Source organism: Oryza sativa, chromosome 5 (assembly GCF_034140825.1).
Source record: "Oryza sativa Japonica Group chromosome 5, ASM3414082v1".
Taxonomy (NCBI): Eukaryota; Viridiplantae; Streptophyta; class Magnoliopsida; order Poales; family Poaceae; genus Oryza; species Oryza sativa.
In genome coordinates, this window is record NC_089039.1 from 28572734 (window position 1) to 28642428 (window position 69695).

Here is a 69695-nt window from a genome sequence, read left to right on the forward strand (position 1 = left end):
TCTGCCGCCGGATATGTTACAGCTTTGTTCTGTAACAGATACAAGCACACCTTCTTATACAAGTACACCCCGACGGGGTTAAAAAAACAGATATAAGCAGACACAGTAAGTTACTGATCTCCGAACTCTATGGGCATAGTTCTCTTACATTTTCCATCAGAAGAAAGCAACGATAATGTTTAGTACAACATCAGCAGAACGTAAGAAATGGTAAGACATTGTTGTGCTGCAACATTAAATTAGAATAAAAAAAATGCTTACACAATGTTCAGTCATAACGGCCAAATTAGAAAGCCAGCCTCATCCCTCGTGTAGCAAGCTAAAAACCTAACAGTTACTCCATAATTTTATCGGAAGAACAAAAATGAAAAAAAAATGCATGGACAAGTTGGAAGAACCGTTTGCTTTTACTCATGCAGACAGGTTTGCAAAACAGAGATATAAGAAGCACCAGGCCACCAAGAATCTCAATGTTCTCACTTTCTCTATTCACTCCACCGGATGCCTTCATTGTCTAAAAAGGACTCCACTGGATGCCTTACATATACTAAATGAATTCAAGCAAATAAGAGTAGACTGACAAAGTACAGAACCAAATAGACTGCATGCAAATGCACTTCAAGCAAACCAAAGCAAAGAGCACTCACCTCAATATCCAAAAAGAGAAAATAAGGAACAAACTGAAATTATCAATAGCAACACAAGGATATGCTAACATCTTGAATTATCCAAAAGGACAGCATAAACTTAAGGTAGCAAACGCTGTACAGCAATTGGAGGATTCATGTTTCAGTTAACGATTTAGACTAATCAGTAAGACAGTAACTATGTAACAAGTGCAATACCATCAAACTCAGCAGTCAGAACCCATGCAACTATGAAAGTGAAACAAGGTTAAGGCATTTGGTCTCTTCCACTTCACTGTGCACATGCTTCAGGACTAAATATCACATACAAACTAAATTGTGCTATGCACATCATTAACACTGTAAAAAAGAGCGCCATGTTAGCAACTAGTACCATTCATGAACAAATATAATCTGAAAAAAAAATCCCAGCACAAGCGTAGCAACATGAAGATATCTGCAATCATCCACTGACATTTAGAGAGCTACTGAATTATCAGGAATTATCAGAAATGTGACAAGGACAATAGAGGCAATGCTCAAAATAAATGTTCTAAGCTGAAAGTCATTCATGCAAGGAACCGTACTTCAGCTTACAGCAGAGTAAAATTGCAGAAGTAACCACAATCCCTTCAAGGGAGAACCCAAATCGGAGGAGAGCAGGAGCAGCTTTGCTCCGGCGGGAAGCAGCGGTCGACCTGGAGGTTCACCCACCTCCCATTGTCACTGCAGGTGTACTTCTGGTCGGCAGCGTCATGGGACAGGAGGTCAGCATGGTAGAAGCTCCCGTCGTCCAGGAAGTATACGCCTTCTGTGAAGCCCGGGTAGTTGGACACATTGTAGGATCTGGAGCAGCCTCGCCCAAGGAAGATCATCTCGCCAAACAGAGAGAACAGCTCTACCCAATTGTAACGTGTCATCATAATACCGTTCTCATCCGGTATCTCAAGCTCCACCAGCTGGAATATCTTGAGTTCTTGGGTGGAAGAAGTGGGATGACCCTCCCTGTATCTCACGATCAGCAGTAGGCAGTTCTGGGACTCCACGAGGTACCGTGACTGAACGGCCAGTTCGTTGTAGATCCTGGGCTTGCCGCAGGCGCGGTGCTCCGGTCCGTGCATCTCGACTCCACGCCCCTCGTCCGTGTACTCTGGGATCCACGCCAGTAGATTCTCCTGCTGGGTGAGGACGAGAAGGACGCCCTTGTGGAAGATGATGTCCTCTGGCTCCATAGCCTCGATCTCTGTTCTGTGGAGCTCGGAGGCCATGGTGCCATGGTCCATGCGCCAGAACGCGACAGCTCTCAAAGACATGACATCGATGGGGTACGTCTTGACGATCGCCGCGACGAGGCAACTGGCGTGGCCCGGCTGGTGCGAGAGCGTCGCGGCGAGGTGGACGATGGAGGAGCTCTCTCCTCCCTGCACATCCATGAAGTCGGGGAGCGGGATGATGGTGTCGGTGCCGAACTTCTGAAGGACGTGGCCGCTTGTTTGGGCGGAGGCGAGGAACGCCCAGCTGCCGTCGTGAGACCCGAAGAAGCGGGCGTGGCGTGCGTCGACGGGCTGCTGCGGGAGGTGGGCGGCGTGGACGACGCTGATCCCGTGGCCGCCGGAGCAGAGCAGGCAGCAGACGGAGGAATCACCACCGTTGGGGCGCAGCAGACAGGGAAGCTGGCGCGGGCGTGGCGGCTGGCCTGTTGCTACCTTCACCTTCACGGCGCGGCGCCAAGCCCCGCAGACCCCGGCCATCACCTGGCGGTCTGCACGGCATGCGACCCTGGAGAAGACGATCCTAAGGACGTCGGCAGGGAGCTCCTCCCACGGTGGTGTATGCATGGCCATGGAGCCGGGAGGAGATGGGAGGGGAGGAAGAGGAGACTTGTGGCGAAGAAGACGACGAGAGGGCGAGGAGGGGAGGAAGAGGGGAGTCGTGGCGAAGAAAGACGAGAGATCGATTCCCAGGCCCAGCAACAAGGGGGTGGTTTGTTCGTGGTAAAGAAAAGAAGATTTCTGGTCGTAGAGGACACCGGCTGGACTGACAATCGCAGAGTCTGTGTCTCATATACCAAAGGCACCAGCTAAAAGGAAAAGCGTGTTACCGTGCTGCATTTTAACTTGCAAAGGATGAAAGGGAAGAAGGAATCAAATGCCGCTCTCCTGCGCCACGCGAGCACGCAGATTGGATGTGCACTGCCATGTAACATTACAGTGCCGAGGCGGTGCAGGCAAATTGGCAATCACACGGCACCGGCCGCCGGCGGCGTTCACTCTGCCTGAAACTGAATGGACTCGTCACGTGACTAGACCGCCCGGCGCGGCCTTCTCTTTCTTTTCTCCCCAAAATAACAGCAGAACGCGGCCAAGCCAAGAGGTGATCAATTGATGAAAGCAAAGGAGGCTGGTACAAGTGGAGGTGTATATCAGGTACATGAGGCAAACGCAAACCGAGTGTTCTCTCCCATTTAAGGGTCTGTTTACTTCCTGAAATAAAAATTTTTGGGTGCCACATCAGACGTTTGACTGGATGTTGGAAATAGTTTTCAGACACGAATGACAAAACTAATTTCATAACTCAGACTAGAAACCGCGAAAGAATCTTTTGAGCCTAATTAAGCCATCATTAGCACATATGTATTACTATAACACTTTATAGCTAACCATATACTAATTAGGCTAAAAAGATTCGTCTCGCGATTTACATGCAAACTGTGCAATTAGTTTTTCTTTTTATCTATATTGAATGCTCTATATATGTATCCTAAAATTTAATGTGATGTTTGTTGCGAAAAGTTTTTGGGCAACTAATCAGGGCCGAATTTGGGCAACCACGCGAGAGTCAATGCTGATCGATCCGGGTCGTATCGTCGTCGTAGCTAAGACACCGACCTGGTTGTTGTTATATATTCGTACTATATTTTACCACCGCGACGTGAGGCATGTCGCGAGAGTGCACGCTGCGCCCGCACCCGTGCAGTGGACACGGGCCGTGAGTTTGATTTGTAGTCTACGTGCATGCGCCGTGCCGCCGTGTGCGTGGCTATGTGGTACGCATGCATATCGCTGCACGGACCGCAGGAGCAGGTATCGTTCGACTCGGAGGACTCCACGCGCGTCGGCGCGCGGCTTGTCTCGTGCGTACGTGTGCCACTCGATTTCGACGCCTGAGGCGCGCGGCGGCACGTACCCGTAGACCGTGGTCCGTGGAGTCGCTCGCGCGCTGGCGCGGGGAACCTGGCACACGGCCCACCTGACCTGACTACCTGAGGACGGCCGGAGACATTGCATGGAGGGGATCGGAGAGCGCGTGGAAGTTTTGGGGGGGCTCGGTCGGACTGATGGTTTAGTTTTGCGCGAGTCGTGACGAAAACTAAGGTCACTGCGCGTCATCTCGCGGAGCTCGCCGTCGTATCACCCCGCCCGATTCATCGTCATCTCAGGAGATTTTTCGAGGTCTGATCGATTGATGGGTTGATTAATTTGAGGCGGGCCGGGAAAGCAACGTGGTGTGTCATGGTGTGTGGTGTGGGTAATGCACGTACGGCACGGGGTCGCGTGAGCTGCAGCAGTTGTTTGTTTGTTTACCGCTAATTAGCCTCGGCTTTTTACATGTGGCGCGAGGCAAGTTGGGGGCCTAAACAAAACAGAAACGGGCTCTGATTATATATTACTTTTTGTTCAAGCAGCCCCTAACCGAACGATAATCGTCGCACTATGTCGACGTGAACTATACGGCCGGGGATCGGAACCAAATTCTAGTCCGATCGTGTTGCGGCTAATAAAAGGCCTGGCGGCCGGTGCGCGATCAGATAATTCACCTTTTGGTTGGTGGCTGTGTTTAGGTTTAAGGTTTAAGCGGAGGAGCCTAGCCCTTCGGCTGCCGACACAAGGTAGAGAAACGATGAAGTACGTGGTGGTGATGGGAGGCGTGATCAGCGGCCTCGGCAAGGGGGTGACGGCGAGCAGCATTGGCGTCGTCCTCAAGGCGTGCGGCCTCCGCGTTACGTCCATTAAGATCGGTACCAACACGTGCTTCTTCTTTCCTTCCTCCCCCTCTCTCTTTGCCTACAATCTTTCCTTCCTCCCCCTCTCTCTTTGCCTACAATATTGCTACCTCCGTTTCTAAAGGGGTGTTTGAATCCCCGCCAAACATTGCCTCGCCAAACATGCGGCACAACAGTTTGGCTGATTGGTTAATGCGTGAGTTGTGGCAACCACACTTTTTTCTACTTCATTTGCATGCTTATTTCCACCACAGCTGTGGCGATCATTTCTCTCGCCACCATCTCTGGCGGCGCCACAACTTGGATGGTTGGTTTAGGCTGTGAACTAAACATACCCTAAATATATATGCACTTCTAGCATATACTTTTATTTGAATTCTGGAAAGTGGTTTGCAGCAGAAGAATTTGTTTTTTTAGTTCAAAGACATGGAGCGAATAATCTGTCATAATAATATGATGAAGTAGCTAAACAAGAACAATACTATATACTCTCTCCGTTTCAGATTATAAAACGTTATGACTTTAGTTAAAATCAAACGTTTATGCACAAATATAGTAATGTTTATAATTTCATTAAATCAATTGTTGAATATATTTTCATAATAGATTTGTGTTGAGTTGAAAATATTATTATTATTTTTCTACAAACTTGGTTAAATTTGAAGCAAGTCAAAATGTCTTGTAACCTAAAATGGAGGGAGTACCTTAAAGCCTCTCTTCCGTGTTGATTTACATATTGCAGCTTTTCTTCTGCATCTATTTTTCTAGTGTGTTTGTAATATGAATAATTTTATCATTCTTGATAATGTACCTAGAGGTAGAGGTAGATGTACTTGTAAAATTATTTATGTACCTCAAAGTAATTTATCAAGAATTGTAAAATTCCTCTTGTAATATGTTGTAATATATCTTTTAATTTTTAGTCATGACTACTTTTACTAATTTGACTAGCTAGGTGTTTGATGAATTGATGATTATTTTTTAATTTTTTCTATGCGAGGTAAGATTTGCTGTAACTGTATTTCTCAAATGTGTAGATCCTTACTTTAACGCTGATGCCGGAACTATATCTCCTCATGAACACGGCGAAGTGTTTGTGTTAGATGATGGTGGTGAGGTATTGGATAAATGTTCGCGTGAAATATCCGTGATAGCTAGGATACATATTTGTTCATTTGATGTATATTACCGTGTTCACTTGTTGCAGGCGGACTTGGATCTTGGGAACTATGAGAGGTTTCTCGACATTAAACTAACTCGAGACCATAGCATAACCGCCGGGAAGATCCATCATGTATGTATGTATAAACTTTTGAATAATAGAGAGAACCCATCATTAGTTCTTCTTTCACTCCCAAACATTAATTAACTACCTAGAACCCGCCATGTGTCTAAGCTATGGCCAACAAATTGTTAATGGCCACATTTACACTTCAACAAAAATCACACTTTAGGCGAAGTTTGAAAATTAAATGAGTATTATGTGTGTTAGATTATGATATAGTCCCACTATTCAAATAAAAATCAATACTGTAATATATAAGTACTAACAATAACAACATGAAAAATATCAGCCTTCATAAATAGATAAATAAGTCTCAGTTTTGTAAAGACACTATGCTAGCTCTTGATTAGCTTACTTAAAGCCATGTTCTTGTGGTGGTTGACGACAGTATGTTTATGAGAAAGAGAGAAGGGGGGACTACTTGGGTCAGACTGTTCAGGTGCCAGCCACTTCTCCTCAAGTCTTCTTAATTTGTTTTTGAACTTTTGGTAAATTTAGTATCTACATTTCTTGAAAATCCAACCAATCATCATTTTTCTTGTAAGGTTATCCCACATATTACAAATGAGATACAAGATTGGATTGAGCGTGTCGCGATAGTTCCGGTTGATGGCGAGGTGGATCCTGCCGATGTCTGTATAATAGAGCTCGGTGGCACTATAGGTGACAAGAGACAATTAACCAGCTGCATTTTAGTCTTAACAAATTCTTAGAGTTACATACATTTTTGGATTTAGAAGTCAATTTCAAAGCTATATATAGCTACTCGTCTCTTTATTTTCAGTTTATTAACAGTATTTATTTGACACTATGCTGCAGGCGATATTGAATCCACACAATTTATTGAAGCCTTTAGTCAATTCTCCTATCGTGTTGGTAAATAAATTGAATTATTGCATAACAGATATTTTATTTTTTTCTCCATGATGATATTGATAACCTTATTTGCATGTTATTTTTGGACAGGTGCTGGTAATTTATGTGTGGTGCACGTCGGTCTTGTTCCAGTTCTGAACGTTGTGGGTGAGCAGGTCAGAAAAAATATTTATACCTGTGACTTTGCTATTTGCTAATTGCCGCCTTCGTCTTGAAAATAATATCATACATCTTTAATTTGGTTTATGTATGTTCTTGTGCAGAAAACTAAGCCCACTCAAAATAGTATACGTAAGTTAAGAGAATATGGTCTCACGCCAAATATTATAGCTTGCCGTTGTACTAAGGTTTGTATTATGAACCCAGTTACCGGTTCATTTTTAGTATTAAGTTGTGGTGCCTTCATGTATTTTCTTAAGGACCATATAACTTTCTTATTTATTAACTAAGAGCATGTTTTTATTATTAATAGGAACTGGAGAGAAGTGTGAAAGAAAAACTCTCTCTCTTCTGCCATGTGCCGGTAATGAAATTTTCTTTTTAATTTAATGATTATTGTTAGCAACTGATTGCTCTAGTTGCTAATGAACTCTTGTGGCCATCGCAGGTAGCTAACATTTTTACTCTGTGTGACGTTTCAAACATCTGGCGTGTTCCTCTGTTATTGCGGGTAAACAGAGAATATCGTCCTAGCTTTCTTATACACCAGACAAAATTTTGCACCCTTGCACTGTGTTGAATATCTTACTCTTGTCATTTTAGGACCAAAAGGCACATGAAGCTATTCTTAAAGTTTTGAATCTTGAAAGGTAATATTTTCAATGTTCCATATAAGAGTAAGTTAAAGGTGTCACGCTGCTATATGCAATCCCAATTGCTCATTTCTCACATTTGCAGTGTTGCTGGTGAGCCTAACTTGGAGGAATGGACGGCAAGGGCTGATCTATATGACACACTACAAGAAACAGTTAGTCTCTTTTTTCATCCTCACAATGCAAACAAAAGGGATATCTGAGATTACATTAAAAAAGGAAAAAAAAACTATCATGATTTTTTTTCTTACTTTTTTTGGGAAAGAAAGGCAAGAAGAATGCCTTCTTTTTCTTACTACACTGATGTGTCATGTTATAAGTGTATCTAGATTTTAGCGAAATCAAATGGTTGAGGTCATTGTTAGTAAGAGTTCAATAACAAAAATTTAGAACGACCTAAGCGGTCTGTGTGCTCCTTTTTCAGGTCAGAATTGCCATGGTTGGAAAATACACCGGTGTATCTGATACATACCTTTCAGTGATGAAGGTGAGACGGATGGATCCCTATGGTGTTTGCTTCCTTCAGTCCATTATAAGCCTCATCAGTTTTGTCCAACATATTTCTTGATCTGCAATTCTTGTAGGCTCTTCTACATGCTTGTATAGCTTGTGGCAGAAAACTTGTTGTTGATTGGGTTCCTTCCACCGATCTTGAGGATTCAACTGCCACTGTGGTTTGAACAACTTACACTATGCATCATATTTTGCTCTGTAGTATATATATATTTGTTTCCTTACATGTTTTTGTTAAATTTTAATAGGCACCTGATGCTTACAACACAGCATGGAGTTTACTGAGGGTGAGAAGTTTACTCCTGAAATGTTTGCTACATGTACAATTTTTATTATATATACTTTATCTGAAAGATATTTCATTTCAGGGTGCAGATGGCATTTTAGTACCTGGTGGCTTTGGAGAGAGAGGTGTTGAGGGGAAAATATTGGCTGTTAAGTATGCCCGCGAAAACGATGTCCCTTTCCTGGGCATATGCCTTGGCATGCAGCTCACTGCGGTTGAATTTGCACGCCATGTTTTGAAATTGCCTGATGCTAACAGCACAGAATTTGATGCCAAAACGGAGAATCCATGTGTGACCATAATGCCAGAGGTAATTGTCAAACCCTCAGTTCATACATATAAATGATCGGAAATTACATGCACATGCTCCAAATTTTGGACACATGCTACATTTTTGTATCAAGTTCTATTTTTCTGATCATAGCCTCTCAAGATTTTAGTCTTGTATTTTTTATACCAATATAAAACTTCTCCATGTCTGATATGAGTTGTTTCAGAAAAAAAAAGTATGTTGAATTTAGTTATATATATGTACTGGCTAGTTACAAACTTAATTTAGGCCATTAGTTACTGTTTCCTAGTACAAAGCTAATAATAGCATCTCCTTCAGTGCTCCAACGAAGGAAAGGGTGGTACCATGCGACGTGGATCAAAGAGGATATTTTTCAAGGTTGCAGGTAGCAAGTCTGCCAAGCTGTAAGTGAACACTTACTCTTACCACAAGTGCATCTTTTCTGTTTTAATTCTCTATGTGTTAATTACTTTGCAATCACTCAGATATGGTAGCGTCAGCCACATAGATGAGAGGTTTCGGCACAGATACCAGGTTTGCTGACCAATATCTTGTGTAGTTCATCATAATGTTACTCATGGTGTTTTAATTGCCTTTTTTTACCATCATTGAGAAGTTATTAGGAGGTAATAATTATATTTTTTATACAAAATTTGATATTTATAGGTACTTAAGTATCTCAAAATATCAAAAAGTATAGTGTAAGAGAAATTTTACCGTCATTGAAAAAGTACCTTAAGTATCTAAATTTTACACTAAAATTTTTTGGTACCTGTAGGATGTACCAAATTTTACACTAGAAAATATAATATTTATGGTACATTCTTAAGGATGGTAAAATTATCCTTAACGTAAAATTTAGATACCTTGAGATACTTTCTCGAGCACCGCAAAAATTCTCTTTTCTGAAAATTTGATATGTAATATTGACTAACTTTCCAGGTAAATCCCAATATGGTGCAATTATTTGAGAACAGTGGGCTTCAGGTTGTAGGCACAGACAAGACCGGAGAAAGGGTGCAGGTAGAAGCCGAAGAACCGAACTTGTTTGAACAAATTTCAACTTTTCCAAAATTCATGAATGTTGATGTTATTGTTTGTCCAATTTTCTAGATCGTCGAAATACCCAATCATCGATTTTTCGTTGGTGTTCAATTTCACCCCGAGTTTAAGTCGAGACCTTCGAAACCTTCTGCACTTTTTGTCGGTAAGTTACTTAAACCTTTGTAAACGACCCAATGGTAGTTCATATATATTTTTCTTTTGAAAAAACAAGTTAGTGATGTAATATCAACATACCGCTTTGTCGAGTTCCGTCAAAATTTCTGTCTTTGACAATCTGATCAACATATATACCGACCTGCAGGACTAATCGCTGCATCGTGTGGGCAACTGGATGATGCGTTGCAAGATGCGGCTTGTAACCATGAGCCACAACAGAATCGGCGTGGAGAGAAGCGTCTTGCTGCTAGTGATCTTGGAGACGGAACCTGCCGCAGCAAACGGCAAGTGAAGGCGTGCTCTAATTCGAATGACACTGATGAAGCACAGGATGTTACAACCTGTTAATTGCAGTTGTCGTTTCTTGAGATCATTGTTAGTAAGAGTTTTGTAAAAAGAAAAAAAATTAAGTACGTGAAGCAGTGCTTTTATAATGGAAAATGGAGGAGGATAATCTTCTCTTTTTTAAAAAAATAATAATAGGAAAAAAAAGTAAAGGTGTGCAACATATGATGCATTGTATCGTCACCAAAAGTTCTTCGTGTTGAGATACGGAGTAGGGTTTTTTTTTCCCGACCTCTCTCCACCCTACACAAAAATTCTGGTTTTTTAAAGAGATTTGCTCGAGTCCAACAAAAAATACCTCGAGATATCAGTACCTCACTGTAGCATTGAGTATTTATGAAACTTATTACTTATTATTCCCATATCCATAAAAAACCGATAGTATTGGAGGTGACATCTTCTAGTACAATGAATCTAGATAGAAAGACTGTCCAGATTCATTATACTATAAAATATTATGTCTAAATTAATTTTAAAACAGAGAGTAGCCAATTGGTCGCGCACACTGTTATAATTTTAAAATAGAGAGTAGCCAATTGGTCCAATTGGTCACGCACACTGTTAGGCTACTCTAAATAAACATATATAATCATTATGGACAACTCTGAGGCGCCTACAAATCGGCGTCCGATTTTTTTTAAAAAATTAGACGCTGTTTCACCAAGTAGATCGAAAATGTTTCACTAAATAGTTCGAAAATGTTCAATTTTTAAAAACTAGAACACAATCAAATCACCTCATGAAATATTTTGCTACAACGTATGAAACAACGGTTTCTACAAAATCGGGCGTTGTTTCATCCTATATAAAAACAATGTTTCAGCAAATAGCGAAAGAATGTTTCAATTCTTAAAAAAAGTGAAACACAGTCAGATCGCTAGATGAAAACAAATTGGTTCAATGTATACAACAAACGATTTTAAACCATTGCAACACTTAAATCACGTGTACATCAACAAAACTACATGTCCATTAAGATGAAATTATTAAAGCAATATCAAAAATCTACTGCAACATTTGGTACATAATGAAACATCTCGAGTACACTAGCCGAAACATTGTTGGTGGAACAAAAATGAAACGGATCCTCCTAATAGAGTGTTTCCGTAATATGCGAGTGATTTGTTGCAACAGCGCGCGTGATGGGGGCGGCGCGCAAGATGTGGGAGGCGCCGGCGTCCAATTTTTTTCCCCATCGGGCGCCAAATGGGGAGGATTTTCCGAAGTTGACATCATGCATGAACCGCAAACGACAAATGAATAATACGACACCGAATAGGAGGGAAAGTCATTTCATAGGGAATATCCCCTCATTTCGTGCATGCTACCTAAATAGTCATAAAAAATATGAAAAAAATTGGAAACATAGATTAATATGAAATATATCACTCCACAAACATGCAAGTTTAAATTTAACTTCTACAAACTATAACAAAAACAACAAATATAGTAACAAATGCACGATAACTATTTCCAGTTTAATTTGTTATTTTTGTTGTAACTTGTAGAATTTGAATTTAGACTTGCATGTTTGTGGAGTAATATATTTCATATTAATCTATACTAACAATAGTGCCCGTGCGTTGCAACGGGAAAAACACCGTTCGATAATGTGACACCTTGAAAACCTCAAATCGGTAAAAATCAAGTTTAATTTGATATATTAACAAATAGGTAGAACCGAGACTAATTTGATAAATTAGCATATGATTTAGAATTTATTTTTCGAGCCTACTTAGGAGTTTATCAAACGGATTTTAATTTAAAAAATCAGAGCCACATTGTTTGATCAAATTAGACAGATTCATTTTTATTTTTTTGCCCTTTTTTTTACTGCGTCCACATAATCGGATTCTTTTTTTTTTGCCCGGCTTTTTCACCCGATCTTTTTCGCCTAGTTTTTTCGCCCGATTTCTTTTTTTTTGAATCGGACCGATTCTTTTTCGCCCGTTTTTTTTTCTCCCGGTTTTTTCGCTCGTCCGATTTTTTTCGCTGGTTTTTTTACGGACGACGGAAGCACCTTTTATTTTTTTTAAGTATAGTAGAGGTAGAGATAGAAATTTTTTAACCGTGTCACATATAATTCCTTTTTCTTTGAAATCAGATAGATTTTTTCTTTTTTTTTCGCCCTTTTTTACCGCGTAGACGGAGTCGGATTCGTTTTTCTTTTCCCTTATTTTCGCCCTTCTTCTGGATCGGACATATTTGTTTTTTCTTTCCTTTTTCCGGTTTTTTCACCCGTGTTTTTTTTATCGAACCGATCAGTTTTTTTTCTTTTTATCGCTTTTTTTTACGTTTGGTTTTTATTTTTCTTTTTCCGGTTTTTTTTGGATGGGACCGATCTGTTTTTTTTTTCTTTTTATCGCCCTTTTTTTTACGTTTGGTTTTTCTTTTTCCGGCTTTTTTCTCCCGTTTTTTTTTTTGAATCAGACATATTTGGTTTTTTTCCTTTTTCGCTTGGTTTTTTTGACGGACGATGGAAGTACTTCTTATTTTTTAACTAAAAGTAGAGATTATTATTTTTTAAAAAATTTTTGATAACTATTTAGATGACATGCAAACGAATATCCCTCGAAAGATGAAAATCCACCTCCATAGCACGAACTACAAACGACGACGACGGCTTCCGCTAGCGATGCCGAATAGGAAAGCTAGCACGAAGGGGAAGTTTCAGTATCCGAATAGGTCCAGTACTCGAATTAATTCATCAGCTCTTCTACTCATAAGTCAAGCTCCGTTTCAGAAGAAATTAAACGCAGCACGCTGTCAGCAATATTGCCTCCGCGATGGAAAGGCCACGGGTTAACGACGGTGAAAACGGCATTAACATTTCGCTGGTCGCCACCTGCAATGACGGCGTCCTGCCGGTCGACCTGCTCCACGACATACTGCTGCGCCTCCCGGCGAGGCCGCTCTGCCGCCTTCGCGCCGTGTGCCGGCCGTGGTGCGCCCTGCTGTCCGACCCGAGCTTCGTCGCCGCCCACGCGGCAAGGCACCCGGGCCCGCACCTCGCCGTCGCCGTCCGCGGGCGCCTCAACGCCTACGGGAGGGAGGTGGTGGACGTCCACGCGTTGCGGCATGGCTCTCCTCGTCGACAACAACCTGTTGCTCCGCGTGCTCGACCCGGCGTCCGGCGCCGCTCCCCTCGTCCCCGACTACGAGGTCCACCCCATCAACTACTCGTTCACGCTCGTGCGGACCGCGTCGACGGGGGACTACAAGGTGCTTCGCATCACCCACGACGTAGCGCTGCAGCCGCGCGAGCGGCAGGTTTGCTCGGTCCTCGCCCTCGGCGGCGACGGCGTCAACGGCGGCCGCCTCGCGCGGTGAAGGGAGGTGCAGAGCCCACCTGGAAACGTCAAAACGTGGGACAAGTACGTGGCCGTCGTCGACGGAGTCGCCTACTTCGTGCTGCGCGACGAATTCTTGCTCAGCGAGACTGGCGGCGGCGACTGGATCACGGCGTTCGACGTGGAGGCGGAGCAATGGCGACCCGAACTCGTCGGCGGCCCGCCGGAGACCTTCCACAACCGCCTCCGCGTCTCCCTGGCCGCACTGAGGGGCTCCTTGGTGGTGGCCCAAGACGACCACCAAGCTGGCACCCTGGACCTGTGGTTCCTCCTCGCCGGCGACGGCGGCAAGGTGGGGCCGCAGCATTGGTCGAAGCTGTACACGGTGACCATGCCATACCACGGACGGCCATTCCGGTTGGACGGAGAACGCGCGGAGCCGGTGGTGGTGCTCGACGACGGGAGGATCGTCTTCTGGGTGTGGGAGCGCCGTGTCAGTTCACGCGGCGGCGTGATGCGGGTGTACGATCCGAACACCGGCGGTCAAACGGACGTGGCGGCGGAGGCCAATTGCGTCCATGTTGGCGTGTACACGGGGAGCTTGCTTCGTCCTCGGTGAAGGGCGTTTTTATTTTCGGATAGTGGTAGTATGTTTGTACATTTCATTAAAAATAATGGGTGTCGCATGGGATGTTTGACCGAATGTCGGATGGGGTTTTCGGACACGAATGAAAAAACTAATTTCATAACTCGCCTGAAAACCGCGAGACGAATCTTTTTGAGCCCAATTAATCCGTCATTAGCACATGTGGGTTACTGTAGTACTTATAGCTAATCATAGACTAATTAGGCTAAAAAATTTGTCTCGCGATTTCTCCCTTAACTGTGTAATTAGTTTTTCTTTAATCTATATTTAATGCTTTATGCATGTGTTCAAATATTCGATTAGGCTGTGTAATTAGCATATGTGGGTTATTGTCGCCGCCCGCACGCCGGTCCTCCCCCCGCCGCCTGTGCCCACTGCCCGCGGTGCGCCGCCGCCTCCTCTTCTCCTGCTTCGCCAGTCGCCGGCCGCCGAAGCCCTCCTCCACGCATGCGGCCTCTGCAACCATCGTCGCGTCCTCGCCATCGCTGGCCCGCCGCCGCGTCGCCCGTCGTCGGCCCGCCGCTGCGTCACCTGTCGTCGGCTGCCGACGCCCTCGCACTGCCAGCCTTGCAGAGAAGTGTGTGTGTGAGAGAGAGAGAGATGAGGAAGGGAGAGAAGAGGGAAAAGAGAGAGGAGGCAGGAGGGTGACGTGGCCACGTTGATATGTGGGGCCCACGTGGGTCCCATGCAGCTTCCACGTCGGACAAAACCGGAGTCAAAGCGAATGGTTTTATGAGTTGAGGGATGTCATATATCTGGTTTTGTGGTTAGGGGACGATTTTGTAACTCGATTACAAGTTGAGGGACCTTCGGTGTACTTTTTCCGTGGGAGGTATAGATGGCTAAACGGGCCGCCCGGCCCGGCACGGCCCAGGAGCATGTTGAGGATGGTTGAGAATTGGGGAGGTTCTGTTAGATTCGATGGCGGAGGCGAGAGGAGACAACGGAGAGGAGGAAGACGACTGCGTTTGAATTGATTCCAGTTGCTTCTAGAGAAGCCGGGTGGGTGACTCAGCATGGGCTGGAAAAAATGGATCGTTATGGTAATCGGAAAAGGTTTGGGCTAACTGATTTTTCTTGGACTCTAAGGTTGGGCCTTAAGAGCATTGAAGAAGCCCATGGGCCCATCTTTGCGCAGGCAATTTGTCAGTTTCAAGTGTTGCAACATGCACTGTAGTTTTCTTTTTTACTAGTAGAAAAAGTGTCCGTGCGTTACAACGGAAAGAAAATAAAAAAAATAAGGAAAAGTTGAGAAAGATTAACATTATGTAATAAATTAAAATACAAATTTCTCAGAATACTTAGGTATTTTTAAATAGGTAGGTGTTTAAATTAATTTATTTGGGTATTTGTCCATAGCCTTCTCGCCAACGGATCCGGCTGTCTGAAGCAGTGTGAGTTACTGTAGCACTTATGACTAATCATGGACTAATTAGACTCAAAAGATTCTTCTCATGATTTCTCCCTTAACTGTGCAATTAGTTTTTTCTAAATCTATTTAATACACTATGTATATGTGTCAAAGATTCGATATAATGTTTTGGGGAAAAAATTGGGTAACTAAATCAGGCCTGAGTTAGAAAGCAGACAACATGCAGATGTCAAAGAAACAAGTATTCTACACAGTTAATTGGGTGCTGCGGAATCGAACCGGAATCATGCCAGGTTATTGATTCATCTTGATCTACAGGATATCAATCGTATCCAATACCAGATTCCCAAATCGTAGCAGACAATGCCTGCCGACTTAACGGGGTTATTAACGAGCAATTAAGAGACAGGGGCATCAGGTCAGGGTCGTCGTTCAATCTACAGTACATACATCATCAACCATGGCAGCGATCTGCGGGGAGACGATCTCCGTCGACGAGTTGTGGCGGGAGATCTTGCTCAGGGCGCCAACCAAAGACGTCGCCCGTTCATGCTGCGTCTCGACGCAGTGGCGCGGCATCGTCAGGGACCCCTCCTTCCGGAAGCTCCACCATGACAGGCATGCCGTGCCGTCCAAGGACGACGTCCCGGACGCTCTGCTCGTCATCACGGTCAACGCCGACGGCCAAAGCGTCTCCACCGTCGTCCCAGCTATGGTCTCTCCGGTGTCGACGAGCCAGCGGGCGCCCATGTACCGGGTTATTAAGAACGGCATCAGCTATAGCCTCGCCAATGTCTGCAATGGCTTCCTCTGCTTCGCGTCATGGAGCAGGGCCAAGGTCGTCGTGTGCAACCCCATCACCGGCGAGAAGCTGGCGATCCCCAGGGCTCCTCCCATCGGGCCAGATTATAAATCGTCGCGTGCCAGGTTTGTCTTGGGGTTCAGCCCGACCACCCACGTCTACAAGTTGTTCCGCTTCGCCGACCGCAGGATCGACGTGTACACGCTGCCCACAAGCGGTGAAGCCGGCGGCGGCGGGTGGCGCCAGCTCCCGCTTCTGTACCCGTGCACCGTGGTAGAAACCACGCCATCCGTCGTTGTAGGTGGCAAGATATGCGTGATGACCGCTACTGGCACCCCGAGCTGGCACCCACCCGAAATTCCCACACTCGGTCCGGTGTTGGTGGTCGACGTCGCGAGCGAGAAGCATCGCATGTATAGCCCACCGGACAACGGGTGCCCAGCGGCTGACGAAACGTCGTTCACTGCCTTTGAGCTGCACGGACGGTTGTGCCTGGCCATCAGGATATCCATGACCAACACAGTCCAGTTCTGGACTTTGTCGGTTGAAGAAGACGACGACGACGACGACGACCTGCCGTGGCAGCTTCTCTACACGATCAAAATCAACATGAAAGATGGCTATAATAATGGATTCCAGGAACTAGAGCCTATGAATGATTGGTTCAATGGCGGCAATAATGGATTTATCCAGGTACCAGAGCCCATGGATGCTTGGCTCGACGGCGAGACCCACACCCTTTGCTACAGAGAGGGCAGCACATTGTACTCTAGGTACTGTTGGAATTAATGAATGGGCCTTAGCCCACTCGAAGATTAATTCTTTGGAAAATCACAAAAGCCCACCTCATGGGATGGCATGCATGTGGAGTTTAGTACCACCTTGCTTATTCTAGGAGAGGGGGACCTCCTTAAAAGGGAGGATGCCCTCCTAGCCACTTGAAGCATGTGTGGTGGAGAGAAGAGGGGAAACACACGCGCGCGCTCGCTCGCCTCGCCTCGCCTGGCCTGGCCTGGCCTGGCCTGGCCTGGCAGGGCAGGGCAGGGCAGGGCAGGCGGCGCGCGTGCACGACGTACGCGTCGAATGGTCCGAAAAATTGGCTCCTCACCCTTGCGCAGATGCAGCCTCCTTTTGCAGTTTTGTTTTGCTGCAAATTCGGGTTCGTTTTGTTTTGGAAACGTTCCGGAAAATCCGGTGCGTGCAAACGGCGTGGAGTCCGGATAAGTTACGCGCGACTTATCCGGTTCGGTTACGCGCAGTAGAGATCGTGCGGGCGCCCTGATCAAGCGACCCTTCTCTATATAAACCGACCCGCCGTCTTCACGCAAGATATGCGAAAATCAATCTAGGGTTTGCCTCCTACTCTGTACTGCGCCGTCGCTCGTAGACTACTCCATCCCGCTCGCCGGCGTGCACCAGCGATCGGGAGAGCAGGTCTCCGGAACCTCTGCCTTTGACGTCCTGCACCGGGAGAAGGCGGCAATAAGGTTTTTGGGAAGCGCTTCGCGCGACTGCTCCCTGTTCGTTCGCGACGGCTCGCCTTCCTCTTCGCTCGCGTGTTTCGTGCCTTCGTAGACACCTGCGAAAAGTTTCGACCAAGCAGCCGGTCTTTTCGTCACCTCGGTACGTGTTCAATATGTTGCGCATATTTGATCTGTTCATGTTATTCTGTGTAGTTTACATGTGTAGATCTAATGATGCGTTCATGCTAGTTTTCATCTGTGATGTCATGATTTATTTATGGAATAAATTAAATCCTTATATGCCCATAATCTCAACAATCCAAAAACCTTATTATAGGCACTGTGATTTTACTATGGCTGGTTTTGCCGATGCACTGAGGCCGGATAAATTCACCGGTGTGCATTTTAAGAGATGGCAGATCAGGGTCACTCTGTGGCTGACAGCTATGAAATGCTTCTGGGTGAGTACTGGCAAACCTGAAGGAGTTCTTACTGCTGAACAGCAGAAGCAATTCGAGGAAGCCACTACTCTCTTTGTGGGATGCATTCTTAGCGTTCTTGGCGATCGTCTGGTCGAGGTGTATATGCATATGACCGACGCTAAGGAGTTGTGGGATGCACTGAATACTAAATTCGGTGCTACTGATGCTAGCAATGATCTGTATATCATGGAGCAGTTTCATGACTACAAAATGGCTGACAACCGTTCTGTAGTCGAACAGGCTCATGAGATACAAACCATGGCTAAGGAACTCGAACTCCTTAAGTGTGTCTTACCCGACAAATTTGTGGCCGGGTGCATTATTGCAAAACTTCCTCCATCTTGGAGGAGTTTCGGTACTGCACTCAAACACAAGAGACAGGAATACTCCGTTGAGGGGTTGATTGCGTCTCTTGATGTTGAGGAGAAAGCTCGGGAAAAAGATGCCGCGTCTAAGGGCGATGGTGGGCAGTCCAGTGCCAATGTTGTGCACAAGGCCCAGAACAAGAGCAAGGGGAAATACAAAGCTCAGCAGACCACCAACTTCAAGAAGCAGAAGAAGAACAACAACAATCCTAATCAGGATGAGAGGACTTGCTTTGTGTGTGGCCAAGTTGGTCATCTGGCTAGGAAGTGTCCACAACGCAAGGGGATGAAGGCACCTGCAGGGCAGACTTCTAAGTCTGCTAATGTGACCATTGGCAACACTGGAGATGGAAGCGGGTATGGTAATTTACCTACTGTTTTTTCAGTTAATCAATCTACTAATTGGTGGATTGATACTGGGGCCAATATACATGTTTGTGCTGACATCTCATTGTTTTCTTCTTATCAGGTCGCACGGGGTTCCACCGTCCTAATGGGGAATGGGTCACATGCTTCTGTTCATGGTGTTGGCACGGTAGATCTGAAGTTTACTTCGGGAAAGATCGTGCAGCTGAAGAACGTGCAGCATGTCCCTTCTATCGACAGGAATCTTGTTAGTGGCTCCCGTCTGACTAGAGACGGATTTAAGTTGGTTTTTGAGTCTAATAAAGTAGTCGTGTCTAAACATGGATATTTTATTGGTAAAGGTTATGAGTGCGGAGGCCTGTTCCGCTTTTCCCTTTCTGATTTCTGCAATAAGTCTGTGAACCATATTTGTGGCAGTGTGGATGATGAGGCTAATGTTTGGCATTCACGTTTATGTCATATTAATTTTGGCTTGATGTCTCGGCTTTCCAGCATGTGTTTAATTCCTAAGTTTTCCATTGTCAAAGGTTCTAAGTGCCATAGTTGTGTGCAATCGAAGCAACCTCGCAAGCCTCACAAGGCTGCCGAGGAGAGAAACTTGGCACCACTAGAACTCCTACATTCAGATCTTTGTGAAATGAATGGGGTGTTGACGAAGGGTGGAAAACGATATTTCATGACATTGATTGATGATGCTACTAGATTTTGCTATGTGTACTTGTTGAAAACGAAAGACGAGGCTCTAGACTATTTTAAAATTTATAAGGCAGAAGTTGAAAATCAACTTGACAGAAAGATAAAAAGGCTTAGGTCTGATCGTGGTGGAGAGTTTTTCTCGAACGAGTTTGACTTATTCTGTGAGGAACATGGCATCATACATGAGAGGACGCCTCCCTGTTCTCCCGAGTCTAATGGGATTGCTGAAAGGAAGAACCGCACACTGACTGACTTGGTGAATGCCATGTTGGACACCGCGGGACTGCCTAAGGCATGGTGGGGGGAGGCATTGTTGACCTCAAATCATGTGTTAAACAGAGTTCCTAACAGAAATAAGGACAAAACACCATATGAGATATGGATTGGTAGAAAACCATCACTTTCTTATTTGCGCACATGGGGGTGCTTGGCGAAAGTCAATGTACCAATAACGAAGAAGCGCAAACTTGGACCTAAGACTGTGGACTGTGTTTTTCTGGGATATGCTCATCATAGCATTGCCTATAGATTTTTAATAGTTAAATCCGAGGTACCGGACATGCATGTTGGTACAATTATGGAGTCTCGTGATGCTACCTTCTTTGAGAGCTTTTTTCCAATGAAGGATACACATAGTGGTTCGAACCAACCCTCTGAAATAATTCCCAGTTCAATCACACCACCAGAACAAACTGAACATACACATGAACTTGTCTCTGAGGAGGATGTCAGTGAAGCTCCTCGAAGGAGTAAGAGACAAAGGACGGCTAAGTCTTTTGGTGATGATTTCACTGTGTACCTCGTGGATGACACTCCTAAGTCAATTTCAGAAGCATATGCATCTCCTGATGCAGACTACTGGAAGGAGGCTGTCCGTAGTGAAATGGATTCCATTATCGCTAACGGGACTTGGGAGGTGACAGAGCGACCCTATGGGTGTAAACCTGTGGGGTGCAAGTGGGTGTTCAAGAAGAAGCTTAGGCCTGACGGTACTATTGAAAAGTACAAGGCTCGGCTTGTTGCTAAGGGCTATACTCAGAAAGAAGGCGAAGATTTCTTTGACACTTACTCACCTGTTGCTAGATTGACCACAATTCGTGTGCTACTTTCCCTAGCAGCCTCACATGGTCTTCTCGTTCATCAAATGGACGTTAAGACAGCTTTTCTTAATGGAGAGCTGGATGAGGAGATCTATATGGATCAACCTGATGGGTTTGTAGTTGAAGGTCAAGAAGGCAAAGTGTGCAAATTGTTGAAGTCTTTGTATGGTCTGAAACAAGCTCCTAAGCAATGGCATGAGAAATTTGACAAAACATTGACATCTGCAGGCTTTGCAGTCAATGAGGCAGATAAATGTGTGTACTATCGCCATGGTGGGGGTGAGGGAGTTATTTTGTGCTTGTATGTTGACGACATACTGATATTTGGGACAAACCTTGAGGTGATAAATGAGGTTAAATCATTCTTGTCTCAAAATTTTGATATGAAAGATTTGGGAGTAGCTGATGTTATCTTAAACATTAAGCTAATTAGAGGTGAGAATGGGATTACTCTCTTGCAGTCCCATTATGTGGAGAAGATCTTGAATCGCTTTGGCTACATTGATAGTAAGCCTTCTCCAACACCTTATGATCCTAGCTTGTTGCTTCGCAAGAACAAGAGAATTGCTAGGAATCAACTGGAATACTCCCAAATCATTGGCTCGTTGATGTACCTGGCTAGTGCAACTAGGCCTGATATCTCCTTTGCTGTGAGCAAGTTGAGCCGATTTACTTCTAATCCGGGAGATGATCACTGGCGTGCGCTTGAGCGAGTAATGCGCTATCTGAAAGGTACTGTGGAATTGGGACTTCACTATACTGGGTATCCTGCGGTACTGGAGGGTTATAGTGATTCTAACTGGATCTCTGATGTGGATGAGATCAAAGCCACTAGTGGATATGTTTTCACACTGGGTGGTGGTGCTGTTTCATGGAGGTCTTGCAAACAGACAATTTTGACGAGGTCAACCATGGAAGCAGAACTAACGGCACTGGATACTGCTACTGTTGAGGCAGAATGGCTGCGTGATCTATTAATGGATCTGCCTGTTGTTGAAAAACCGGTGCCGGCTATCCTTATGAACTGTGACAATCAAACGGTAATTGTCAAAGTGAATAGTTCTAAGGATAATATGAAATCGTCTAGACATGTGAAAAGACGATTGAAGTCTGTCAGGAAATTAAGAAACTCCGGAGTTATAACGTTGGATTACATCCAAACAGCGAGAAACCTGGCAGATCCCTTCACGAAGGGACTATCACGAAATGTGATAGACAATGCATCGAAGGAGATGGGTTTGAGACCCATGTGAGTTATACTATGGTGGTAACCCAGTCTATGTGATCGGAGATCCCGTGAATTAGATCCTGGGAAGAACAAACCATTAATAAACTAGAGGAGAGTACCAATATATATACCCTATCCAAGTGAAGATGCATATACTCTCGTAAGCTGCAAGGCAGGTTGGCTATGCCTTAATGAGTTCTGTTGGCTTTAATTAGCAAAGATGTTGTCCTGCAGAGCATTCTTGAAGGAACTCACCTTTGTGAGCTTGACTGTTGGTCGCAGTCTATGAAGATTTTGGGTGAATCTTCTAGGAAGCTTACTAAAGACCTAGGAGTATGACTTATACGCTCCACCCGAGGGGTAGTCTACAGACGGTCTAGTACCAGATAAGACTTTGAGTGAAACTTGCTTGCACAAGACTTGCAATTCAAGGCGTAGTCCATTGTTCAAGTTGTGAGTAAGTGTAGCTTGGAGTTCTAGGTGGATGTTCAACCTTAATTGGTCTCCATCGAACCGCTGGTATATAAACAGTACATTGGAAAAGGCAAATCTCAGTGGGATTTTGAGATTTGGTGGGGGATTGTTGGAATTAATGAATGGGCCTTAGCCCACTCGAAGATTAATTCTTTGGAAAATCACAAAAGCCCACCTCATGGGATGGCATGCATGTGGAGTTTAGTACCACCTTGCTTATTCTAGGAGAGGGGGACCTCCTTAAAAGGGAGGATGCCCTCCTAGCCACTTGAAGCATGTGTGGTGGAGAGAAGAGGGGAAACACACGCGCGCGCTCGCTCGCCTCGCCTCGCCTGGCCTGGCCTGGCCTGGCAGGGCAGGGCAGGCGGCGCGCGTGCACGACGTACGCGTCGAATGGTCCGAAAAATTGGCTCCTCACCCTTGCGCAGATGCAGCCTCCTTTTGCAGTTTTGTTTTGCTGCAAATTCGGGTTCGTTTTGTTTTGGAAACGTTCCGGAAAATCCGGTGCGTGCAAACGGCGTGGAGTCCGGATAAGTTACGCGCGACTTATCCGGTTCGGTTACGCGCAGTAGAGATCGTGCGGGCGCCCTGATCAAGCGACCCTTCTCTATATAAACCGACCCGCCGTCTTCACGCAAGATATGCGAAAATCAATCTAGGGTTTGCCTCCTACTCTGTACTGCGCCGTCGCTCGTAGACTACTCCATCCCGCTCGCCGGCGTGCACCAGCGATCGGGAGAGCAGGTCTCCGGAACCTCTGCCTTTGACGTCCTGCACCGGGAGAAGGCGGCAATAAGGTTTTTGGGAAGCGCTTCGCGCGACTGCTCCCTGTTCGTTCGCGACGGCTCGCCTTCCTCTTCGCTCGCGTGTTTCGTGCCTTCGTAGACACCTGCGAAAAGTTTCGACCAAGCAGCCGGTCTTTTCGTCACCTCGGTACGTGTTCAATATGTTGCGCATATTTGATCTGTTCATGTTATTCTGTGTAGTTTACATGTGTAGATCTAATGATGCGTTCATGCTAGTTTTCATCTGTGATGTCATGATTTATTTATGGAATAAATTAAATCCTTATATGCCCATAATCTCAACAGGTACATCGGCACAACTACGACACAGGATCTTTCTCTGACCGAGGTTATGTCATGGGACTCCGAAATCTACCTCCCGGAAATTCCAAATTCATTGCAGATGTGCAACTGGGGTATCTACACGGGGTACCGCCCTAACCTGCTCTCACCTCTCACCTTCGCGTCCCAACAAGATGACGACGAAGATGAAGAAGACGAGTCTGGTCCGTTCATCCGCCAGTTGCTGTGTGCAATTCGACACAAGAAATTGTTGAAACGCAGCTTGCCCATGACGTCGACCAATCACACCAGCGGCAAAAGAATTTGCTCCGGAAATTCATGCATATGCTAATATATATATAGTTTCCTAATCATCGTCGATAATGTTCGCATCACAATCGCTCTTTAAAAAAAATTATATATATTACATAAACTTTTGTGAAGTGAGTACAAAGTATTCCATTATATATACTCCCTCAGTTACATTTTAAGTGCAACCATAATTTTCCGTGCCCAATTTTTATCGTCCGTCTTATTTAATTTTTTTTAAAAAAATTGAAAACATAAATCACGCATAAAGTATTATTCATGTTTTATTATCTTGTAAGAATAAAAATATTAATTATAAAAAAATTTAAATAAGACAGATGATTAAAATTAGGTATAAAAACTTATGATTTGTATTTAAAATGGGACGATGGAGTATATTCTTGACTGAAAGATGTGCCTCTGTAACTTTTGTCCTCTTCTTTATGACATACCTCAGGCAAGCTAGCTGCGTGAGCTTTCGAGAAACACTAGAAAAGGCGTGTGGCTTTGCCACCCGTGGTACAGTGAGCCTGGCCCATTGGGTCTAATGGGTAGTAACAATTAAATAGAGGGACAATGAGAGGAAAAGTTTCTTCTTTTCTACGGAGGAAAACACATAGGCAATATTTGGCAAATGAGAAAGGGAAATGATTTCCCGCCCATCTTCAAATCATAGCCATTCATTCTCCTTTTTCCATTTAATCCAAAGACTTCATTCATTTCCCAATCACAATTCCACCCCCCATTTTCCATTATCCAAACACACCCATGAAGAAAACATATAGGAATATGAAACATAGGATTACAGATACATAACAGAAGAATACAAAGTATAAAACACATGAACTATAAAAGGATAGATGTTTGGAACAATGAAATTTTAGTTGGTGATTTGATTACATCCATTATATTTTCTCTTTTAATCCCTAACCAAAGTATGCATTGTTAGTTCTTTACTCCTCTGGTAAGAGGCAGCAATAGCTATCTGAGCTTTGCCAGACATACAGTGGCAACGCAATAATTCAAGCGAGTTTGGACTGCTGTGTTTCGTAGGAAAAAAAAGATAGAGAGATTTCGTTGGATGTTTGATTTCCTGTGATTTTGCCCCAAACCATAGGAATGGGAACCTTTTATTGCACTTTTCCTTTTCTCAATTCCTCCATTCCAAACACTGCTACAGTGAATTGTTTTTTTTTAAGGTTTTGGAATCCTTTGATTTTTTCCTCTATATTTTCTTCAATCCAAACAAGGCCAAACGGCTTCTTCGGATTAGAGAATTTTCACACGATTTCTAAGAAATATTATGGAGGGAATACGTGGAAACCAATTGCAGAAAAATCAAAGGAATGTTTTCTTTGATGCTGATTTCACATGAAAAATCCCTCGAGCTCCTTATTTTTTTCTTCTTGCATACACACAAGTCCTATGCTATCAAATTCTTGTAATCTGAATGCCCTCCCTCGACTGATGAATTCTTTTGTTTTTCATTCCTTTGTTGTACACTTATAATCCATTTCTATTTAATTTATATATTTTTCTATCCTTTTTTTCTATCAATAATCCGAACGAGCCTAAGAATGGTTGGGGTGAAGTGATTTTGGGGCAGTTCGTACCGGTGTCGGTATGGTTTTCAGCTATAGCGGTCTTGTCCACTATTCCTCTCACTCCACCGTCTTAGCACATTCTCTCCCATAACCTTTTATCGCCTTCTGTACACCGGATCCACTGTTGGAGCACCTCTAGAGGATCTCGCTACATATATACTTCTAATTAATTATATATATCGTTTTATGTTCATCATTAATGGATGATCGATCATTATTTCTTTATTTCTCCTGTGTTGTACGTATTCTGGCCTCCATATAGGTTGGGCATATGTGGATAATACCCCGTACGAAGTATCAGTAAAAGTTATAATAATTTATGGGTAATTTTTTTATATATTCTTAGTGATTTAAAAACCAATGTTGAAAAATAAATTTTGATGAAAAAAACTTAAAAATCAATATCAAAATTAGCTTCTAAAATTTAAATTTTGACAGTAGCTAATTTCATATAAGACTAACGATGGGAGCCTATATGGTTGTGCGTAAAAGTAGTGAGTAAACATATATTACTGAATGTGCTTGTTCATGCATCCATGAGCGTGCACCAGATGTTTGCATGACTACAATATCTAGTTTCATCCCTGTATAGTTGAATCTCTATAGAAAAGAACAACCCAGCATTTTTTTGTTCCATGGCGTAGTTCACACGGCCTGCTGAGCCATGGCCCATGTGCCTAATTGCTTGATCGATTCATTTGCAGAGAAACTTCTGGACGCTGGTGCACGCGCGCGCAAGATCGTTTGTACGAGCCTCTCTTCCCCGAAACCTGGGTTGCCACGTGGCATGATTCTCCTTCCGATTTTTGGCATTGAATTCGTATTATAAGACTAGAAATTTGGCGCACCTGTTGGTGCGCCTGTTAGATTTAGCCCGTTTTGTATTATTTAGAGTTAATATATAATGAGCTTTATGAAAATCATTGTAAATCTTGTAAAAAATTATACATTTTATTTAATTTCAGCAAATAGCTTATATTTATGTGTTATTTTTTGTTGTTAAAAATATTATTATTTTTCTTTCAAACTATAAATACCATACCTTCCACTGTGTTTGTAGTTCTACTTTGTGATTATATTTCAACTTCTATTGTACTTCCACTGTGCTTTTTATGGAATTAATTCAGCTCCCATTGAATTTCTACCAAGACTTGGAAGAAACACTTGATGGGTTATTAATTTGTAACTTAACATGTATAATAGTAGATTTGTTGAATTGAAAAACCTCAAGATTCCCTTTGCTAGCTCTCATGAGTCTAAATCTTGGGGTTGGATCGATTGGGGCACCTTCCATATTCTTATTGGAGCTAGTGACATTCTTCTAGATCGCATCTGTTGCCATTTTATATATGTAGATCTCCTTCATAATACAATAGCAAAACACTAAATAGTAAAATAATTAGTGAAGGGAATTTAGCTTCCAACTTAACCTATGATAAATCGAGGTTTTCTCATTATCCCTGAGAACCAGAAATCTTGATATTTCCCGTATTAAACATATTCTATTTTTTCGCATGAAAGATACATTATAATTTTCAATAGATTTTTTTAGTGATGTATGGAACATAGAGAGTTTAGTTTATCTTCATACATACAGTGTTGGATTCATTTTGTTTCTTTCATCATCTCTAACGTAAAGAAGTAGATAAAAATAGCTTCTATATGTATGTGATTTATTAGATGTGATATTAGTAATTTTCTAGACATATTACTTAAGCAACTAAAAAAATATATAGCGCAATATTTTTTTTTCTTTTGATATTCTTTTGTCCACTTCAATTGGGAACTTAGTAGAAGTTGATGGGGATGTGTTGTTGTTGTTGAAGTCAAAGGAAGAAGTGCGAGAGAAGAGTATTTGAGACTTTTAGCCTAGAACCCTCTAGAAGTTTGTGCTCTCAAAAGATTTTTTTTTTTCATATATGATCTTATTTACCTGCAAATTTAGAGGTGCCAAGTGGTCCAATAGGCTTGCAGGAAACCTGCCAGCTTTAGATTAGTAGATTAGCAGAAAATATCTTTTGAATAGGCTCTAAAGCCTCAGCAATCAGATTATTGCATTTGCGGTACGAATGGAATAAACCTTCAGGCATCACCGCATGATTCCTACCTAAATAACCTTCAAGTTTGAGGCCCGTGGAAAGAGAAGAAAACATCCTCTTTTTTAACACGCACACTTCCTAAATTGCTAAACATAATTTTTTTTAAAATAATATTCTATAGAAAAATTGTATAAAAAAATCGTATTAATCCATTTATTAAGTTTAAAAATTATTAGTTATACTCAATTAATCATGCGTTAATAGTTCACCTCGTTTTACATGTGAATCTTTTATTTTTTTTCCCTGAAAACTATTCTAAACTCTCAAGGAGATGTCCTCTCGTTATTTGCATGTCACTTAAATGATTATAAAAAATTTTGAGAGGATATATTCGCAACGAAAAAAACCAAATTAAACTAAATTTGTTTTTTTCGTTGCGAGATGTAGAAGTTGAATTTTAATGTGCATGTTTGTGGAGTGATATATCACACGTTAATATATCTTCTTTTTTTTTTCAAATTATTTCATAACTATTTGAGTGAAATGCAAACAACGAGGAGACGTCCACTCGAGAGCTTAAAATCTACACTCCTTTTCCCCTCCTCTCAAACACAAATTTTATATAGAAAAATATACTAATATTTATAACACAAATTAGTTTTATTAAATCCATCATTGAATACATTTTTGTAGTATATTTATTTTGTGTTAGGAAATTTTCCTATATTATGATGAAACGGGAGTAAGCTTTAGGTATTCATTGGTGAATAAAAAGGTTGTGCGTTCTAGTAACATCTTGACAAAGTTTTGTACAATTATAATGTTTCCATCACTGGGTTATGTCACCACAAAATACACCTTCTGGCGACTCCATCGTCATTACCAGTGTACACGTATCAACCGTATACGTATGCAATTCCCAAATCGTATCGTATCAGGGCTTAACTAGCTACTGCCTCTACTTAAAATCGTCTTATTGATCAATCTAAGAACATCGATCGATCAAATCATTGCCGCGATCTGCGGCGAGATGGTCCCTGTCGAGTCTGGTGGGAGGTCTTGATCAGGGCACCAACCAAAGACGTCGCCCGGTCAAGCTGTGTGTCCAAGCAGTGGCGTGACATCGTCACGAACCCCTCCTTCCGGAAGCTCCACCATGACAGGCACGCCGCGCCGCCCAAGGGCGATGTCCCCTACGCTCTGCTCGTCTCCACGGATAGCGTCGACGGTGAAAGCGTCTCCACCGTCTTCCCGGCTGCGCTGGTCTCTCCGGCGGTGATGACGGGTGGTTTCCACGCGCCCATCTACCGTGTCAGCAACGCCTATGGCTACCACCTCGCCAACGTCTGCAATGGCTTCCTCTGCTTTGCCTCCTGGAGCGGGGCAAGGTCGTCGTGTGCAACCCTGTCACGGGTGAGAAGCTGGCGCTGCCCAGGGCTCCTCCCCTCGAGCCCGATCTCTTCTTCGCGTCGCCGTTCACGTTCGCCTTGGGGTTCAGCCCGACCACCGGTGTGTACAAGCTGTTCCGCTTCGCCGACCACAGCATCGACTCGTACGCGCTTGCCGCCGGTGATGGAGCCTGCAGCGGGTGGCGCCAACACCCGCTTTCGCACCCGTGCCTTGTGGCAGAAAATACACCAACCGTTGTTGTAGGTGGCAAGATTTGCGTGCTGACACCCGGTCCGGTGATGGTTGTCGACGTCGCAAGCGAGGAGCACCGCACGTACAACCCAGCAGACTACGGGTGCCCGTGGGCCCAGGTGGCAGTGAGCGGCTTCGAGCTGCACGGACGGCTGTGCCTAGTCATTAGTGTTGGAATTAATGAATGGGGCTTAGCCCACTCGAAGATTAATTCTTTGGAAAATCACAAAAAGCCCACCTCATGGGATGGCATGCATGTGGAGTTTAGTACCACCTTGCTTATTCTAGGAGAGGGGGACCTCCTTAAAAGGGAGGATGCCCTCCTAGCTAATTGAAGCATGTGTGGTGGAGAGAAGAGGGGAAACACGCGCGAGCTCGCTCGCCTCGCCTGGCAGGCGGCGCGCGTGCACGACGTACGCGTCGAATGGTCCGAAAAATTGGCTCCTCACCCTTGCGCAGATGCAGCCTCCTTTTGCAGTTTTGTTTTGCTGCAAATTCGGATTCGTTTTTGTTTTGGAAACGTTCCGAAAAATCCGGTGCGTGCAAACGGCGTGGAGTCCGGATAAGTTACGCGCGACTTATCCGGTTCGGTTACGTGCAGTAGAGATTGTGCGGGCGCCCTGATCAAGCGACCCTTCTCTATATAAACCGACCCGCCGTCTTCACGCAGGATATACGCAAAATCAATCTAGGGTTTGCCTCCTACTCTGTACTGCGCCATCGCTCGTAGACAACTCCATCCCGCTCGCCGGCGTGCACCAGCGATCGGGAGAGCAGGTCTCCGGAACCTCTGCCTTTGACGTCCTGCACCGGGAGAAGGCGGCAATAAGGTTTTTGGGAAGCGCTTCGCGCGACTGCTCCCTGTTCGTTCGCGACGGCTCGCCTTCCTCTTCGCTCGCGTGTTTTGTGCCTTCGTAGACACCTGCGAAAAGTTTCGACCAAGCAGCCGGTCTTTTCGTCACCTCGGTACGTGTTCAATATGTTGCGCATATTTGATCTGTTCATGTTATTCTGCGTAGTTTACATGTGTAGATCTAATGATGCGTTCATGCTAGTTTTCATCTGTAATGTCATGATTTATTTATGGAATAAATTAAATAATTATATGCCCATAATATCAACAATCCAAAAACCTTATTATAGGCACTGTGATTTTACTATGGCTGGTTTTGCCGATGCACTGAGGCCGGATAAATTCACCGGTGTGCATTTTAAGAGATGGCAGATCAGGGTCACTCTGTGGCTGACAGCTATGAAATACTTCTGGGTGAGTACTGGCAAACCTGAAGGAGTTCTTACTGCTGAACAGCAGAAGCAATTCGAGGAAGCCACTACTCTCTTTGTGGGATGCATTCTTAGCGTTCTTGGCGATCGTCTGGTCGAGGTGTATATGCATATGACCGACGCTAAGGAGTTGTGGGATGCACTGAATACTAAATTCGGTGCTACTGATGCTAGCAATGATCTGTATATCATGGAGCAGTTTCATGACTACAAGATGGCTGACAACCGTTCTGTAGTCGAACAGGCTCATGAGATACAAACCATGGCTAAGGAACTCGAACTCCTTAAGTGTGTCTTACCCGACAAATTTGTGGCTGGGTGCATTATTGCGAAACTACCTCCATCTTGGAGAAGTTTCGGTACTGCACTCAAACACAAGAGACAGGAATACTCCGTTGAGGGGTTGATAGCGTCTCTTGATGTTGAGGAGAAAGCTCGGGAAAAAGATGCCGCGTCTAAGGGCGATGGTGGGCAGTCCAGCGCCAATGTTGTGCACAAGGCCCAGAACAAGAGCAAGGGGAAATACAAAGCTCAGCAGACCACCAACTTCAAGAAGCAGAAGAAGAACAACAACAATCCTAATCAGGATGAGAGGACTTGCTTTGTGTGTGGCCAAGTTGGTCATCTGGCTAGGAAGTGTCCACAGCGCAAGGGCATGAAGGCACTTGCAGGGCAGACTTCTAAGTCTGCTAATGTGACCATTGGCAACACTGGAGATGGAAGCGGGTATGGTAATTTACCTACTGTTTTTTCAGTTAATCAATCTACTAATTGGTGGGTTGATACTGGGGCCAATGTACATGTTTGTGCTGACATCTCATTGTTTTCTTCTTATCAGGTCGCACGGGGTTCCACCGTCCTAATGGGGAATGGGTCACATGCTTCTGTTCATGGTGTTGGCACGGTAGATCTGAAGTTTACTTCGGGAAAGATCGTGCAGCTGAAGAACGTGCAGCATGTCCCTTCTATCGACAGGAATCTTGTTAGTGGCTCCCGTCTGACTAGAGACGGATTTAAGTTGGTTTTTGAGTCTAATAAAGTAGTCGTGTCTAAACATGGATATTTTATTAGTAAAGGTTATGAGTGCGGAGGCCTGTTCCGCTTTTCCCTTTCTGATTTCTGCAATAAGTCTGTGAACCATATTTGTGGCAGTGTGGATGATGAGGCTAATGTTTGGCATTCACGTTTATGTCATATTAATTTTGGCTTGATGTCTCGGCTTTCCAGCATGTGTTTAATTCCTAAGTTTTCTATTGTCAAAGGTTCTAAGTGCCATAGTTGTGTGCAATCGAAGCAACCTCGCAAGCCTCACAAGGCTGCCGAGGAGAGAAACTTGGCACCACTAGAACTCCTACATTCAGATCTTTGTGAAATGAATGGGGTGTTGACGAAGGGTGAAAAACGATATTTCATGACATTGATTGATGATGCTACTAGATTTTGCTATGTGTACTTGTTGAAAACGAAAGACGAGGCTCTAGACTATTTTAAAATTTATAAGGCAGAAGTTGAAAATCAACTTGACAGAAAGATAAAAAGGCTTAGGTCTGATCGTGGTGGAGAGTTTTTCTCGAACGAGTTTGACTTATTCTGTGAGGAACATGGCATCATACATGAGAGGACGCCTCCCTATTCTCCCGAGTCTAATGGGATTGCTGAAAGGAAGAACCGCACACTGACTGACTTGGTGAATGCCATGTTGGACACCGCGGGACTGCCTAAGGCATGGTGGGGGGAGGCATTGTTGACCTCAAATCATGTGTTAAACAGAGTTCCTAACAGAAATAAGGACAAAACACCATATGAGATATGGATTGGTAGAAAACCATCACTTTCTTATTTGCGCACATGGGGGTGCTTGGCGAAAGTCAATGTACCAATAACGAAGAAGCGCAAACTTGGACCTAAGACTGTGGACTGTGTTTTTCTGGGATATGCTCATCATAGCATTGCCTATAGATTTTTAATAGTTAAATCCGAGGTACTGGACATGCATGTTGGTACAATTATGGAGTCTCGTGATGCTACCTTCTTTGAGAGCTTTTTCCCAATGAAGGATACACATAGTGGTTCGAACCAACCCTCTGAAATAATTCTCAGTTCAATCACACCACCAGAACAAACTGAACATACACATGAACTTGTCTCTGAGGAGGATGTCAGTGAAGCTCTTCGAAGGAGTAAGAGACTTGGTGATGATTTCACTGTGTACCTCGTGGATGACACTCCTAAGTCAATTTCAGAAGCATATGCATCTCCTGATGCAGACTACTGGAAGGAGGCTGTCCGTAGTGAAATGGATTCCATTATCGCTAACGGGACTTGGGAGGTGACAGAGCGACCCTATGGGTGTAAACCTGTGGGGTGCAAGTGGGTGTTCAAGAAGAAGCTTAGGCCTGACGGTACTATTGAAAAGTACAAGGCTCGGCTTGTTGCTAAGGGCTATACTCAGAAAGAAGGCGAAGATTTCTTTGACACTTACTCACCTGTTGCTAGATTGACCACAATTCGTGTGCTACTTTCCCTAGCAGCCTCACATGGTCTTCTCGTTCATCAAATGGACGTTAAGACAGCTTTTCTTAATGGAGAGCTGGATGAGGAGATCTATATGGATCAACCTGATGGGTTTGTAGTTGAAGGTCAAGAAGGCAAAGTGTGCAAATTGTTGAAGTCTTTGTATGGTCTGAAACAAGCTCCTAAGCAATGGCATGAGAAATTTGACAAAACATTGACATCTGCAGGCTTTGGAGTCAATGAGGCAGATAAATGTGTGTACTATCGCCATGGTGGGGGTGAGGGAGTTATTTTGTGCTTGTATGTTGACGACATACTGATATTTGGGACAAACCTTGAGGTGATAAATGAGGTTAAATCATTCTTATCTCAAAATTTTGATATGAAAGATTTGGGAGTAGCTGATGTTATCTTAAACATTAAGCTAATTAGAGGTGAGAATGGGATTACACTCTTGCAGTCCCATTATGTGGAGAAGATCTTGAATCGCTTTGGCTACATTGATAGTAAGCCTTCTCCAACACCTTATGATCCTAGCTTGTTGCTTCGCAAGAACAAGAGAATTGCTAGGAATCAACTGGAATACTCCCAAATCATTGGCTCGTTGATGTACCTGGCTAGTGCAACTAGGCCTGATATCTCCTTTGCTGTGAGCAAGTTGAGCCGATTTACCTCTAATCCGGGAGATGATCACTGGCGTGCGCTTGAGCGAGTAATGCGCTATCTGAAAGGTACTGTGGAATTGGGGCTTCACTATACTGGGTATCCTGTGGTACTGGAGGGTTATAGTGATTCTAACTGGATCTCTGATGTGGATGAGATCAAAGCCACTAGTGGATATGTTTTCACACTGGGTGGTGGTGCTGTTTCATGGAGGTCTTGCAAACAGACAATTTTGACGAGGTCAACCATGGAAGCAGAGCTAACGGCACTGGATACTGCTACTGTTGAGGCAGAATGGCTGCGTGATCTATTAATGGATCTGCCTGTTGTTGAAAAACCGGTGCCGGCTATCCTTATGAACTGTGACAATCAAACGGTAATTGTCAAAGTGAATAGTTCTAAGGATAATATGAAATCGTCTAGACATGTGAAAAGACGATTGAAGTCTGTCAGGAAATTAAGAAACTCCGGAGTTATAACGTTGGATTACATCCAAACAGCGAGAAACCTGGCAGATCCCTTCACGAAGGGACTATCACGAAATGTGATAGACAATGCATCGAAGGAGATGGGTTTGAGACCCATGTGAGTTATACTATGGTGGTAACCCAGTCTATGTGATCGGAGATCCCGTGAATTAGATCCTGGGAAGAACAAACCATTAATAAACTATAGGAGAGTACCAATATATATACCCTCTCCAAGTGAAGATGCATATACTCTCGTGAGCTGCAAGGCAGGTTGGCTATGCCTTAATGAGTTCTGTTGGCTTTAATTAGCAAAGATGTTGTCCTGCAGAGCATTCTTGAAAGAACTCACCTTTGTGAGCTTGACTGTTGGTCGCAGTCTATGAAGATTTTGGGTGAATCTTCTAGGAAGCTTACTAAAGACCTAGGAGTATGACTTATACGCTCCACCCGAGGGGTAGTCTACAGACGGTCTAGTACCAGATAAGACTTTGAGTGAAACTTGCTTGCACAAGACTTGCAATTCAAGGCGTAGTCCATTGTTCAAGTTGTGAGTAAGTGTAGCTTGGAGTTCTAGGTGGATGTTCAACCTTAATTGGTCTCCATCGAACCGCTGGTATATAAACAGTACATTGGAAAAGGCAAATCTCAGTGGGATTTTGAGATTTGGTGGGGGATTGTTGGAATTAATGAATGGGCCTTAGCCCACTCGAAGATTAATTCTTTGGAAAATCAAAAAAAGCCCACCTCATGGGATGGCATGCATGTGGAGTTTAGTACCACCTTGCTTATTCTAGGAGAGGGGGACCTCCTTAAAAGGGAGGATGCCCTCCTAGCCACTTGAAGCATGTGTGGTGGAGAGAAGAGGGGAAACACACGTGCGCGCTCGCTCGCCTCGCCTGGCCTGGCCTGGCCTGGCAGGGCAGGCGGCGCGCGTGCACGACGTACGCGTCGAATGGTCCGAAAAATTGGCTCCTCACCCTTGCGCAGATGCAGCCTCCTTTTGCAGTTTTGTTTTGCTGCAAATTCGGATTCGTTTTTGTTTTGGAAACGTTCCGAAAAATCCGGTGCGTGCAAACGGCGTGGAGTCCGGATAAGTTACGCGCGACTTATCCGGTTCGGTTACGCGCAGTAGAGATCGTGCGGGCGCCCTGATCAAGCGACCCTTCTCTATATAAACCGACCCGCCGTCTTCACGCAGGATATACGCAAAATCAATCTAGGGTTTGCCTCCTACTCTGTACTGCGCCGTCGCTCGTAGACTACTCCATCCCGCTCGCCGGCGTGCACCAGCGATCGGGAGAGCAGGTCTCCGGAACCTCTGCCTTTGACGTCCTGCATCGGGAGAAGGCGGCAATAAGGTTTTTGGGAAGCGCTTCGCGCGACTGCTCCCTGTTCGTTCGCGACAGCTCGCCTTCCTCTTCGCTCGCGTGTTTCGTGCCTTCGTAGACACCTGCGAAAAGTTTCGACCAAGCAGCCGGTCTTTTCGTCACCTCGGTACGTGTTCAATATGTTGCGCATATTTGATCTGTTCATGTTATTCTGCGTAGTTTACATGTGTAGATCTAATGATGCGTTCATGCTAGTTTTCATCTGTAATGTCATGATTTATTTATGGAATAAATTAAATCATTATATGCCCATAATATCAACAATTAGGACCCACACAGATATTCAGTTCTGGGCAATGCCGGTTGAAGAAGACAACGGCGACTAACCATGGCGGCTGCTCTACAAGATCAAGGATGACACCAATGATGTTCGAATCGGCAACCGTGTGTTCCGTAGACAAGCATCCATGAGTGCTTGGTTTGATGGCGAGACCCACGCGCTGTGCTACAAAGAGGGATATGACTTGTACTCGAGGTTTATCGGCACAACCACGACGACCACATCACCGGCGGCACCGAGCCTTTCTCAAACTGAGGTTTTATCATGGGACTGCAAAATCCCCCTCCCAGTGACTCCACAGTCATTGCCATCGTGCAAATGGGACATCTACGCGGGGTATCGTCCCGGCTTGCTCTCGCCTCTCACCTTCGCGTCCCAGCAAATTAACGATGATGATGATGATGAAGATGACGAGTCTACTTCTTTCGTTCACAACTTGCTATGTGCGCTGCGGCACCAGAAATCACTGAAACGTCAGCCTCCAATGCCAACGGATCATACCAACGCCAAGAGAAGAGTTTGCTCTTGAAATCTATGTATAACGTACTCTCTCATCCCTCCGTTTCATATTATAAATCGTTTTGACTTTTTAAGTCAAACTTCATGTAAGTTTGACCAAATTTAAAGAAAAATACAGTAATATTTATCGCACTAAATTAGTTTTTTTTATATCTAACATTGAATATATTGTGTTAGTTTTTTTAAAATCTCACTATATTTTTATATAAACTTGATAAAACTAAAGAAGTTTGATTAATAAAAAAATTAAAACAACTTATAATATGAAAAGGAAGTTGACGGAGCGTGGGGCTCCTCACCGGGAGACCGCGCGGGCCCCCCTTTGCCGGTTCGGCCGGGGGCGCTAGGTGAGGTTCTAAGCACTCGATCTGTGGAATGTTTCGCGAGAGAGCAAATGCGCAAGACACGGGCGATGTAGACAGGTTCGGGCCGCTGAGAAGCGTAATACCCTACTCCTGTGTTCTGGTGGATCTGTGTATGAAGGAGTTACAAAGAGCTGGAGAGCAAGAGAGTTCAAACTCTAGAAACCCTCTTCCTCTTTCTCTTCTCTACGAGCTCAGGTCTTCTCCCCCTTCTTCCCCTCTTAAGTGGGCAAGGTCCTCCTTTTATATCTCAAGGGGATACCACATGCACCACTTCTACCTACTCTTCTTTTGGGTGGGGACTCACCCTATCTTCAAAAAAACTAGCTTGCGCCTTCGCCTGGAAGCTAAATCACAGCTTGTCTTTGAGTGAGGCCCAGCGTCATCACTCGCCTGACACCGGGGATCTCCCTGTTACTCCCTCATTAATGGGCGGAGATTTGCCATGGCTGCTGTCCGAATGACCCTCCGATGGGATGGGCCATACCTACCTCCACTCCGCCGGAAGCAGGCGCAACGTGGGAGCACGGTTGTCTGCCGATGACGTGACCGGCGTCAGACCAGTCACAAACCGGTCATTCTTGTCTACCACGCGTCAGTTTAGCATGCCACACGTCAGCCCTTCTTCATAAAATGACTTCCTTGTAATGGTTGCAATGAAGCCTGGTATGAATCTAGCCGGGACTGACGTGCTAACTCCAGGAGTTAGCACGTCGGCTCCGGCTAGGGACGAGTGCCTAGAGGCTCTCATCATTTCGACGGGACGGGGCGAGGCGTGCGAAAGGCCGCCTGTTGCCACCTAACCCGCGATCTGACCGGTCTGTGACCGGTCACACACTGTGACCTGTCACGGACCGAACGAGTGTGCTGCGCTGCATTAAATGCGGCGTGGGGCGCTCGTCCAACCCGCAATAAACGCGGTTAGGTGAGCGCCGCTGTGCTCACCTAACCCACACACGTGGCGCCAAACCCACAGGGGGTCGGGGCGCCCCAGCCCTCGGGGCCGAAACGGGAGTGGCCCGACCCCTCGGGGAGACAGAGGGAGGGGCGGCCACATCACCCTCGGGCCCGACCCCCCCGAGGGGGTCAGGCCACGTGGGTGACTGCAGCTGCCCCAAACCTCTAGTCAAGATACCCCCGGTCCCATGTCACCGACAGTAGCCCCCGGCGTTATGCCAGGGCGATCGCCCTCCTCGAGGAAAGCGCTCGGGCGTGACGCCACTCCTTAGGCCTGGTGACAGGTGGGGCCGGTCTCTACAGGCGTGCAGGAATCCAGTGGTCGCAAATCGCGCGCATCGGCAAGGGAAAAACCGACCGATAATAATGAGCGGCTTTCTTCAAGACCGCTACATTACTTGAGTAGCGCGCGAATTGGGACGAGCCGGTTCGTTTCGCCTGGAGATGTGATGATGGTGCATCGGTCGGCGAGCGTAGTTAACGCGCGCACGATATGTGCCATCTCGACTGCCACGGCCGCACATCCGCCTCGTGCGCCGCAAACGGGCGAGCGGGATTAGTGGAGGAGTGGGCGCGAGAAACGAGGGGGCGAGATAGTGGGCGCGGGAAGCGAGGAGCCGGGCATAGCGTTGGCAAGGGTATAAAGACGCCGAGGAAGAGATTCGTTTCCTTCCTCTCGCCATTATTCCCCTTGCCTTCGCCGCTTGCGTTCTAACTTCTCGTTTCCTGTGCCCTACCTTCGCCGCACTCACTCGCTCTCAAGCCCCTCCTCCGCCGGCGTCATGGCACGGGGCTCCGCACCGCTCGACGGTAGCGTGCTGCCGCCTTCTCGCATCGTGAGCGAGAGGCAGGCCGGGCTGCCGCGCCGATTCATGCCGGAATCTGCCACCGGCCGGGAGGTGGTCGCGCTGGGTGAGGGACGCCCGGCACCACACTACCCGGGGCGGTCCGTATTCTTCCTTTCCTTCGCAATGGCAGGGCTGGTCCCGCCATTCTCTTCTTTCTTCATGGATGTTCTGGAGCTTTATGATCTCCAGATGGCGCACCTCACCCCCAACGCGGTAATGACGTTGGCCATCTTCGCGCACCTATGCGAGATGTTCATCGGGGTGCGCCCATCCCTCCGGCTGTTCCGGTGGTTCTTCACCGTACAGCCGGTGTCGCCACCGTCGGTAGTCGGTGGCTGCTACTTCCAGCCACGGGGGTCGGTGCTGAACCGCTACATTCCCTGCGTCCTTCGCAAGAAGTGGGACGACTGGAAGAGCGACTGGTTCTACACCCCTCTCGCCGACGAAGCACGCCTCCGACTTCCGAGCCAGCCCCCGGCGCAGGCCTCCAGCTGGCGGGCGCCGGTAGATCTGGGAGACGGCTACGACGCCGTTCTTGACCGCCTGGCTGGTTTGCGATCCCAGGGGCTCACGGGGGCCATGGTGTACGGCGATTACCTTCGTCGCCGGATCGCGCCGCTCCAGCGGCGCGCCCGGGGCGCATGGGAGTACACTGGGTCCGAGGACTACATGAGGACCCACCAGGGGGTCAAATGGGACTGGGTCCCTGAAGACTTCAAGATGGTGATCCAACGGGTGCTGAATCTCAGCTCCGTGGAGGCATCCCTCATCCCCCAAGGTGTCCTCCCCCTCTGCAGCGATCCAGAGCGCGCCAACATCCTGACCATCATGTAGGCGGTCGGGGCGTCAGGGGAGCGGGCTCCTCGAGGCCACGATGGCGCGGGCGGGAGCCGCAGGGGGGAACAATCTACCCCGGGAGGGGGTTGTGCTTCTGGGCCCCGTGACGGGGGCCTGGGGGGTAGCCGCCCTGCCGATGCCCGGGGGAAGAGGAAACAGGAGGATACCCCCTCCCCATCTCCTCCCCGAGGGGGCGGGGCGGTGCGTGCCAGCAGCAGGCGCCCGGAGGGTGCTGTGCCGACGTCGCAGCCCGAGGGGGAGCGAAAAAAGAAGTGGCTCCGCAAGATGGGGGGGCCGAACCATGCCGGGGAAACCTCATCTCCCCCCCAAGGTGGTCGTTTAGCCGATCTCCTCGCAGGTTCGTCCCCGCGCCCACTGCGGCCGTATTCATTCTCCCATCTCCCAAGGCAAGTTTTCACTCACCCGTTTTTCGTCTTCTGGTTTTTCTTCTACCTCAGCGAGATCCCGTCGCGCCCTTCCCGCCATTCCAAGTCCGGTCGGTCTGAGGCCGAGGAGACGGCGACCGCGGAGGCCCGGAGGCGGGGAGCTGACCGGCGAGAAGCTGCAGACCGCCTCCGGGAAGCCGAAGAAGCTGCCCAGGAGGCCGTCCGGGCTCGCCAGGCTGAGGAAGCCGCTTGGGAGGAGGCCAGACTCCGCCGGGCCGAGGAGTCCGTCTGGGAGACGGAGGCGGCGCGCGTACGCCGGGCGGCCTGCCAAGCCCCCGACCCGACTCCGCCCGAGGCGACGACGACTTCCGAGGCCGCCCACGACGAGGCCGCGGGCGCGCCGCTTGGGCCCGACCCCTCGGGCGATGCTTGGGGCGAGCCAGCCTCGGGGAACGCCCCCGAGTCCGGCACGTCCATCGGCGGGCCGAGCCGCGCGGCGCCCACACCGAGGCGGCTCTCCCCTCTGCCTTCCGCTGCCCCACTGAGTGCAGAACCCCTCCTGCAGGCCTTGGCCGCTGCGAACACCACGGTGTTGGACGGGTTAAGCGCCCAGATGGAGGTCCTGCAGGCAGAGCGGGCGGAGGTCGATGTGGCGTGGGCGCGCGTCGAAGAGGGGCGGCGCTCGGTGGAAGCCATGGTGGAGGCGGGCCACAAGGCACACCGCCGGCACGCCTCAGAGCTCGAGGCCCGTCGTAGGGACCTGGCGGAGATCGCCAGGGAGGTGGAGGAGGAGCGGGAGACTGCCCTCATCGCCACCGCCGTGTTCAACGCGGCGCGGGACGACCTCTGCCTCCAATACGGGAGCCGGGCGGCGGAGCTAGAGAAGAAGCTCGACGCGTCCCGGCAGCGCGAAGAGGCCCTTGAGGCTCGCGCCACGGTGCTGGGGGAGCGCGCCCGCGCCCTGGACACGAAGGAGAGGGAACTGGCGGGTCGCGAGGCCGCCGTCGCCATCCGGGAGGCAACGCTGGCGGCGCACGAGGCCGCCTGCGCCGAAGAGGAGTCCGCACTCCGCCTCCGCGAGGACGAGCTCACTGAGCGGAAGCGAGCTCTCGAGGAGGCCGAGGCCGCGGCGCAGCGGCGGGAGGAGCAGGCGCGCCTCAATCTGGAAGGCGCCCGCGCCGAGAGGGCCGCACTGGATCAGCGGGCCGCTGAATTCGAGGCGCGGGCGAAGGAGCTGGACGCGAGAGCGCGCAGCGGCGGGGCAGCCGCGGGCGACGGCGACCTAGCCGCCCGCCTCGCAGCCGCCGAACACACCATCACCGAGCTGCAGGGCGCGCTGGACTCGTCCGCCGGGGAGGTCGAAGCCCTCCGCTTGGCGGGCAAGGTAGGGCCTGGCATGCTTCGGGACGCCGTCTCCCGTCTAGACCGTGCCGGGCGGCAGGCGGGCCTCTGGGGCGGGCGGACCGCGAAATACGCCGCCAACCAGGGGGGCCTCGCCCAGCGCCTCTCAGAGATGGCCGGGACCCTCCAGCGGCTCCCCGAGGAGCTCGAGGAGGCGATCAAGTCATCCTCGAGGGACCTCGCCCGGGGGGCGGTGGAGCTCGTACTGGCAAGCTACCAGGCCAGGGACCCTGACTTCTCCCCGTGGGCAGCGCTGGAAGAGTTCCCTCCCGGAACCGAGGATGGCGCACGCGCGAGGGTCCGGGACGCCGCCGACCACATCGTCCACAGCTTTCGAGGGTACGGCCCCTCGACTCGCGTTCGCACTCGACTCCGACGAGGAGGGCGGTGACGACGGCGCGGACGACAGCGACGATGAGGCCGACGGCCCAGGGGCGTCGGAGTGAGCCCCCAGGCCCCCGCCAATCTTAATAACTTTTCCTTCTTCTTCCGAGGCCTTCGGGCCCCCTTCTTGTATAGACTGATTTAATCTGTAATCAAGTAAAGAGGAAATTTCTGCGTCAGTTATGTTTGTTGCGTGTATGAGACGAGGATGGTCTATGCCGCGGTCCTTCTGTGTCTTGGCTTGAACAAGGGCTCGTGCCCAGGTCCCAGCCTCGAACGGCGCGGGTCGGGGCTAGTGCCTGGGGAGATCCACGTGTCGAGACTGGCCAGGCCAGGAGCGTGGTGACCGAGGGTTATGGATGACCCGATTGTGGGCCTTTGCTGATTCCCCCCCGGAGTTCACCACGCCCCGGGGCACGGCTCGGTTCTGGGCCCCGTTTGGCGTTTTTAGCCGGCCCGGGACACCGAGGGCAGGGTCGAGCACGAGCGTGCTAATTCAAGCCAAGATTCTTCAAAAGGAAACGATGGCACAGACACAATCCTCAGGAAATCAAAAATGCTTTTACTGAAATACGGAAGAGAAAAAAGATAAGGATATGCATGTGGTAGCCCCCGGCCAACCCTACACGCCTGGGGGGGCGCGGGGTTGGCCCGAGCCCGAGACCTGACACCCGACCCCCACTAGGGGTAGAAGCGACGAAGGTGTTCGATGTTCCACGGATTAGGCAGCTCTGTGCCGTCGCCCGTGGCCAGCCGAACGGAGCCCGGCCGGGGGACGCCGATCACTCGATACGGACCCTCCCACATTGGTGAGAGCTTGCTCAGTCCAGCACGCGTTTGGACACGGCGTAGGACGAGGTCGTCGACGCAGAGTGATCAGGCCCGGACGTGACGCTGATGGTAGCGCCGCAGGCTCTACTGGTAGCGCGCGGCTCGAAGGGCCGCGCGCCGCCTTCGTTCTTCCAAGTAGTCGAGGTCATCTCTGCGAAGCTGATCTTGATCAGCCTCGCAGTACATGGTGGCCCGAGGGGACCTCAGGGTGAGCTCGGATGGGAGAACCGCCTCCGCGCCGTAGACGAGGAAGAAAGGCGTTTCCCCGGTTGCTCGGCTTGGCGTGGTTCGGTTCGCCCAAAGCACCGTTGGCAACTCCTCGATCCACAAGTCGCCGTGCTTCTTGAGGATGTTGAAGGTTTTGGTTTAGAGGCCCTTGAGGATTTCCGCGTTGGCGCGCTCCACTTGGCCATTGCTTCTGGGGTGGGCGGGGGAGGCGAAGCAGAGCTTGATGCCCATGTCTTCGCAGTAGTCACCGAAGAGCTCACTAGTGAACTGGGTGCCGTTATCCGTAATGATACGGTTAGGCACCCCGAACCGACCAGTGATGCCTCTGATGAATTTAAGCGCGGAGTGCTTATCGATCTTGATGACCGGATAAGCCTCGGGCCACTTAGTGAACTTGTCGACAGCGACATACAGATACTCGAACCCGCCCGGGGCCCGCCTGAACGGACCCAGGATATCGAGCCCCAGACAGCAAACGACCACGAAAGAGGTATGGTCTGCAGGGCCTGGGCCGGCTGATGGGTTTGCCTGGCGTGGAACTGGCACGCCCTGCACCGCCGGACCAGGTCGACCGCATCGTTGAGGGCCGTCGGCCAATAGAAACCCTGGCGAAAGGCCTTGCCAACCAAGGTGCGTGAGGCGGAGTGGGCTCCGCACTCGCCTTCATGGATATCGGCGAGAAGCTCGACGCCTTGTTCCCAAGGAATGCATTTCAGGAGGACTCCGTTAGCCGCGCGCCGATAGAGGGTCCCTTCCACCAGCACGTAGCGCTTGGAGATGCGCCGGACGCGTTCACTCCCTTCGCGGTCCTCGGGTAGAGTCTTATCTGCGAGGTAGGCCTAGATCTCAGTGATCCAAGCAATCAATCTAGGGGAGCTGGGAGCGCTCCCCTCGGGTCCCGAGGCCTGGACTCCGACGGGCCTCGGGGGCCGTTCAGGCGCGTCCGTCTCCCCTAGGGGGTCGGGTCGCGCCGACGGCTGGGCAAGCCTTTCTTCAAAGGCGCCCGGTGGGGTCTGGGCTCGCGAGGAAGCGAGCCTTGAGAGTTCGTCGGCGACCGCGTTATCCCGTCTGGGCACGTGCCGAAGCTCTATCCCGTCAAAATGGCGCTCCATACGCCGCACTTGGCGCACGTAAGCGTCCATCTGCGGGTCAGAGCACCGGTACTCCTTACAGACCTGGTTAACGACCAGCTGGGAGTCACCTAACACCAGGAGGCGGCGGATCCCCAGTCTAGCTGCCACCCTGAGTCCCGCAAGGAGTCCCTCATACTCCGCCATATTATTGGTCGCCCGAAAGTCGAGGCGAACCAGGTATCTGAGGACGTCTCCGTTTGGCGAGGTCAACGTGACCCCCGCACCGGCGCCCTGAAGAGATAGGGAACCGTCGAACTGCATCACCCAGTAGGCGGTGTGAGGCAGCTGCGAGGGGCCCGAGCTGGCCTCGGGGACGGAGATGGGCTCAGGGGCTGGGGTCCACTCCGCCACAAAGTCGGCGAGGGCCTGGCTCTTGATCGCGTGGCGTGGTTCAAAGCGCAAATCGAATTCAGAGAGTTCGATTGCCCATTTCACCACCCGTCCAGTACCCTCTCGGTTATGCAAGATTTGGCCGAGGGGGTAAGACGTGACCACCGTGACCCGATGCGCCTGGAAATAATGGCGCAACTTCCTCGAAGCCATCAGAATAGCGTAAAGCATCTTCTGGGCCTGAGGGTATCGGGTGTTGGCGTCCCGGAGGGCCTCACTAACGAAGTAGACGGGCCGCTGCACCTTTCGGCGGGGCCGATCCTCTTCGCCAGGGGCCGCATCTCCAGGGCGCTCTTCGTCCGAGAGGCCACGCGGGGCGCACTCGGCTTCTGTGCCGACGACCTCGGGGTTAGAGGGCGACAGGCGCGGCCTTCCCGCAGTGGCCCCGGGGCCATCCTGGGGGTCGGGGGCGCCTGGCACCGTCGGACAAGCAGGCGGAGGGCCAGCTCCGGCCGTCGGGGGCCTCGGGCCGCCGTTCGGCTCGGCGGCCTCTCCTGCCTGCTCTCTCCCGGGTCGAGTCGACGCAGGGTGGGGATGCGCGGAGTGAGGGTTGTCCTCGTCGCGCTCCACGACCAACGCCGCGCTGACCACCTGCGGGGTTGCTGCCAGGTAGAGTAGCAACGGCTCATTTGGCTCCGGGGCGACCAGGACTGGGGGAGAACTGATGTACGCCTTCAACTGAGTGAGGGCCCGCTCAGCCTCCTCCGTCCAGGTAAACGGCCCGGAGCGTTTGAGGAGCTTAAATAGGGGCAATGCCTTCTCTCCCAGCCTCGATATGAACCGACTTAGGGCGGCCATGCAGCCGGTGACGCACTGCACATCCCTAAGCTTGCTGGGGGGGCGCATCCGCTCTATAGCTCGTATCTTCTCGGGGTTGGCCTCGATGCCTCGGGCAGAGACCAAGAACCCGAGAAGCTTGCCCGCAGGCACGCCGAACACGCACTTATCGGGGTGCAGCTTTATGCGGGCGAAGCGGAGACTTTCGAAAGTTTCCGCTAGATCCGAGAGTAAGGTCTCTTGGTTGCGCGTCTTCACAACCAAGTCATCAACATAGGCCTCAACATTGCGTCCTATCTGGCTACCCAAAGAAATTCGAGTAGTACGTTGAAAAGTAGGACCCGCATTCTTTAACCCGAAAGGCATTGTCGTATAACAATAAGTTCCTATGGGGGTAATGAAAGCAGTTTTTTCCTCATCCTCCCTAGCCATGCGAATCTGATGATAACCAGAGTATGCATCTAGAAAACACAAAAGGTCACACCCCGCGGTGGAGTCGACAATCTGATCTATGCGTGGCAGGGGGTAAGGGTCCTTAGGACATGCCTTGTTAAGGTCGGTGTAGGCGATGCACATCCGAAGCTTGCCGTTCGCCTTGGGAACGACGACCGGGTTCGCCAGCCACTCCGGATGGATAACCTCTCGGATGAATCCGGCCTCCAGAAGTCGCGCCACCTCCTCGCGGATGAAGGCTTGACGTTCCGGGGCCTGCCGCCGCACTTTCTGCCGGACCGGCCTTGCGCCCGGCCGCACGGCGAGACGGTGCTCAATCACCTCCCTAGGGACCCCGGGCATGTCCGCCGGTCTCCAGGCGAAGACGTCGGCGTTTGCCCGCAGGAAGGAGACAAGCGCGTCTTCCTATTTGCCGTCCAGAAGACCACCGATTCGTGTGGTCTTGGACGGGCCATCGCCCAGGGCAACCTCCTTGACCGGGACCTCGTCGCACGTGATCATCCGCTGCCTCGGGGCGGCTGGGACGGAGGTGCTGAGCCTCTCGTTGCCACCCTCGGGCTTGGACGCGGCGGCGAGGTGGTCCGCGCGCTGCTCCATACAAGCAAGCGCGACTTTGAGGTTGCCATGGACAGAGATGGGGCCACCGGGGCCCGGCATCTTCATCTGGAGGTAGGCGTAGTGGACCGCCGCCATGAACTTCACCAACGCGGGCCTCCCCAGGACCGCGTTGTAGGGCAGACTGAGGTCCGCCACATCGAAGTTCACCCGCTCCGTGCGGAAGTTGGCGGATCCACCGAAGGTGACCGGGAGGTCGATATGACCTAGCGGCCAAGTGTGCCCCGGCGTCACACCGATAATCGGCTGGGACGGCCGAAGCACCATCCCCGGGGCCTTGATGGCGTCAAAGGCTGCGGAGGAAAGGATGTTGAGGGCTGCACCCCCGTCTATGAGGACACGCCCCAACTTCACGTTGCAAACGGTGGGGGAAACCACCATCGCGATCTGTCCTCCCCGGGCAACGCACGGCGGGTGGTCGGTCTGGTCGAAGGTGAGGGCAACCTCCGACCACCGCGCCCGCCGCGTCGCCTCATGGGTAGGGGCCGCGGCCAGAAGCTCTCGCTTCATGGCCTTGAGGCTCCGACGAGAAGCATGAGCGCACGCTCCCCCATCGACGGTGGCGATGGTGGCCCCAGGCTCCTGGAACCCTAGGTCATCGTCGCCATCGTCGATGTCCTCGGCGGGGGCCTTCTGCTTGGCCTCACTTCGCCGGTTGCCGAAGGGAGCCGCCGGGGCCTTGCCCTCACGGCGCTCCTGCCTCCTCTCCTCCTCCCACTTCCTCGTCCGCTCAGCCAAACTTTTGACCGCGCGGCAGTCCGCGAGGTCGTGGAGGGAGGTGTTGTGCACGGTGCACCACTTGCCGGTCGGGCGCTCCCTGCTGGGAGCGCCGGCCTCCTTCTTTTTGTCGCTCGCAGGCCTCCCCTTTCGGGTGGCCCGCGAAGCGCCCTCGACGGCGAGGACGTGACCCTCGTCGTCGGAATGGGCCGACCTCTTTTTTCTCCTCCTGTCCCGCCGCCCTGACCGAGCGGCGGATCCGGGGGCAGCCGAAGCTGTCACACCGGAACCGGTGGAGTTCCAGGTCCAGGCCTCCTCCTTGCGAGCCACACGGTCCGCGAGCTGAAAAAGCTCCGGTGGTCTGGGGCTCCTTGGAGGCGATCTTTTCGAGCATGCGGTTGTGCCGCACGCCCCCCCTGAACGCGTAGATTACCGCGTGTGCGGGGATGCATGGTATGGTGTTGCGGACTTGACAGAACCGCTGAATGTACGAGCGAAGAGACTCATCGTCCCTTCGCTGTACCGCATGCAAGTCCGCTTCTTCACCTGGGCATGGATATGTGCCTTGGAAGTTCATGGTGAACTGCTGGTACAAATCCTCCCAAGAGTGGACCGACACGGACGGCAAGTTCATTAGCCAACCCCGCGCCTGTCCCTTCAGGGCCATGGGGAAGAAATTCGCCATGACCCTGTCGTCACCACCGGCGGCCTCGATCCCGGTCGTGTAGACCTGGAGAAACTCGGCGGGGTTGACGCTTCCGTCATATTTTTCAGTGATGGTGGGCCAGAACCTTGGGGGCCAACGGACGTTCCGAAGGCTCGCCACAAAGGCTCGACAGCCGACACCACCAACCGGGGGCACGGGGGGCTGGCCCCCGCGCCCGAACCGAAGTGGCGCTCCGGACGAGGAAGCGCCTTCCGTTGCGTGGGCAGCACGACGACCATTGCGCCGGCGCTCGATACTGAGGCGGGCATCCGGCCCCCTACGCACATCTTCTTGGGTCGGAGGCGTTGACGAGGGAATGGCAAACGAACGGCGGGTAACGGCCGCCGCTCGCCGCGCCCTCCGCCTCGACGACACGGAGCCGGCGGTAGCAGCGCCAGAGGCCTTGGTGGCGGAGGACCGCCCACCGGCGCCTAGGCGCTGCTGCGCCGTCATGACCAAGTCGGCCACGTCATCCAGCCAACGTCGGGCTGGAGTCTCTGGATCGGGGACGACGGGCGGGTGACGCAAGAGCGCGCCCGCAGCTTGGAGCGCGCCCTGGGGCGTGCTGCCATCGCCGTAGACGAGGAGGCGACGCTCCCCGTCTCGCCGTCCTTCTTCATCGCTCGTGGGTGGCGAAGTCGCGGATCTTTCAACCCCCTCGAGCGCCTCCTCCCGCCTAAGACTTCGGCGAGAGGGGGGTGGTGGAGTACGAGCTCGACGGCGCGGGTTCTGCTCCCCGTCGTCACCGCTAGCGCTCGGAGAGAGGTTGTGCGCCACTGCCCGTTCGGCCATTGGGCTGAGCGGGAGAAGCTTGGCGCACACGAAAGAGGACGAGGGCTTAGAAAAACACACGCGCCCCCTACCTGGCGCGCCAGATGACGGAGCGTGGGGCTCCTCACCGGGAGACCGCGCGGGCCCCCCTTTGCCGGTTCGGCCGGGGGCGCTAGGTGAGGTTCTAAGCACTCGATCTGTGGAATGTTTCGCGAGAGAGCAAATGCGCATGTCACATCCTAAAAATTCAAAAGATATAAATTGTTGTTTAAATGGAATTATTAGAATTTATTTTAAAAAGCTTTGAAGAGAAGATCTAATTTTAATTAATAAATTCCAATATAAAATGGGGCCAGATAAAATTTTATTAAATACTTTGCTTAATTCTATAATTCCTAGATTTTTCTATGATTTATTTGAGCTAAGGAAGTATTTTTAATAAATGGAATTGTATTTCATAAATAATTTAAATTGAAAAAGGTTTTAAAAAGTCTTCTTTTGGCTTTGGGCCGAAAGTCGGCCCAAATCCTCTCTCTCTCTCTCCTCGGCCCAAGCCGGCCCAGTCCGCAGCCGCGCGCGCGCCCTCGCTATCGCTGACAGGTGGGTCCCGCCTGTCGGAGTCGTCGTCTTCGTCGCGCCGCCGCCGCCCGAAACCCTAGCCGAGCCATGCCGCCGTCTCCTTCCAAATCCGGCCGCTCCTTTCCCGATCCGGTGAAATTGATTGAGGGGAAATGTTTCCCGAGATCTCCTCTACCTTTTCCCCTTTGGAAATATCGGCTAAATCGGCTTGGAAAGTGTTTGATTCGAAGTCGAATCGGATCGGCTTTTCTCTCTCCGAGCCCGAACCTTCCATCGCGTCGCCGGTCGCCGTGGGCCTTCGCCGTCGCCTCCTAGCCCCTTTAAAAGGACCCCGGTGTCGCCGCTACCCGTCGCCACCCTCGCCTTCGCCTCTCGTTGCCGATAAAGCCCTAGCCCCGTGTAGCCTTGTGCCGCCGTCGCCGCTGTTCGTCCAGCCGTGTGCCGCCGTCGTTTCGGTCGTCGTCGTCACTCGGGAAGGCCACCGTCGGGATCGCCAAGTCGTCGCCGTCCCCGTCCACCGCTTCACTGCCGCCGAAGACCGCCGGAGCACCGCCGTCACCGTTGACCCGAAGGCCGCCGCCGCTTCTTCCTCGTCGCCGTCGCCGTCCGTTGGTCTTCCGCCGCTCTTTTGGTCACCGGTAAGTTCGCCGAGTCGCCCTCTACCCGTTGGTGCCCTCCGTTCGTGCCGAAGAGCCGCCGTTCACCGGCGAGCGTGCGCCGTCCGAGCCGTCCGAGCCGCCGAGCCGCCGCCAGTGGTGACGTCGCCGCTGACGTCATCGTCGCCCTCTCCCGTGAGCCGGTCGTGGACCGATCGATCTCGGTCGTCCGTTTTGGATGGATCGATCTCGGCCGTCCGTTCCCGTGAACCGTCGCCGTGCGCCCGGTCCACCGCGAAACCCTAGCCGCTGACGCAATAAATCCCTTTTTCCTTTTCAAAAATAATTCATTATTGCGTCATAATTCCATTAAAATCTATATAAGTGTTTTAATCCGATTAAATCTTTAAAAATTCATAACTAATTCATCTTAGCTCGGATTTAGTTGGTTCAAGTCTTTAAATTTTTCTAAATTTGAGATCTACATGTTAAAAATATCCACATGTACTGTTCATGCTTGTTTTTGTGCTGTTTTGGTGATTTTGCTCTTTTCTGCTTAGATTCCGTCGTTTCCGGAGAGTCCGTTTTCGCAGGAGAAGAGTTTGAAGAGTTCCAAGGCCAGCAAGGCAAGTCACACAGATCCCAAACAACCCTTTGAGCATGTTGATCCCGTTTAAAGCTATCGTTTCTATTCAACTATTGCATTTATTTTCGAATGTCATTGGGTGGAATTAACCTATTGTTTGCTAAAGCCCTTTTGTTCTTGATTACTTTATTCCTTGATACCTTGGGTTATTATAACTTGACTAGTTGAGCTTTATATATTGGTTCAGCTAGATATTAGATATAATTGCTTAGCCCTGCTTAGAAACATTAGCACACTATTGGGATAACTTAAGATTTACTATTATTTAATGATGGCTTAATGATAGTTCACGTTGGTCAATCGTGATTGGTTAATTAATTAATGTGCCAACTAAAACCTGATAATGGTGGGTTGTGAGCATATGGTTTTGATGGTCGTGCTCATGACAATTAAGGACCGGTTCACGAGTTTCGGTTGTGAAACATTAACCGTGCCAACCACAAGCCAGCGTGGGCAACGGCTTTACCTTTTGTATAGCATGGTTCATTGCGGAGCACCAGACTGAGAAGTGGCGGAGATAAGCCCACGGGGGTCGCTAGGGAGTCCATGCCTTGTTTATAAGGGGGTGATTATGATCCAGGAAAGGTGCGCTGTAATGGATTGTGTTGTGCAAGGGGTATTGTCACAACTCCTTTCCGAGATACCGTGGTGGTATTGAGGCACATGGTGACATGATGTGGGGTTGTGTCTTGTGGGTACAGTGGTACACCTCTGATCGGAGTAAAACTATTCGAATAGCCGTGCCCGCGGTTATGGGCGGGTCTAACAATGTCTTTCGTGATTAGTCTCACACCTCTCATCATAATAAAAGATGCTATAATTGGTAATAATTTGATTAGCTCCTGGTTTGGAATGGTATATTCCTGGTTTGGAGATAGGACTGTGCAGCCGGGATGGTTGTTCAGAATGGTTGGGCCTATACAACAGGGTATGTTGTATAGCGTTGGATTAATTTTGTTTAATTATTACTTAACTGTTTTATTAAATTCTGAAATGTTTATTAAAGGCTGTTTATGCAAATGGAACCCTATTATGCCATCCTTTGTTATCCTGTGCACTTGCATATTTGCTGCGTGACTTGCTGAGTATGTCATATACTCACCTTGCAATCATTCATCAGAGGAAGAGTTCTACAGTGATGCCGATGGTGTGGAGGATTAGGTGTAGCCCTGGTCAAGCTGCCTGTGGAATGGAGTCGTCTGCGCCGTTTATCTTTCTTTCCGCTGCTTAGATCTTTATTGATTGAGAGGAACTATCTACCTCTGTAATGACATTTTATTCGCTTATTAATTAGAGTAATAATTGTACTCTATTATCAATTTGTTATTGTGTGCCTCGGCTGATTCCTAGACGAGGGTTCACACACATGTAAGCGTTTGGAATTTTGGATAGAAATTCCGGGCGTGACAGCGCAAGACACGGGCGATGTAGACAGGTTCGGGCCGCTGAGAAGCGTAATACCCTACTCCTGTGTTCTGGTGGATCTGTGTATGAAGGAGTTACAAAGAGCTGGAGAGCAAGAGAGTTCAAACTCTAGAAACCCTCTTCCTCTTTCTCTTCTCTACGAGCTCAGGTCTTCTCCCCCTTCTTCCCCTCTTAAGTGAGCAAGGTCCTCCTTTTATATCTCAAGGGGATACCACATGCACCACTTCTACCTACTCTTCTTTTGGGTGGGGACTCACCCTATCTTCAAAAAAACTAGCTTGCGCCTTCGCCTGAAAGCTAAATCACAGCTTGTCTTTGAGTGAGGCCCAGCGTCATCACTCGCCTGACACCGGGGATCTCCCTGTTACTCCCTCATTAATGGGCGGAGATTTGCCATGGCTGCTGTCCGAATGACCCTCCGATGGGATGGGCCATACCTACCTCCACTCCGCCGGAAGCAGGCGCAACGTGGGAGCACGGTTGTCTGCCGATGACGTGACCGGCGTCAGACCAGTCACAAACCGGTCATTCTTGTCTACCACGCGTCAGTTTAGCATGCCACACGTCAGCCCTTCTTCATAAAATGACTTCCTTGTAATGGTTGCAATGAAGCCTGGTATGAATCTAGCCGGGACTGACGTGCTAACTCCAGGAGTTAGCACGTCGGCTCCGGCTAGGGACGAGTGCCTGGAGGCTCTCATCATTCCGACGGGACGGGGCGAGGCGTGCGAAAGGCCGCCTGTTGCCACCTAACCCGCGATCTGACCGGTCTGTGACTGGTCACACACTGTGACCTGTCACGGACCGAACGAGTGTGCTGCGCTGCATTAAATGCGGCGTGGGGCGCTCGTCCAACCCGCAATAAACGCGGTTAGGTGAGCGCCGCTGTGCTCACCTAACCCACACACATGGCGCCAAACCCACAGGGGGTCGGGGCGCCCCAGCCCTCGGGGCCGAAACGGGAGCGGCCCGACCCCTCGGGGAGACAGAGGGAGGGGCGGCCACATCACCCTCGGGCCCGACCCCCCCGAGGGGGTCAGGCCACGTGGGTGACTGCAGCTGCCCCAAACCTCTAGTCAAGATACCCCCGGTCCCATGTCACCGACAGAAGTATTACTAGTTAGTGTGTTTTCGTCGAAAGAAAAATTCAAAGTTCGCAGTAGTTAGTTTGTGCATAGACTTTAACCCGAGCAATTCGTAGAAGCGCCGTAGATCAAAATGTAGTTGAACGTGTGAAACGTGGCTAGTTATTTGGAAAACGTCGGCGATCATGCGCCCGATCAGCGGCAGAAAAATCGGGCGCCTCCCGCGCCTCCACGCCGTTGCAACAAATCACCCGCATATTACAGAAACGCTCTATTAAGGGAATCCGCTTCATTTTTAGTTTCACCAACAATGTTTCAGTAAGTGTACTCATGATGTTTCATTATGTATGGATCAAATGTTGCATTGAGTTAAAACATCCTTTCGCTATTTGCTGAAATATTGTTTTTATATAAGGAGAAACAGCGCCCGAGTTTTTTGGAAACCGTTTTTCATACGTTGTAGCAAATGTTTCACAAGGTGATTTGGTTGTGTTTCAGCTTTTTAAAATACTGAGACATTTTCGATCTACTTAGTGAAACAATTCCGATCTACTTGGTGAAACAGTGCTTGATATGTAGGCGCCTCCTAGTAATTTGAGCTATATAGGCTGAGGTGGCATGTGAAACGTACGGCAAAGTGTACGCGTGTGTGAGATATATGGCAATTGTGCATAGGATTAGCAATTGGTATGCAAAGACCAGTTCTTCTTCTTGGCACACTGCACACACGTAAAGATGGCCAGATGGCCCGAGACCTGACAGCCCGGCCCAAGGCACAACAATTTGGCCCAACCCAAGCACGGCACAGCCTGACTAGGGTCATGCCCGTGCCAACTCAGCCCGATAGCCGTGCCGTGCCTGGGTTGCTCCCTCGGCACGGTGGGCCAGCACGACCCGACACAATCGAAGAAAAAAAGTAGAGGGACCCAATAGACTTAATAAATCATAGTATAAGGTAAGGCTCAAAGAGAAGAGGAATATAAAATAGACTTATTTTCTAGCCATATAGGCACAGCCCAAAGAGTTGAAGGAGCAAAAATAGACTTATTTTGTGGAGAAGCACGATAGACTGTCGTGCCTTAGGGCCGGTCCAGCACGGCCCGAGTTTTATTGGGTCGTGCCTGGAGCGTGTGTGCTGCCCGTGGGCTGTGTAACGTCCCGCCTTCCCCCAGGCCGGGCCCGCTTACACCTGATATTTTTCTGCACACTTTGTCCTCACTCGTGCTCACCCGGGAAGAATTTCCCGGTCAGTCACCCATCCCCAAATCGCTCCAGGCAATCGCTCCAGGCCAAGCACACTTAACCTCGGAGTTCTTTGGAGATTGGCTTCCGAAAAAGAAGTTGCAACTTGTTGATATGAGTATTCTATTAATCCTATTAAGCCCTAGGCTAGATCGACGCCCCTGTCGATCAACCCCAGGCCAGGAACGTCCCCTCTTGGCCACATCCATGTGTCCAGTGCCAACGCATGTGTCATGACCACTCTAGTACGCTTAACCTCGGAGTTCTTTGGAGATTGGCTTCCGGAAAAGAAGTTGCAACTTGTTGATATGAGTATTCTATTAATCCTATTAAGCCCTAGGCTAGATCGACGCCGAGGGTCGGCTCTGATACTACTTTGTAACGTCCCGCCTTCCCCCAGGCCCCGCGAGGGTCGGCTCTGATACCACTTTGTAACGTCCTTCCCCCAGGCCGAGCCCGCTTACACCTTATAGCTTTCATAGGTCATAGACTGCCCTCACAGACCAACACATGTCTTTTCTGCACACTTTGTCCTCACTCGTGCGCAAGCACGCTTAACCTCGGAGTTCTTTGGAGATTAGCTTCCGGAATAGAAGTTGTAACTTGTTGATATGAGCATTCTATTAATTCTATTAAGCCCTGGACTAGAATGTCATAGGCTGGCACGACACGGCACGGCCCGATGTGTAGGTCGGGTCGTGCCGGTCCGACTAACCTCGGCCCAGGCACGGTGCCGTGCCATGCCGGGCCGGGCGGCCCATTTGGCCATCTAAACACACACGAATGTGTTCCCCTCGAGCGAGGAATAGGAAATCTCCATTGAAGTATATAGGAGGTCCTCCACTTCAAGGCACGTCTCGTCTGCCTCGAAGGATCGCATAAGATCGCCTGATCGCCCATGCGCCAGAACGCGATGTGTCCCACCGGCCCTGGGAGCAGGGGCAGAAGTTGATGATGCCGGCGACGATGATGCATCCTAGCTTGTTCGGTCGGCTCGCTCGAGAGGGTGGCGGCGACGATGACAAGCTCGCTGTTGTTGAACTTCATTTCTGGGAACATGTTGGGGGGAGGTCGAGGAAGTAAAAGCTGTTGAGGTTGACGAGGACGTGGTCGTCTTTGCCTTGAGCTTGGTCGTCGTCGTCGTCGACGGCGAGGAAGAGCCAGGCGCCGTCATACGAACCGAAGCAGCGCGAGAGGCGTGCGGCGTGCGGGGTGAAGAAGGGGTGGGTGCGGCAGCCGCTGGGGACGCAGTGGAACCCAGGGCCGCCGGCTTCGGAGTCGGGGACGACGAGCCACGTGAGCGGCGGAGGGGGATCGAGCCCTACGAGCGCCGCGCGCCAGGAGCGGCAGACGAGTTCCACCACGCGGCGGTCCACCTCGCACAGGACGTGGTGGCAGACGATGTCGGCTGAGAGCTCCGCCCATGGCCGACGACGTGGCGGGCTGGCGGCTAACGATAATGTCGCCACAGAGCTCCGTCCATGTCGGCGGAGATCGATGGTGGTGGCGATTTGGAGAATGGCACGAGACGAGGCAGCAATCAAAGAACGGGGCTAGACGAGAGCAGCGGGTGAGCGATCGAATGCAAAATTGCAGGTACACTTGCTACTAAAAGCAAAAAGTATTTTCTACACCTAGATGTATACATGTAATTTAAACAATTATATAAAATATTTCATAAAATTTGATAAGATAGTCCAATGATAATATAAGACATTATAGACACTATGTAAACATGCAAGTCTAAATTTGATCGATATATGAAGAAACAAAAATAACAAATTTTATATGCACTGTACGGATACTATTGACTGTCTGATTTTATTATTTTTGTTTCTCTAGTTGTAGATCAAATTTAGTCCTGCGTGTTTGTGTATAGACTTGTATCATCACAAACGATGCTACTAAATATTTTCAAATTTTTCTATAACTATTTGAGTCGCATGGAAATGATAGGTGCCATGGCATCTAGGTGTAGAAAATCTTTGTTCCTACCAAAAGCCAAAGGTTAATTCCTACTCCGTACTAATCTCATCACGCACACAGTTGCAAGAAACAGTCACAATGCACACACTGACACACCCAACCTGCCTGCCACAATACGCACACATACACACACTGCACACAGCTGCGACTCCGCATGCCGATCATATTAGCAACAATGCCGGCAGCAAGCACGCGGCGAGGCCGGCGAGGTAGATGAGAAGGTCGGCGGCGGTGGCCGGCGTGGCGGCCGAGCTGTCGCTGTCGTCCGCGTCGTCGTCGTCGGCGTCGGCGTCGGAGTCGGGCAACGTGGGCGCGGAGACGGAGACGTTGATGGCCACCTTCTCGCCTTCCTCGCAGTGCTTGCCGACGCCGCAGAAGTAGTAGCGCGGCCCGGGCTGGGTGAGCTCGATGATGGTCGGCCCGTTCTGCCACCGGTTTGTGATGTTCCTCATGCTGCACGCGTCGAACAGCTCCTTGGTCGGCACCTCCACGATGTTGTACACCCCGCTCCGGTACAGGAACACTGCAAAGATTGTTCCAAGATTCACCCAAACACTTCAAATTTTTCGCCAAAAGATCAGATAAAATTGCGAATTCTCAATGCATATGCTCACTGAGCTTGTCGCCGACGCTGATGTTCCTGGTGCGAGCCCAGTCCGCGTAGTAGGTCTTGTTGGGAGCCATCCGCCACCCCTTGCCGGCGCCGATGATGTGGTAAACTCCGGCGGCCGAGCCGGCGAAGAGGGAGGCCATGAAGGCCGAGAGGAGCAAGAAGGCGTACTGCGTCCTGCTCGCCATTCTCGCCGCTCTCTTTATTGACCGTGTGGCCGATAGCTTCTTCCTCTTCTTCCTCTGTCTCTCTCCGCCCTAGACTCTCCCTATGCTACAAACCTAACCTTTACTTCCTCCAATGGAAGAAAAGATTGTAATGGTGTAAGGGGGAGAGCCGCAGGGAGGGGGAAAAGTTGGCAAGGAGGAAGACATAAAGGAAGTAATGGAGTTGGAATCCATGGCAGATTGGCAGCTTAGCTTCTTGCCTATTTTTGCTGTTGGTTCTTGTCTCTCTTCCCTAATATTGGCAAGTGTGTAGGGGATCACAAGTTTGCAGCAAACATTTTCAGTGCACAACCTGTGTTCTTGCTATGTTTGGCTGCCTGCCAATAAGGTTCAGCCGTTCAGAGAGAGGAGTCATGGTCAGTAAACAAATTTTCTCTTCTTGTTCCTCTGCTGGACTTTTGTTTGCTGTCAGACATCAGAGCATGAAGTATATTGAAGTTCAGCAGGAATCCATTCAGAAAACAGCTCATAGCCAAATAATCTGCAGGTTGTAACCGTGATCGTAATCTAGGCACCTTTTCAACCGTTGGCCCATTAAAATTGTCGTGGGCCTGTGAACTGTGACGTGGCTGCCGATCGATGCATGCTGTCTGGTGTATTGATGGGCTTTTAGTTCCTGAAATGTCTTGTATTGTCAAAAGAACAACTATACAAATTATAAACTGATTCAATGCTCTTCCAAATCAGGCTTAATCTACTAGACCAAATTAATGGGCGCATGCGTTTTATTCTGTTTCAAAATGAAGAAATTGCAAGCACGGGAATGTTGAATTGTTGATTACACAATAATCCAATCATATGAAACCTGATCGAAATGCGTAACCAGAAAATTAGTCAATTATCGCTATCACCGGCACCAACGCGCAATCAGAGAATCGGCGAGCCAAAACACTTGTTGCAAGGTCTCTCTATACACAAAAATTGATTAAGCTTTCTATTTCAAACTACAGACACCTTTTCTAGATTACTCTTCCGAATCTTCTTCAAGATACAAAATCACCTTTTTCTAACTGTACTAGACGGCTTGCCACTGCACATCAAAACTGAGTTAATTCCCAGTGATATTTCTCGAGTAGATGTATCATGTAAGGCTTTTTAGCCCAAAAGCATATCCAATTTCATGATATATTATATTACATCGACCCTTTGTGACCCTAATCTGTACAGACCCCTAAGGCCCTCCTTAAAATGCTGACTTGTACTATGTCAAAACGCCATACAAACAAAATATTTTGGTGGTGGCAATCATCTTCAAGAATTGCCAGTACCTTTCATACCTTCGAAGATCTCTTTGTTCTCTTTGTTCGCCGATCTCTTCACCACCAATAGTTTGGCGCTGTAGGTTGCTTGAATGGGGTAAACTGAGTGTTGCAAATGCTCTGATGGAATGAAGCCCAGAACCGAAGGATGGTTGATGCTTGAGTAGCTGCCTGCTGCGAAGGCAGACGTTCACGGAAATATACAAGGGCAGCTAAGCATCAACCATGCAGTATGGCAACCTTAGGATTCAGATCTTCCCATTCACTAAAGTTCCCATCAACTTATTCACACAAGCTCAAGCACTTTAATGCTGCCAGTAGAATTGGCAGCCACTACCATGTTCGACCTCCCTCGCCAGCAAACACTGGACACAAATTGTTGGTTATCATCATTTGTCTCTTGTCCAGTTATTGGGTCGATTGAACCGAACTTGTGAGAAGTTATTGGCATGGGAAAGGTTTTGTAATAAGAAAATACCTGCATGTCAACACCAAATACATGAGAACTTTTTCTACAAAAAGGTTAACAGAAGAAATATAAGATGAGACATTGATTTCAGATCATGAAAGTGTTCACAAATAAGACTTCACATAAAGACATGAGATGTTTAATGTATAAACCTTCAAATGAGCATAATCTAAACTTCACCATCCTACTACGTAACATAGAACCAAGGTGTTATGATTGGGGCCAAATTTATGGCACGACTTGGGTAATCGTTACAAAGGAAGAAATGGTGAAAAAAAAAAGAACACCAAATGTCAATCGAACTAGTTGAGGGTGGGGGAGGCCTGGGCATATAATTTTCTTAACAAGAACTCAGGTAAGTTTTCAACTCAACAGAACACCCAATTGACAGTATAACAATTAAAGTAACCGCATTGTATATAATACTCACTTCATTATTTTCAGAACCACAAGTTATGTATCCATCGTGAACAGATAACCCCACAAAATTCTGCATGGACAATTATCACTTATCAGTGAGGTCAAGTATAAATTGATTCTGAAAATGAGATGATACAAAATCTGCTCATACCTTCTCATTGGTATGGCCACTCAACGTCATACTGCAGGCATCAGTAGATAATCCACTGGAATTAGTCTGGTTGAGATCCCATATTTTCAAGGTGTTATCAGTTGATGCAGAGATAAGTGTTTCTGGATCCAAGAATCGTACATAGCTGACAGCTTTTCCATGCCCAGAAATAGTACACCATGGGATTCTTGTATTCCTCAGATCATAACAGTATATCTTATAATCAGCCGAGCCAAAAGCTAACATACGAGAGGAGTATGGGGAGAACTGTACACAGCACACGTTGGCCACGTTTCTGATGGTATCAGTGCAATTTTTCTGGTGACAATAAGACATCGACTCAGAATAAGAAAAGGTGGCAGGAAACAAAAATCTAGCTAGGAAGGTGGAAATAATCAACAAATAAGATCAAACTATGTTAATGTACGATAAATTGATAACTGCTGCATCAATGGACAAAAAAAACTTTTGAGTACTTTTCAGGTATCTTCCTATGCTTGACTCATTCTTCTGACTGAAGAAAGGTTCCTACCTAACTTGGCATGTTTCTTAGTGTTCAGCTATCCCAACCTAGCCCAACAGGATAGCTTCAGAGTTACAGATTTACCAACAGTGGTGCAATGTCGACTCGAGACAAAATAATTTATAGTATTAACATTTTATCTTATCTGAAACTCCCTGTGTCACCTTTTCTTTTTTAGGAAAAAAAAGATCATGTATTACTTCACTGTCTGTCATGCTTAACCCTATGGTTGTACAAAAACTAAGTTAAGCAGTCCAGAAGGTTTGACAGCTAATTAACATTATTATTTGTGGTGCATGCATGCATGGCAACCTTGTCAAGCCAGTCAACCAGATTTTGCAAAATCCTACTTCACAGCATTTAGCAGATTAAGAAAAATAGCAGAACAAATATGTACTAGTTCAACAACATGCCTGGTTAATACTCCAAACTTTCACGCAGCAATCATCACTTCCACTTGCCAATTTAGTTGGATCCACCTCTGAGAAACTTACAGACCAAGCTCTTTTTCGGTGCTCCGTAAACTGCGTGAATCCTTGACCCGAGCTTGCATCCCACAACTGCATTTCACAGTGATAATCAAACCGATGGCAAAAAGAAAAGAAATATATGCAATGCTTTTCCATGCATCTGATGCTTATATTATAGATTGATGTTTGCTTTTAAGCACATAAAAGAACAACAGTTCAGAGCACGACATGTTTTTTTCAGAGTAGCAAATGATAAGTGTCTTATGATGATAGAAAATCAGTACAGACATTTTTCAAATAAGGAAACTACAAGGTGAAGCAACCTATATACGAAAATTGTTACAGATATAATGGCAACCATAATGTTTCTGCTTCCTTCAACACCCTTCTTTAAACATATTTTTATTTTCCCTATAATATGTTCCTTCAACAAATTATATGGTAGATAATCCCCATCACCCCCTTCCTTGTCCTTTCTAAAGGGAACCCAGTAGAATGATTTGAATAATTTTTCACTTTTCATAGGCTTTCAGTAGAACTCAAAGACAAGGAAATGTTTTCTCAACCATATTCATCGTTTTCAGTTTCCTACAGATAACCTTAATCAGAAGCTCGGAAATTTCACCTTCAGAGCACTTTCTCCAAATACTAACCTACATGTGCACTTGTGGTATCTTTTGGATCATTATCATAATGGTAACAAAAAAAATGGGCACCCAAAAAAAAAAGAACATACTACTATTATATTATCAGCCCCAAAGCTAAAATTATGAGGACATGGCACTGCACTGCAGTAGAACATTTGCTAAATATTGAGGTGATGTTCACTATATAAACCAATTTTGCAGATCAACAGTATCCTAGATAGCAAAATAACCAAATTATCTGAATATATTTATAAACCTAACTGAATCAGATGAACAGTTTTGTTGAATGGAAGCTAGCAGAAACTGCAAGAATGAAAATATAGCAACTTGACAATAGCAGATAGACCTCTTATATTCGGCCATAAGATAGATACCTGAACAGTGCCATCGTAGTCTGTTGATGCCAAGTAATTTTTTATGTAGCTGTTCCAACAGACACAGCTAAGCTTGGATTTGCTAGGCATCTCTATCAATGGGTAATGAATATCAACACGATCATTTAAAAGGGCATCAAATTCAAATATTTTAATTTTCTTTGAAACACCAGCAGCAGCAAAATATTCTTCATCCCGATCAAAACTTAACGAACAAATCACATTTGGTGAGTTAAGTATATCTGCATTCTTCAGAATTCCCCGTACTTCAAACCTACTATACCGGGCATACTTGCATAAGCCATCGAAAAACCATCCAAGGGGGTCTGCTTGCTCATCGATAGCATTAGCATCACTATGCAGCTCGTGAAAATTTTGACGAACCCTTAAAGCATCATTATCAACTCGTTTAATTATATTGGCCTCCGATGTGTCAATGGTGGACCTCATGGAGTAATATGCATTTTCAAGCTGCTCCAAGTTTCTCATGACCCGCTCCTCATATATGCTCGATCTGCACAAAGATGGTGGCAAACCTGAGAGTGATGCACCTCCCAGGGCACATGCAGAAGCTCCTGAGAGATCATTAGAACCTGCCAGTACATCCATGTCCTCTAAACTAAATCCCATCCTCATTGAGTGTCTTTTCTCAACCTCTGCGATATCTGTTTCCAAGCTCGCAAGATCAGCTGACAATTTGGCAGCGTGCATCTCCTTTTCTTCCTTGAGTTGAGAAAGGAAGCCCAGTAGCAAACCAGATTCGGTGTCTTCTTCATTGACAGCAACTGGTGTTTTATTATCTAACAAGGACAAATCTCGACCCTCATTTATCAAGTCACACCCTAGAATATCTCTGACAAAAAAGCAAAATGTCCATCAGGCATAAATTGGTTTGGAAGTATTATTCAAAGTCTGCAGATGGAAAATAAAAATCATCCACGTAGGGAAAAAAAAGTAATGCTAATGAAATGATTATGTATAATTGCCTTGTGCAATGAACAAATAAAGGATTTCTATTATTTAGACCGGGATCAGCACTTTTCCATGAACTTCGTATTTTGTTCATGCTCAATGTCCTCTATTATTCTATGAATAAAGCTCAACATTCAACATTCAACAAAATACCAGCCCTAGCAGTGTATCTATATTAAAAAAAATAGAAGCAAGCTAAGTTAATACAGGAGCCAGGAGCATTAAGTAACCAGGTACAACAAACTAATAATTAATTAATTATGCCTTGAGATCTCATCCTTTCACTCCACCAGCCAAATGAACTGCCTAGAGTATGAAGTGTAACTTACGAAATTGCCAAAATGTAACCCTATGAATATTTGATCCTATCCAATTAATCACCAAGTATCTTGCTTTCTGATGACCGCTGAGAGAGACAAGCATGCTCACCTTGCCTTAGGCCGAGAACAGGGATCTGGATGGAGTAACCAAAGACAGAAACCAGCTTCTTTAGGACTTTCTGAAAGAAAATTTGGGGGCAAAATGCGATGACGGAGATCTGACATTGCAGCACAATGTACCTCCCATGTTTCACAGCAGCAAAAGAGCTGGTAGGAAAGAGAATGTTGTCAACTACAAGCCAGGCTTAAGATAGCACCAAAGAATTCCACGGAAACTAGAAATGATAAAATTCAATGTGATTTCCAGTAGCCATCATAATCTATTGTCTGTGCGTGCACATGCGAAGTCTATTAATGGAATATCCTGTAGACCTTCTGTACTAGTTAAGGCTAGATTAGATTTTACTGAATATGTTAAAAAAAAGAATAATAATATGCCCATGCAGCTTAGATAAGCAAACAATATTATTTCATCAAACAAGAAGACTGTTGCATTGTGTCAGTCAGAATTGCACATCTCAATCAGGTATATCTCAAATTCGTAGAAATACAATTATGATAATAGTAACCGATCATTTCAGCAATCCAACTGCTGCTAAACAAATAAGGGAGACAGCATACTCATATACTTATTATTGAGTAGGATAAGTAGGAAACTCTGCACTATACATGTCCCAATTTTTCAGCTACTCATAAGTGGAACCATAAAAACAGCATGAACTCCTCATCAAATGGCTTAAGAGTAAAAATCATCCACAAACAACCTCATGGGGTAAGAAAATAAATAGCATTTGCACAATGTCACTTTACTTTTCTAACACTACAAAGTGTTTGGAGGACTACTTCAGGATATGTGATGAAAGCAATTGGCATACCTCAAACAAAAGAACCCCAAGGCTGTAGATGTTTGATGGAAGTATGCCTTTCAACTGACTGATCTCTTCTGGACTTCTGTACCAGCTTTCCTCCAGCATCCTCAATTCAAATACTGACTGTTGGTTGCCAGAACTTGATGGTCGTTGAGCATAGGGCATACTGCCACCATAGAAAGGTTCTGCAGCCTTAAAACGTTCTCGGACAGTGCAGCTCGAATTGCCCTGCCACAAAGCACCAGGATCAACACCTTCACTTTGGTTGCCCCCTCTGTGATTAGCCCAAAAGGTATGCACTGGTCGCCTTACAGCAATGGATCCTTGTTCACCAACTTTTTGATACTTTGTGATTGAAGCATTATCGCCATTAGAATCTTGGGACTCAACTTTGGGATCAAGGTATCTTTTTGTATTGAAAATATCATCCGTCGCAATATCCAGTTTGCTTGGGGCTGATAAATCTTGGGTACCATAAGAACCAATATATTTTACTTGGTTTGAGGCTGAGATAGTAAAGTATGATGGGCGCAAATGCTGTAAACTAAAACCCTGGGCATGAGATTTGTCTACGAGATCAAGAATCTGCTTAAAGAAGTGCATTTTCTCAAACTTGCTCATTGTTTGGCGTGCAGGCTTAATTAGTTCCCTTAGGCTGGTTCCCTCGCACTGTGGTTCTAAAACATTTCCACCACTGCCAAAGATTGTACCATCCATTCTAGCCATGGAATCCTGTGGTATGTTAGGGATCTTGCGAATCTTATCCATAGGGGCTCTGGTCCTTGCATTACCTTGAACTTGGATCTCCTCTCGTGCACCTTGATATACAACACCTTTACCCTTCAACACACTCTTAAATGGGAAGCTCTGAACCCCAGACGAAGGTGTTACATTCTTACTCCTCATCTGATCCAGAATTCTAGCTGAAAAGCTACTCACTATGAGAGCATTCTCCCTTTCAACTCGCTGCTCATTCTGATTAGGCCGTGGAGACAGAAAAGGCTGCTGATTACCAAACGGCAAATTGAACTCGTTATTCGCATGATCCCCATGGCTCATTCCCATTTCCTTGTTGGATGCATCATTTCGTGAGATCATATTGTTGCCGAAGCTCACCGCCAAATTTTCCCTGATGGGCATGTCACCGACCCTCAAGTTTGCAACGTCACCACGATTCGCTGCTAATTTTTCCCTGTTAGCCACGTCGCTAGCTCTCCATGACATCCTTGTAAAATTACCCCACAGACCCCTCATAACTGTAGGCTTCTCCCCGCTGCTCGTGCTTCCACCAGCTGAAACCTCATGTTGCGCATCGGAGCTGATGCAATTTTTCAATGTGAGCTCCTCAACCCTCTCGTCTGCATTGTTCAAACAGCTCTGGATCTGGGTTACACTATCCGGCCTCGACTCAGAATTAGATAGGCCAACACTAGTCAAGCCCCTCGCGCCATCCATGCTGCCCCCAAACCCGCCCACCGAATTGAAGAAGGAGAAATGCTCCGACCAATCTATGTCCCTCGGGAGCGGGAGCGGAGTGGAGGGCATCTCAAGCGCCTCGCTGGCCGCCGGCTGCTCCGCAGTCTGACCATTCTCCTTGCTGCCTTTAATCTGCAAATCGCCATCCGTGCCGCTGCCGGCACCGGCCACCTCAGCCGCCGTCGCCGCTTCCATCTCGACCACGCCTACCCTACGAAAACCATGCGTCCCCGCCATCCTGCTCGCAATGAGATCACCCCTCGCCGGACCATCCTCCGCGCCCCCCCAAATTTCAGCGGTTGGGAACCATACCTCACGGCGAACACAACCTCGCGCCGCCCACCACCATCTCAGCGCCACAACCCCATCCCAGAGCGACCACGACCCCTCGCGCGATTACCTGTAGGGTTAGACCACGGATTAGAACTCGTCGACCCCTAACAGCGACATTCCTACCCAAAAAAAAAAACGAATTAGAGCCACACGTTACCGAGACGACGACGCCTGCGCGGCACGCTGCGCCGCCTGAGGAAGGCGGCGAATCCGCGGCGGGGGCGGCGGCGGTGGCGCCGCGGCGGGGGAGGCGAGCGCGCGGAATTTCCCGAAAGGGAAAAGCGCTTAGGTTTTTTTTTTCTTCGCCTCCTCCTCTTCTCTCCTCTCCTCGCGAGTGTGTGGCACAGAAGGAAGGGGGAGAAGCAGCAGCGGCAGCAGCAGAGGGACGAGGAAGAAGGGGGAGAGGATTAAACAAATCGAATTTTCTGATCGTTTTGCTTTATTCTTTCCTCCTCACCTTTTTTTTTCCCTTCTTTTTTTTTATCTCCTTTTTCCCGGTTTCGGTTTACGTCCGGCCTAATCACGCTTTCGCGGTGGCCTCTAGTTTTCGGTCAAATTACGGGAAAATTCACCGGCTTTTGTGCGGTTTCGTGGTGGTGGGGAACTGGGGATACTGGTGAGCCCATGGCCGTTTGGTAAAATTTACCCGAACTGAATAGTCGATGTCGTCTACTGTAAGAATTGGAAAGAATTGTGTTGCTCTTTCTCCTTTTCTTTTTCCCCTCAAACACCTGCCAAAACTGGATGTTTAAAATGCATTTTTTTTGCTCATTTTATTATTGGACCTTACAACTAACGGTTTTCGCAATTTAAGCTATAGGCATTGCCTGGGAGGGAGAGGTGGAAAGTTCATAAGGAATTTTATATGGTTGGTTGTTTTATATTTCTTTGACATTTTATTTGTACGCATCTAAAGTTAAAATAGTTTTTTTTCTTTTAGAAACGAAATTAAAATAGTTGGTGTGTTTAATATCGTGTGACCGTGCCGAACAATCACATTGGTTTTCATTAATCGCCCAGTTGCAAAACGCGTGGTCTCCGGCCAAAAGGGAAAAAAACATGGAGCATGAATCCTCCTGACCATGCAAATATATTTTTTAAACTTGGCCTATGGGAACTAAAGGATATTATAAATTTATAATTAGAGGTGTGTTTGGGCAATAGAGAAAAGAGGGGAGAGTGAGAAAGAAAGGGATAGAGAAAGTGGAGCATATAAAACTGTGGTGGGAAATGAAGATAGGTTGCCTTCCAGGACACCAATGACCAACCAGCCAGCTTCTTGTCTTGACAGCACAGTCCACAAGCAAAAAAAATGGTGTAGTCGCTGCAAATATGAGATGAGCCCCGCTACCCCAATCGCTTCAGCAAATGGCCCACTATGCTACTTTTTCTAATTGGTAGTACTTCTGCTAAACATCGAAAACAATATTAATTGAATATGATGTTTACCTAATATTTTTTTTAGAAACAGACGCTCACAACGTGCGCACACTCACCCCTATGAACGCACACACGCACACCCTACCCCTATGAGCACCTCCGGAAGACTGGGCCGGCATATCTTGAGATTGACGAAGTCACCACAGGCGTTTCGCTGTCGACGGGTACGTCGCCTACCATTGAAAGAATAATTAGCCATAAATGCGAGCACCCGTGTCAAGTCTAGAATTTGAACCCGGGTGGACTGGTTCCACCACAAGAAACCTAACCCGGGTGGGTTGGGTAAATATGATGTTCACCCAAGATGAATTAACGCAGTGGCAGAATGCAGAATGTTACTTACCGTGTGTTTGTTGATAAATGTTTTTTCTTAAACAAAAAACAAACTAGGCAAAGTTAAATTTTTAGCAAGGACAAAAGTTTAAATTCGAGCCCGTTCAGCTACTTTGCAATTATTTCGCAAATTATTCATTCCACAACTCTAAAAATATATTTGCTCGACAAAAGAAACTTCTTCTACCATAAGGAGTATATTTTAGAACCCTGGTTATTTTATTTTCGAGTTGCATAAAACCATGGTGGTTTTGATATGCGGTGCATAACCTAGGTATTATGGTCTTCAGGTTTCATAAAATTGCACTACTGACTATTTTAATTTATTCTCTCCATTTTAAAATATAAGCATTTTAGGATATGTGCAGAAATGTTTATATTTTAGAATGCACAGAGTGATAATGAGGATGATAACATTTAGACGACGGATTAAACGAACTTATAAATTTAATTTTGGTTATAAGTTTAGAAATCATATTTATAGTAGATAAAAAGGGTTAGCAGTGTGGGTTTATGAGACTATAGGTCATAATATCTGTGGTTATATATGACATATCATAAAGCTTTCTGCAACTTAAACCAAAATACATAGGGTTGTGTGACATACTGACATCTACTCTTTGTTCTAAGCTGTACTCATTAAAATTATCTTCTTACAATGATTAATTTATTCTTATTGTTGAGTACATAATCATAATTGAATATGGAAATAATTCATAAAACAATCAGTTCAAACGGGCCTCAAACGTGTCCCTTTTCAACGCCCAATGTGCCATAATTCAAGATACAGCTTTGCTAAAGTTACTGCACAACAATGTACTGTACCAATTTTTTTAAGCAAGGAAATGATTTTCACAATACTCCGCAGCTGATATCTTTCAAGCGAGGAAATGATAAAGGCTGCTCAACGCCTCACGCCAAATTAACCATACCAGTAAAATCAAGCTGCAGTTAATCTCCATGAACAGCCGTCGTAGCCACCCTCCCCTAGCTGCAGCCGCGACGCGGGCTCGGCGAACCCGCACACAAATGAGAATGTGAAGAGAGGGCAAAAAAAAAATCCCTTGCGGCGCTGGCGCTCCGGGGCTCCGGCGCGGCGCGACGTGGGGCGCTCCTCGCCACGACCCACGCCTTTAAACTATACGCCCCGACCCGCCACCCGCCGCGATCTTGATCTCCTACTCGCGTGCGTATTCCTGTGGCCATTAGCCGCCGCCCCCCCCGATTCTCATTTCTACTTCTCCCCCTCAGCTTGTGCCGCTACAGCTACAGCTACTGGTCCACCACGACGACGACGATCGCCCGTTTCCCTTTCCGCTTCCTCGGCCGTTTCGCAGCGGCGTACGTCCGCCACGGGGAAACCGACCCGGCGTTGCGAAGAAAGGGATGGACGACGCTGCCATTTTTTCTACCCATGCTTTGATGCGGGGCACGTCACAGTGAGGGAGCCACTCCGCGTTGTTGTAAACAAGCTGCTAGCTAGCAATAATGGGGCATGGGTGAACACACGCACACGCTCAGCTTGAATTTTCATTTCGATCGATCGAGCGAGCGAGCGAGCACGCACGCACTCTCACTCCTAGAAGATAAACATGTGACGACGTGAGATCATGTGAACATTCTACTGTTGGAGCCTTAATATCCGTGGATTATCAAAATGCAGATGTCGTCATCGCCTCGATCTCGTTTCCAGTGAGCCGGCCTTCCACAGAAGCAAGTTTTTTAACGGATCACACCGTTAATTTTGAGCGTATGTTTAACCATTGTCTTATTTAAAAATTTTATATAATTGTGTAAGATATAAATTATACTTAAAATACTATAAGTGATAAAACAACTCATAACACAAGTAAATTATACTACCTCCGTCCCATAATAAATATCTTACAACAACGTTTGACCATTCATTTTATTTGAAAAATTAGTGTAAATATATAAAAAAATAAGTCATACTTAAAGTAATTTTGATAATAAAACAAGTTACAAACAAAATAAATAAGAATTCCAATTTTTTTAATAAGACGAATAATCAAACATTGCAAACAAAATCTTAAAGCGACGAAGTAATACGGGACGGAGGACTATTCGTCCCATCCCAGGACTTTAGATATGGGTCTCGTCTGATAGATTTAATTGGGTAATTGATCCATTTAAATCAATTAAATCAAATAAATTCCAAGGCTCATTATGCTAGGAATTCATGTGTATTCATTTTTTTATGGGATATCAATGGGATGAAGAGTTTTGAGAATTAATCCATTTGATTAGGGAATTGGTAACTTATATTAATTAGTCCTAATTGATGAATGGTTGATGGTTGTGTAGTGGAGTATGGTTCATGGCTAGTTGATGACAATTAGTTGCTCTATTTCTCTTCCTATTCCATTGGTAACTTACATCAATTACTCTTAATTGATTGTTGGTTGATGGTTGTGTAGTGGAGGATGGTTCATGGCTAGTTGATGACAATTAGTTGATCTATTCCTCTTCCTATTCTATGACTCTTACTCTTCATCTTCCATTCCTCTTATAAAATGAGAATGGATTTGATCTCCCGCGAGAATAGTGAGACACACTTTCATCCATTTTCCAACGCTGTTGCTGCTACGGTAATCCCATCCCGACGAGTGTGTGCACACGCGTTGGGAGAGTAGGTCTCCGAAACCACGCGCTGCTGCGACATTTGCACGGATGGGCGGGCGATCGGGTTTTTGGGGAGCGCAACGCGTGACTACTCACTGTTCGTCAACATCTACTTCACCTTCACCAATATGTCGAACACTGGAGACAACGGCAACACTGGATACAAGGAGAAGGAGGCTCCCGTCAACACCAACGGAGGCAATACTGCTTCAAACTCCAGCGGATGACCATTCTTGGGGTATAACATTCTTACATTATTTCAATTAGAAGTTTTACTGTTAATGTTCATCGCAATGTCAACATTGTGTTATTATGTGATTGTTGATGCTTATTCTACATTAAGCATGCTCATGTTGATTGCATTCACCACTATCATTGGATCAAATCCCATTGTAAATATCATGTTTATTATCTTGTTATTTT

The 69695-nt window shown here is 47.8% G+C and overlaps 5 protein-coding genes and 2 pseudogenes across 8 annotated transcripts; 4 read left to right on the plus strand and 3 right to left on the minus strand.

Moving 5' to 3' along the window:
- Positions 1-1084: 1084 nt before the first annotated feature.
- On the minus strand, positions 1085-2631 carry LOC9268982 (uncharacterized). The gene has a single exon (XM_015783616.3). The coding sequence runs from the start codon at positions 2468-2470 to the stop codon at positions 1259-1261; it is 1212 nt and encodes a 403-aa protein (XP_015639102.1). The 5' UTR covers positions 2471-2631; the 3' UTR covers positions 1085-1258.
- Positions 2632-4442: 1811 nt separating this feature from the next.
- On the plus strand, positions 4443-10354 carry LOC107275437 (uncharacterized). Of its 2 annotated transcripts, XM_015783209.3 has the most exons (21): positions 4443-4644; positions 5667-5746; positions 5837-5923; positions 6303-6353; positions 6460-6577; positions 6734-6790; positions 6881-6945; positions 7054-7137; positions 7263-7313; positions 7398-7460; positions 7553-7599; positions 7688-7757; positions 8027-8089; positions 8187-8276; positions 8364-8402; positions 8484-8711; positions 9012-9097; positions 9179-9227; positions 9636-9716; positions 9807-9900; positions 10060-10354. In XM_015783209.3, the coding sequence occupies exons 1-21, from the start codon at positions 4527-4529 to the stop codon at positions 10260-10262; spliced, it is 1824 nt and encodes a 607-aa protein (XP_015638695.1). In that variant the 5' UTR covers positions 4443-4526; the 3' UTR covers positions 10263-10354. The 2 variants fall into 2 exon arrangements, with proteins under 2 accessions (XP_015638695.1, XP_025881600.1); XM_026025815.2 differs by lacking the exon at positions 7688-7757 and having other exon boundaries at positions 7553-7602; positions 8011-8089.
- Positions 10355-13045: 2691 nt separating this feature from the next.
- On the plus strand, positions 13046-14168 carry LOC136356699 (putative F-box/LRR-repeat/kelch-repeat protein At1g11620; annotated as a pseudogene).
- Positions 14169-16027: 1859 nt separating this feature from the next.
- On the plus strand, positions 16028-23962 carry LOC136356428 (F-box protein At5g65850-like). The gene is made up of 3 exons (XM_066310305.1): positions 16028-16912; positions 17063-17142; positions 23635-23962. The coding sequence occupies exons 1-3, from the start codon at positions 16028-16030 to the stop codon at positions 23960-23962; spliced, it is 1293 nt and encodes a 430-aa protein (XP_066166402.1).
- A 4439-nt stretch (positions 23963-28401) lies between these two features.
- Positions 28402-36331, plus strand: LOC136356700 (F-box protein At1g47340-like; annotated as a pseudogene).
- A 19328-nt stretch (positions 36332-55659) lies between these two features.
- LOC4339662 (umecyanin) lies at positions 55660-57129 on the minus strand. 2 transcript variants are annotated; one of them, XM_066310572.1, is made up of 3 exons: positions 57029-57129; positions 56291-56918; positions 55660-56199 (listed from the first exon to the last, which is right to left on the minus strand). In XM_066310572.1, exons 2-3 carry the CDS (start codon positions 56472-56474, stop codon positions 55838-55840), a joined length of 546 nt encoding a protein of 181 aa, XP_066166669.1. In that variant the 5' UTR covers positions 56475-56918; positions 57029-57129; the 3' UTR covers positions 55660-55837. The 2 variants fall into 2 exon arrangements, with proteins under 2 accessions (XP_066166669.1, XP_015638942.1); XM_015783456.3 differs by having other exon boundaries at positions 56291-57129.
- A 276-nt stretch (positions 57130-57405) lies between these two features.
- LOC4339663 (protein SUPPRESSOR OF PHYA-105 1) lies at positions 57406-65235 on the minus strand. 2 transcript variants are annotated; one of them, XM_015784356.3, is made up of 8 exons: positions 65014-65235; positions 63054-64923; positions 62228-62385; positions 60827-61679; positions 59749-59895; positions 58813-59130; positions 58672-58731; positions 57406-58250 (listed from the first exon to the last, which is right to left on the minus strand). In XM_015784356.3, exons 2-8 carry the CDS (start codon positions 64758-64760, stop codon positions 58059-58061), a joined length of 3435 nt encoding a protein of 1144 aa, XP_015639842.1. In that variant the 5' UTR covers positions 64761-64923; positions 65014-65235; the 3' UTR covers positions 57406-58058. The 2 variants fall into 2 exon arrangements, with proteins under 2 accessions (XP_015639842.1, XP_015639843.1); XM_015784357.3 differs by having other exon boundaries at positions 65009-65235.
- Positions 65236-69695: the final 4460 nt, after the last annotated feature.

Excerpts from the sequence above, each read along its gene's own strand:
- LOC9268982 (XM_015783616.3), bottom strand. The coding sequence starts at position 2,470 with ATGGCCATGCATACACCACCGTGGGAGGAGCTCCCTGCCGACGTCCTT.
- LOC107275437 (XM_015783209.3), top strand. The coding sequence starts at position 4,527 with ATGAAGTACGTGGTGGTGATGGGAGGCGTGATCAGCGGCCTCGGCAAG. Across the intron at positions 5,747-5,836 it reads TGTTAGATGATGGTGGTGAG|GCGGACTTGGATCTTGGGAA; the intron begins GTATTGGATAAA and ends CACTTGTTGCAG. Across the intron at positions 7,600-7,687 it reads AAAGTTTTGAATCTTGAAAG|TGTTGCTGGTGAGCCTAACT; the intron begins GTAATATTTTCA and ends TCACATTTGCAG.
- LOC136356428 (XM_066310305.1), top strand. The coding sequence starts at position 16,028 with ATGGCAGCGATCTGCGGGGAGACGATCTCCGTCGACGAGTTGTGGCGG. Across the intron at positions 16,913-17,062 it reads TCCAGTTCTGGACTTTGTCG|GTACCAGAGCCCATGGATGC; the intron begins GTTGAAGAAGAC and ends GGATTTATCCAG. Across the intron at positions 17,143-23,634 it reads GGCAGCACATTGTACTCTAG|GTACATCGGCACAACTACGA; the intron begins GTACTGTTGGAA and ends TAATCTCAACAG.
- LOC4339662 (XM_066310572.1), bottom strand. The coding sequence starts at position 56,474 with ATGGCGAGCAGGACGCAGTACGCCTTCTTGCTCCTCTCGGCCTTCATG. Across the intron at positions 56,200-56,290 it reads CAGCGTCGGCGACAAGCTCA|TGTTCCTGTACCGGAGCGGG; the intron begins GTGAGCATATGC and ends CAATCTTTGCAG.
- LOC4339663 (XM_015784356.3), bottom strand. The coding sequence starts at position 64,760 with ATGGCGGGGACGCATGGTTTTCGTAGGGTAGGCGTGGTCGAGATGGAA. Across the intron at positions 59,131-59,748 it reads AAGTTTGGAGTATTAACCAG|AAAAATTGCACTGATACCAT; the intron begins GCATGTTGTTGA and ends TATTGTCACCAG. Across the intron at positions 58,251-58,671 it reads GTGGTTCTGAAAATAATGAA|GTATTTTCTTATTACAAAAC; the intron begins GTGAGTATTATA and ends GTTGACATGCAG.